The 70,083-nt window shown below is 50.9% G+C and overlaps 2 protein-coding genes across 2 annotated transcripts in view; both read left to right on the top strand.

Moving 5' to 3' along the window:
• Tmem57 (transmembrane protein 57) overlaps positions 1-12,370 on the top strand; it is a 72,043-nt gene extending 59,673 nt beyond the window's left edge. The window contains exons 8-11 of the mRNA XM_013035109.1: positions 626-808; positions 4,859-4,979; positions 7,412-7,586; positions 10,830-12,370. Coding sequence (XP_012890563.1) covers positions 626-808; positions 4,859-4,979; positions 7,412-7,586; positions 10,830-11,032 — 682 coding nt within the window. The 3' untranslated portion in view covers positions 11,033-12,370. The remainder of the gene's footprint in view (positions 1-625; positions 809-4,858; positions 4,980-7,411; positions 7,587-10,829) is intronic.
• A 29,951-nt stretch (positions 12,371-42,321) lies between these two features.
• Positions 42,322-65,595, top strand: Ldlrap1 (low density lipoprotein receptor adaptor protein 1). Its single transcript, XM_013035684.1, has 9 exons — positions 42,322-42,485; positions 51,029-51,171; positions 51,993-52,105; positions 53,911-54,025; positions 59,782-59,854; positions 60,169-60,252; positions 60,995-61,125; positions 62,757-62,791; positions 63,739-65,595. Exons 1-9 carry the CDS (start codon positions 42,398-42,400, stop codon positions 63,881-63,883), a joined length of 927 nt encoding a protein of 308 aa, XP_012891138.1. The 5' UTR covers positions 42,322-42,397; the 3' UTR covers positions 63,884-65,595.
• The last annotated feature ends 4,488 nt before the right edge of the window (positions 65,596-70,083 follow it).

The following is a 70,083-nucleotide window of genomic DNA, read 5'->3' as shown; positions in this document are numbered from 1 at the left end:
ACTGAGTAAGTGGCTCAGCCAGAAAGGCTACAAAATGACTATTTTCAGTAGTAGAAAGACCTCTTTCTCCCACAGTAGAGCAATTTCAATGGGCTAGTCCCATCTGTGGCCTTTGATGCCACTAAAGTTCTAGTTTCTAAGTACTTTGCAGCACTATAGTTAGATCCACAATGATTCCCCTCTATTAGAAACCTCCCAAAGCCTGTGTGCTAAACTACCTACAATGGATCCCTTACCTTGAGGGAGCAGAGCATAGGGCTGATGCTGAGTCATTTAAGATACCTTGGTGGGGGGGGGGGTGGTAGAGATGGGAGGGCAGGGATGGTAAGGGGAAACAAAGGTGGAGGCCACAATGCTTGATAAGAAATGTACTCATTACCTTGCTCATGTAATTGTAATCCCTCTGTACGGTATTTTCACAATAAAAAAATAATAAAAAAAAGACACCTTGCTTATTGTTCAGGAATTGTTAAATATGTTTCCTCTGGGCACACTGGGAGTTGATATTTATGATTTGCTGTTCAAACTTCCTGTTTACTTGACCTGAAATGGTAGGGGAAAAACAAAAGGGTTTATAGTGGGTTTTTCAAACAGTAAAACGTTAGTGATAACTGTTTCCCTATAGGTTACATAATGCTGTGCAAATGAAGCAAAAAGATAAGCAGAATATCAGCCAGTTGGAAAAAAAGCTAAAAGCTGAACAGGAAGCCCGAAGTTTTGTAGAAAAGCAGTTAATGGAGGAGAAAAAAAGGAAGAAGTTAGAAGAAGCCACTGCTGCCCGGGCTGTTGCATTTGCGGCTGCATCTAGGTATGTCCATGTGACCCGAGTGTTTAAAACAAGGCTGCTTTTCAGGACCAACATGCAGATCTGATGCTTTGGGTGGGATTGGACAGACAGCAAACATACCGGGATGGATTTTGTTTGTGTGATTTGTGTAGAATTGAAGATCAGATCCAGGGCCTTGTGCATGTTAAGCAAGTACTCAGTCACTGAGCTGTATGCCCAGCCCTACTGGATTGCTTTTAATACTGTTTTTGTTGTTGTTTTGTTTTTTGTTTTGTGTTGATCCTGAGGCTTGAACTCAGGGCCTAATTTCTATTCCTGAGCTTTTTTTTTTTTTGCTCATGTCTAGTGTTCTACCACTTGAACCACAGTTTCAGTTCCAGATTTTGGGTTATTAACTGAAGATAAGAGTTTCCTGGGCCAGGCGCCCAGTGGCTCATGCCTGTAATCCTAGCTACACAGGAGGCTGAGATCTGAAGATCATAGTTCAAAACCAACCCTGGCAGGAAACCACCAGAAAACCGGGAGTGGCACTGTGGCTTAAGTGATAGAGTGCTAGCCTTGAGCTGAAGAGCTCAGGGACAGCGCCCAGGCCCAGAGTTCAAGCCCTACAACCAAAAAAAAAAAAAAGAGTTTCATGGACATTCCTGCCCAAGCTGGCTTTGAAGTATGATCCTCAGCCACTAGCACCTGGCAAGAGATTTTTTTTTTCTAATAAAGTTGATTGACTCCCTACTGGAGACAGTGCATTCACTTCTACCTTAATCTGCTCTGTATGCATGAAGTCAAGTCACCATGGCTGGTAGAAGATTGTATTAGAGGGGCTGGGAAGGTAGCTCAGTGGTAAAGTGCTTGCCCTGCATGCATGAGGCCCTGGGTTCAATTCTTCAGCATCACATAAGCAGGTGCTGTGGCTCAAGTGATAGAGTGCTAGCCTTGAGCTGAAGAGCTGAGGAATAGCATCCAGGCCCAGAGTTCAGGCCCCACAACTGGACCAAAAAAATAAAAAGAAAGCTAGAAGACTTTGATAACCTATAAGCTAAGGTTAAACTAATGTTATATCTATGTCACTTTAGTTTTCTTATCTGGAAAATGGGGTAATATACTTTAAGTTGTTAGGTAAATACCTAGCCTACAGTCTGGCTCATATAGACATTCAATTAATGGGTATCATTTTAGATCATTGTTGAAATGATCAGAAATGGAATGAATATATTGAGCCCAAAGTTAAAACCTGACAAACCCTGGAGTATAAAAAAATACACCAGCCAGGCACTGGTGGCTTACCCCTGTAATCCTAGCTACTCAGGAGGATGAGATCTGAGGATCGCAGTTCAAAGCCAGCCTGGGCAGGAAAGTCTGTGAAACTCTTATCTCCAATAAACCACCAGAAGACCGGAAGTGGCGCTGTAGCTCAAGTGATAGAACGCTAGCCTTGAGCTGAGGGACAGAGCTCAGGCCCAGAGTTCAAGCCCCATGACCAGAAAAAAATAAAAAACATCAGACCTTTACCAGGTACTGGTGTTTTTCACCTGTACAGTAATCTTCGATACTCAGGATTCTAAGATCTGAGGATCATGGTTCAGAAACAGCCCAGGAGGAAGATCTGTGAGACTCTATCTTCAATTAACCACCAGAAAACCAGAAATAGAGCTGTGGCTTGAGTGTTAGAGCACTAGCCTTGAGCAAAATAGCTGAGGGACAGCACCCAGGCCCAGAGTTCAAGCCCTAGGACTGGCCAAAAAGAAGAACAAAATATATCAGTCCTGCAGTGTAAGTACAGGCAGCCATTTATATCATAGGGTTCCACATAGAGATTCAACTATAGATAGCATATGTTTGAAAAAGTGAATTGTCAGTATTGAACACGAGAGACTTTTTGCTCTTGTCATTTTACCTACACAGTATGCTAGAACAGCTATCTACATGTCATTGACACTATGCTGGGCATTAGAGGTGGGGATGGTATTGTACAGGAAGATGTCCATAGGTCATATACCAAAACTATGCTGTTTTGTTTTTTTAGTTTTTTCACTCTTTTCTTTCTTTCTTTTTTTTTTTGACAGTCCTGGGGCTTGCTTCAGGGACTGCTGTCCCTGAGCCTCTTTGAGGCTTGAGCTCTACCACTTGAGCCACAGCACCATTTCTGACTTTCTGAATAGTTTGTGAACTTTTTTGTGTGTGTGTGTGTGGGTCATGGGGCCTGAACTCAGCCTGGGCGCTGTCCCTCAGCTCTTCAGCTCAAGGCTAGCGCTCTACCACGTGAGCCACAGCAGCACTTTTGGCTTATTCTGTTTATGTGGTACTGAGGAATTGAACCGAGGGCCTCATGCATGTGAGCAAGCACTCTACCACTGAGCCACCTTCTCAGCCCTTTTTTTCTGAATAGTTTATTGGAGAAGGGAGTCTTATGGACTTTCCTGCCTGGGATGGCTTTGAATTGTGATCTTCAGATCTCAGCCTCCTGAGTAGCCTGGATTATAGGCGTGAGCCATTAGTGTCCTGCTAGACTATGCTATGGTTTTTTTCCCCCAAGTTCTTTATTGTGATTAAGTGATTACATAATTTCCCAACTTTCACAGTCTTGTGGGATAGTGATGCTTAGTTAAAGTCACATACACATTCTAACTTTCATGAGGCAAATTGTCTATCGTGGGGGCTGGGAAGGTGGCTCAGTGGTAGAGCACTTGCCTTACATGCCTAAGGCCCTGGGTTCGATTCCTCAGCACCACATAAGCAAAAAGAAAAAAGCCGGAAGTGGCGCTATGGCTCAAGTGGTAGAGCGCTAGCCTTGAGCTGAAGAGCTGAGGGACAGCGCCCAGGCCCAGAGTTCAGGCCCCACGACCGGACCCCAAAAAAAAAATTGCCTATCGTGGTCTATAACATTTATGAGTTCTATGAGCTTTGCAATACAGTTATTTCTTCACATTGGGTGCTATATACATTTCTTTTGTTTTGCAGTGTCAGCTGTTTCCTCTTTCCTACTCGTTTTCTCCCTCCCATCGCTGCCATTGAGTTGCTTAGTTCATTTTGATCAATGTCCAGTGCGGCTGATGGGCCTGCTGTTGTATGTTTTTCCCTGATTCCCTCTAGTTCTGTGTCATCCTCCTGGTTTCCCTCCAATGTGCACATATATATCATATATGTGGTCAGCAGCATGGGGTTATTTAGTAGTGCTTCGACCAGATGAGTGGAAGTCCTTTGTTTCTTAAGCTTTGTTAATTTTGTCATATCACCTTACATTTTGGATTTAACATCCACTTATCAGGGAGACCATGTGCCGTTTGTCTCTTTGCTCTTGGCTTACCTCGCTCAACATAATTTCTTCTAGCTCCATCCATTTCCCTGCAAATGCCATTATTTTGTCATTTCTAATGGCTGCATAATATTCCACTGTGTACAGATACCACAGTGTTTGGATCCATTCATCTGTGGTGGGACATCTGGGTTGTTTCCATATCCTGGCTATTGTGAACAGTGCTGCAATAAACATGGAGGTGCATGTGTCCTTCTATACTGGTTCCTGTTGTTCAGGATAGATGCCTAGAAGTGGTATGACTGGGTCATAAAGGAGGTCAGTATTTAGCTTTCTGAGGACCCTCAAGACTACTTTCCAAAGTGGTTGTATAAGTGTACATTCCCACCAGCAGTGTAATAGGGTTCCTCTTTCTCCACATAGACTATGCTGTTATATGAATGAACTTGAGCCAGGCGCTGGCGGCTCACACCTACAATCCTAGCTACTCAGGAAGCCAAGATCTGAGGATCACAGTCAAAGACAGCCTAGGCAGAAAAGTACCTAGGAAACTCTTATCTCAAATTAACCACTCAAAAACTAGAAGTTGAGCTGTGGCCCAAAGTGGTAAAGCATTATCTTTGAGTATAGAGCGATGGGACAGCACCCAGGCCCTGAATTCATGACCCACGACTGATGGGGGGTGGGGAGGGAAACTTGAGCCTGTGTAGATTTGGATTTTGGCATCCAGTAGGATCTTGGACCAATTCCCATGAACACAGAGGGAGAAATGTAAACTATAGTTTCCTAAATCCCTCGTTTCCTTCTCCTTTCTACAGGGGAGAATGCACTGAAACCTTGCGGAACCGGATCCGAGAACTAGAAGCAGAAGGCAAGAAGCTCACAATGGACATGAAGGTGAAAGAAGACCAGATTAGAGACCTAGAACTGAAAGTTCAGGTAATGGGAAACAAAAGACTTTGCTCCTGCTGAATTCCTCTCTTAGCCTAGATTATGCTCTGTGCTTCACTGTGGTGCTTGTGATACAAACCAAATCTCATTGCATCTGAAAATTTGTGTGCAACAAAATGACTAAACACTCTAACCACGTCCAGCTCATTCAGTCCTGCTTAAAATGGTCAGATCCTAATATAAGTCAGAAATGTTGACAGCCTCTTGGCATGTTTTATAGTAGGATTTGGCTTACAGAGATTCATTTAAATGTTTCAAGCTACAGTTCAGATTATTGTCCTTAGTTTTTTTTGGTTTGGGTTTTTTTGTTGTTGGTGGTGGTGGTCATGGGGCTTGAACTCTGGGCCTAGGCGTTGTCCCTGAGCTCTTCATCTCAAAGCTAGCGCTTTATCACTTGAGCCACAGTGCCACTTCCGGTTTTCTGAGTGGTTTAGTGGAAATAAGAGTCTCATCTTGCCCAGGCTGGCCTTGAACCGAGATCCTCAGATCTCAGCCTCCTGAGTAGCTAGGATCACAGGCGTGAGCCACCAAATGCATGGCCAGATTAGTGTCCTTTGGAAGCCACACATCTCTCTTTAATTTTGAGTCTTGCAGATTATAGCTCTGAGCTATGCATAACAAGGAAAGGGGGAAAGGGCTGTGATGAAAGGTGAAAGAGTTGTGGACACAGCCACCACCTGGGGCCAGATGTCCCTTAACCAAGTCATTGGCATTACTTCTTCACAGTGACATTTTAATGCCATGTATTACAGTGATACAGTCATTTTAATTTTGTGGGACTGCTAAGAAATTATTGGCAAGTCAGTAGAGTAACTGAGCAAAGCTGCCATGTACAGGAAAGGTAGCATCAAAGATAGAAAAGATGGGGGGGCAGGTTGGGGAGGTGGGGAGGGAAGGGATGGTAGTGGAAAAACAAAGGAGGAGGTGACAATGCTGGATAGGAAATGTACTCATTACCTAACTCATGTAACTGTAACCCCTCTACAGAATCTTTACAATAAAAATATATTAAAAGATGAGTTGATAAAAAGGCTTTGCAATTTTGGGATAGTGGGGGAAAACAGGATTCAGAACTCATAACATGCAAAAAGAAAATCCAGATTAAAAGTTGAATGCAGAAGCTGGGGCCATGGCTCAGCGGTAGAGATCTTGCCTAGCAAGTGCAAAACCCAGTACCACCAAAAAGAAAGTTTAAGTCTGGTGCTGGTAGCTCATGCTGTAATCCCAGCTACTTAGGAGGCTAAGATACAGAAGATCACAATGTAAGATCCAAGGAACTGAAGTGTAAGAGACTCCATCTCTGATTAACCACCAAAATTCCAGACTGGAGGAATAGCTCAAGTGGTAGAACACCGACTGAGCAAGCAAGCCAGATGAGCATGAGATACTGAGTTCAAACCCTAGTACTGCCAAAACGAAAATAGTAAAAGAAGAAAAGAGAGTGGAATGCATAAGAAAAAAATATTCTAAGTTACTGTTTCACCAGAGCTTAAACTTGGGGGTCATAACTTGCTTGGCTGACTTGCTCCCAGCCAGTGCTATATGATTTGAGCTACAATTAATTCTAGCCCATAAGTATTCTGGGTTTACAAGCCACTTCACAAGTGGCCATCAAAGAAAAAGTTCTCTGTGGTCTTGAATTAAACTAGCAAGAAAGTGATGGGTGTGGAGGCAGAGACCATTGTCATTAGCATATGACTATGCTAATGTGCCCCACACATTGGTGAACTCATTACTCTTGAATGGTTTCCTGTGTGCATATCACCATGGAGATGGAGTTGACCCTTGCTCCCCAGAATAATGTGTAAAGTCTTAAAGTATGAGATTCTGTTTCAGTGGCCAGGCCAAGAATAGTGATTAAGCTAGTGCTGGTGGATCACGCCTATAATCCTAGCTACTCAGGAGGCTGAGATCTGAGGATCATGGTTCAAAGTCAACCCTGGGCAGGAAAAGTGCATGAAACTCTTACCCCCAATAAACCACCAGAAAACTGGAAATGGTGCTGTGGCTCACATGGTAGAGTGCTTGCCTTGCATGCATGAGGCCCTGGGTTCAATTCCTCAGCACCACATAAGCAGAAAAGGCTTGACATGGCACTGTGGCTCAAGTGGTAGAGCACTAGGTTTGAGCAGAAGTGCTGAGGGACAGCACCCAGGCCCAGAGTTCAGGCCCCACAACCAACCGAAAAAAAAAAAAAAAGTTATTAGTAATTAGGAAATGGTGCTGTGGCTCAAAGTGGTAGAGCACTAGCCTTGAGCAAAAGAGCTCAGGGACAGCACTCAGGTATTCAAGCCCCATGACCACCTCCCCCCCACACACACACACACAAAATAGCAGTTAATAGTGATTTTGATTTCAGGTTAATTCATAGGCATTACTGCCAAAACTGCCTTGTTGCATTTCTGTTTTGATCTTGACAGGAGCTTCGGAAGTATAAGGAAAATGAGAAGGACACTGAGGTGCTAATGTCAGCCCTCTCCGCCATGCAAGACAAAACACAGCACCTGGAGAACAGCCTAAGTGCAGAGACGAGAATCAAGCTGGACCTGTTCTCTGCTCTGGGCGATGCAAAACGACAGCTCGAGATTGCACAGGGTAGGAGAATGCTGGGCCCGATAGGGTTGCAGGGCTGAGGCGGCCCAGAGCTGTGGAGAGCAGGTCTCCCCTGAGCACGGAATCTAAGAGCATTTCAGGGCTAGCTTCAAGTGGTTTAGTGAGTGGCCAACACTGAATTGTAGGAATCTTCACGTTAATTCATTTTGAGATGAGAGCATGTCACATGCAGGGCATACAGAGAAGAGTATGCATTTCTATATTCAAGGAGTTCCTGGTGTTATTGATGAAATACCAAGATGTGAAGTTCTGAAAAGGTGCTGACATCACAGCATCTATGGGCCTGTGGGACAGCCTGAGGAGTTGGAGGGCACCACGTCCCAGGGAGCTGACGTCTGAGCTGCAGCCTCCATGATGAGAAGGGGTCGGCCCACTGCAGATGCAGCCTGGGGATAAGAGGTCAGGGAGCAGTGCCTACCCCGATAAAAGACAGCCTGGCCAGGCTGGGAGGGGACATGGAGCCCAGTGCCTTTCTAGCTGCTGGCTGGGAGGAGAGTCTGGAGAGCAAGCCATTCACTTAGAAGATAATTATTAAGATCTACTACCAGGCACTCTGAGAGTTCAGAAATACAATCCTGGCAGGGTCAGGCAGAGAACAGTAGGGAGTATGCCACATGATGATAAGGACCAAGAGGAAAGGAAATCAGTGGTGAGGAGGGCATGTGTGAGAGCCATACACAAGGCTGTTCTTCCACAGTGCAGCCATGAGTGACCCAGTGAGTAGCTGGAGGAAAGCGCTTCCCGGAAAGGGAGCAGCAAGTGCAAAGGCCTGGGGTGGTGGGCTATAGAAGTCACTGACACCACACGAGTGGCTGAGCAGAAGGATGAGTAGCAGGCGGATGCACAAAAAGGGCGCACCACCAGGAGGCATTTGAAGGCGGGCTCCTGGGAGTCCTGCCTGGCCTGGCGCCCACTTGTGTCCTGGGCTTGCACATGGGCAGTGTTTCCCTGGAATGGAGCAGTGCCTGGCCTCAGGAGCCCAGTGCAGCTCGGCTTCCCAGCACGGGTTGTGCTCCAGTGCCCGCCCAGAACTCTGAGGAGTGAGAGGGCTCGCAGCTGACGCTCACTCTACCGCTTGAGCCACATCTACAATCCACAAGGCTCTTGGGGGTACTTGGAGGTTACTGATGAAAGAAATCAAACTTAAGTCTGAATGAGGAAAGGATGCCACTCAGTATTCGATTCACTGAAACTTCTTTTGTTCAAGGAAAGAAGTTTGATGTTACTTGGAGTTTAGGGGAACTGAAGTAAGGGAGCTGTCCCTTCCCTATTTCCCCACTGCCTCCCTCCGCTGGCCTGCCCAGAACAATCCAATAAAATCCAAACTCAGTAATTCAAAGCAAACCCTGGTTGTTTTTTACCTCCCGTCCTATATCATTTGATCCATCCTAGTTGCAAAATGACTTTCATCTCTGCTGCCTTCTTTTGAGATGCGCCACTGAGCATTCTCACCCTCCAAATAGGCTCTCATCTTCTACAGGATTATCCGAGATCTCACCTGCTCTCCCTCCCTTCTTCCCCCCCTCCCTTTCTTTTTTGTCAATTGAGGGACTTGAACTCAAGGCCTGGGCACTGTCCGTGAGCTCTTTTGCTCAAGGCTATGCTCTACCACTTGAGCCACAGCGCCACTTCCAGTTTTCTGGTGGTTTATTGGAGATAAGAGTCTCATGGGGCTTCCCTGCCCCAGCTAGCTTTGAACTGCAAGATCTCAGCCTCAGATTTCAGCCTCCTGGGTAGCTAGGATTCCAGGTGTAAGCTGCTGGCACCCGGCTTGTACTCTCTTTCTTTTTACTCCTAAGTGTTCTTTCTCTCAAAAACTAGGGAGGCTTTAGAACATTGAACAGAGAGAAGTCCTGGACTAAATCTTGCCCTGCCTCCTAGTAACTAAAGCATTTCAGCAGCGTTCGTGTCTCGTGAGCCTCAGCTTTCCCCTGGGCAGGGCATGAGGAGGAGCACAGTGGAAGGAGACCCAGTCTCCACCCCCACAGAGCTCCTGGTCCAGCAGAGATAACTGGTGTGGGTCACAGGATCATTGTAGGAACAGAGGCTGCCGCCAGGCTGCCTGCCTCAGTCCGCATCACCAGCTTACCTTGAGCAAGTTGCCTCAGTTTAAATTGGATGGTGACAATTCCCATTGTTAGCATTGGCAGGAGGAAGAAATGAGTTAGTGCATGCACACACCTAGAGTGTAAGCGCCTGGGGAGCCGTGCGTGTCAGGCCTTCTGTTCTTACAAAGAACATGCAGCAGAAAGAAAAGCGTGGGGTAAGTGGCGAATCCAGGAGTGGGGAGCTGAGTTAGATGGGAGGCCCAGGGAAAGCCCTGGTGAGGAAGAAGCAGCCCTCAGCAGCTTGCTGGCAAAGCAAGCCTGGGGCAAGGCACTTCTGGGGAAAGGGACCTGCGCAGCACAGGGACGGAGCGGAGCGCGTGTGGAGAAGGCGGCGTGAGCAGTGGTGCTATGCCATGGGCAAAGGGCACTGTGCCCAGCAGGGGCAGGCAAGCTGCATCATTTGAGAAAGGAAACAAGGGCCTGCTGGCACCTGTGATGGTGTCGGAGCCCCTGTGCTTCTGGGATTGCCACTGAGACACAGTCCCTCCTCTCCCCAGGTGTTCCCACACCAGCACCGTGCATGGCTGCTTCGAGGGAGCTGTCACCTTCAGACAGGGGCTTGTGGAGATGGACTTCTTCTTTCTTTTCTTTTTGCTGGCCCTGGGGCTTGAACTCAAGGCCTGGCAGCTATTCAAGAGTAACATTCTACCACTTGAGCCAGAGCTCCATTTCTAGCTCTGTGGTAGTAGTTAAGATTCTCATGGACTTTCCTGCCTGAGCTGGCTTTGAACCATGATCCTCAGATCTCAGCCTCCTGACTAGCTAGGGTTACAGGTGTGAGCCACTGGCACCCAGCCTGGAAACAGACTTCTTGAGTCAAAACAGAACAGAATTGCTTTTTGCCTCTTGGTAAACTGGCTAACTGGTGATCTTGCTGGCTGACTATTGATATACTGCTATGAACTAAAAATGGTTTTCCATTTTTCCAAGGTTGGTCAAACCTATGCTACCAAGAACATATGGCCCACAGTGCCCAAAACATTTGCTGTTAGGCTCTTAATGGGAACAGATTGCTTTGCCTGCTCCTGTAAACCCTGAGCGTGGAGTTATTCCCGCCGCCGCCGAGTCCCCTTGGGTGGGCCTCCTCCTCACTAATGGTGGGTCTTTAATTTTGCAGGACAAATCCTCCAGAAAGACCAGGAAATCAAGGACCTAAAACAGAAAATAGCCGAAGTCATGGCTGTCATGCCCAGCATATCGTACAGTGCCGCCACCAGCCCCCTGAGCCCCGTCTCTCCCCACTACTCTTCCAAGTTTGTGGAGACCAGCCCCTCTGGACTCGATCCCAATGCCTCTGTCTACCAGCCCTTGAAGAAATGAAGGCCCGCTGTGTGTGCCCAAGCATTTGGTGACCAGAAGGCCTCGAAAGCAGCGTCTCTGGCAGTCAAGATTTAAAAAAAAAAAAAAAAAAAAAAGTTTATATTGTATTTTGTGGGACTGTATATGTTGTCATTTTTAAAAAGGGGGGATTATAACATCCAAATCTGATTAGAACTGCCCGTCAGTTGTCCTGTAAATTTCTAGAAGACCTCACAGAACTTTGCAGGGTTGTTTTTTTTTTTGTTTTTTGTTTTTGTTTTTGGCCAACACATTAAAACCATTCTTGGATTTCAAGTAGCCAATTTTGCCTTTTATGTATTCTTACATGGTTTCCTCTTGAAGAAAAAAAAAAGCAAGAGTTTTTGTTTTTGAACTCTTTGTTCTTAAATAAGCAATCAAACTGCATATTGAATTCCCGTGGGTTCTAACGAACACTTCATTTTTAGGGTAAAAAGAGTTAATACGTTAACACAGCTTTGGTTTCATAGCTGCCATAAAGAAAACAAAAATGGCCCCTCCACAGACCAAACCAAGTCAAGAAGCGTCACGAAAGCTGAGGCGAGCGAAGGGCTAGAGTAGCTGACCGAGCACGCAGACTGTGTCTGTCTGAAGCATCTGTCCCCTCGGGGTGTGGTTAGTCCTAGAAAACGGTGAGCAGCAGCTTCGCGGTGCCTTGGGAAAAGACATTTCAAGAGGAAACATGGTCATTTAAAACTATTTTCCCTCATTTCTGTCATCTGTCTTCTATCTGTACCAAGCTCACTGCGGATCCTGCCGTACAGCTGGTGGGTAACGGGGCGTTTATTACCAGCATGCCACCTCTTCCGTCTCTTCTCTAGAAAGCATCATGGGGTTCTGTGCTTATCATGGCCGTGCTTCTGGGGTGACGGCAGCTGGGTGACATTTGTGTATGAGGGACTTGTAATGATGGCTAGTAAAAGCTGTGGTTGAGGGTTTCCAGGGGTTTCCCCTCCTTTCATTTAACTGGCCTTTCTTCACATTTCATCATCTTGTGTTTGATGATTTAAAAGAAGGTTGACCATTCCTCAGCTCTGTGCCAAGGAGGGATTTTTGGGGTTTTGTGGTTGTTTTTTTTTTAATATTTTAAATTCAAGACACCGCACAGCGATATTGTTTTTTAACTGTGTATTATACATTGGTAGGAAGGTGTTTGCGCAGGCAACTTCTGGAAGTGTTTCAGAATCAGGGTGGGCTGGGGGGGAGGGATGGGAGAGAGGGGCAGAGCAAACCTGTATTTGGAAACTAGGAAAAATTAAGAAACCAAATAAATTGGTTTTGCATCCTTACCATGGATTCTGGAAGGACATAGTTCTAAAACAATTTCCTGTTAATTGGCATGTATGTCTCATTTAAAGCAAATTAAGTAGGACAAGCAAGTCAGTAAAATAGAAGTATTAAAGAGATCCATCCTTTTAATCACAGATCTTGTGTTGGGATTAAGAAAACTCCTAGCTTTAGCCAGGTGTGCATGTGGCTGCCATTTGCATTTTTGAATCATCTTGTGTAACTGTCACCATGAAAGTGTTACTCAGAATTGTCATAGATTTTTCCATCTTTGTGCAAGAACATGGAAAATTGTTACTGACTTTGTGTTGAGGTTTCCCCCATGTTGCTGCCTTTGGGACACTATTTTCGTTCAATACTTGGTCTTGGCTGCATTCTTTTATTTTTCCCCCCTGTGGGGTTCAAAAAAAATAAACATTTTCTTACTGATAAAACTAGTTTTCTGCCTTTTTTAAACTTTCCTGGAGGGCACACCGAGGTAGATTGTCCTGAGCGGGGCTCTGCCCCAGCTACAAGGAGGGGCGCTGGGCAGGGAGCAAACGCAGGTGTGGGCGGAAGCCACCAGGCTCTCTAGGCAGTTTGTCTCCTAACCTCACTTCAGACACATCCATCCTAGTTCGCTCTCATGCTCAGATTGGGGCAAGGGCTGCCTTGTTGCTGGCATAACTTCTCTTCGTAAGAAAGCAAGCTGTAAGGGCTAGTTGGTGAGAAAATCTTGAGAGCAAACTGTCTTTATGATAGCCTGCTCTCTTCCATTTTCCAGAATCTTTCGCTACTTAGTGACCAGTATCCTGATGGATTTCCTATTTGCTACAGTTCCCAAACAAACCGAGAAGACCGTTCCCATGATGCCCTCTCACCTTCAGAGGTTTGTCTGTTTTCATCTAAGAGGCCGGTGGCCTCTCTTGGCCCATGTTTTCCTCTCTTGGCCATGGTTACCATTGATCTTGGCTCAGGTTTTGGAAAATTCTGCTCTTGGCATGTCACCCTCTGTCCTTGTTGCTGAGTGCCCCCTTGCAGACATACTGTGCTTAATCCCAGGAGAGCTCCCCAGAGGAGTGCCTAGCCACCCCCCTACCCCCCAACCCCCGCCTTCCTGAAGGAATGTGTCTGAGGCAGACACATTGTTGTCTTCGTGGTTTTAGACCCAACATACAGTGTCTCTACATAGTTCATTATGATTGATTACATGCCATAAAGCAGTGCTTGCCATTCTAGATGGTTGATATTTACAGAAAGAACGGGCTCTTAGGACTGGCCAAAACAACTCTTTTATTGCCACACACACCCACCAACTGGACAAGGGATGATCATCCTTCCAAGAGATCCTACAAAAGGAGGGTAAACAATTCCTAATGACTCCCCGCCTGAAGAAGGGACAACCCACTCTTGGCATCCCATTTCTTCTCACTCATGGTGCTGTATTAAACTCTGGAAAGCCACCTAGGAGGGCTGACCGTTGCTGTTTTTGTTTTTGTTTTGTTGGTCGTGGGGCTTGAACTCTGGGCCCGGGCTCTACCTCTTGAGCCACAGTACCACTTCCAGTTTTCTAGTGGTTTTTATTGGAGATCAGAGTCTCATGGACTTTCCTGCCTGGGCTGGCTTTGAACCATGATCCTCAGATCTCAGCCTCCTGAATAGCTAGGATTACAGGCATGAGCCACCAGTGCCCAGCTGAACATTTGTTTTTGAGGGTAGGAGGATTAGGGCTTTGAACTCAGGCCTCATACTTGCTAAGCAGGTGCTCTAACACTCAAGCCACTCCACCAGCCCCTTTTGGGGTTGGTTATTCTTGAGATATGGACTCACTTTATGCCCAGATTGGCCTGGAGTGTGGTCCTCCTATTTATGCTTCTCTGTCACTGGGATGCACATCACTTTGCCTGGACATTGTGCTTTCCCTGTAGCTAGGGATGACAGGTGCATGCCACCACAACCAGCTATTGCTTGCGAGATTGACCTCAAATGATGATTCCTCAGTCTACTTTGGAGTAGCTAGAATTACAGGTTTGAGCCACTATACCTGACTAAGGTTAACTGGACCTTTCTAACAGCTGCTTGTGAAATTCCACACCAGAGGGAGCTGAAGAGAGAACCCAGAAACAGCCCCATACCATGTCTGTGAAGTATGTCTAGTCAGCTCTTTCCAGATGGTCTATTCAGTAAAAAGTCTCAGATCTACAAATGCCTGGCTGAGCCCGGGCAGGAAAGTCTGTGAAACTCTTACCTCCAATAAGCCACCAGGAAATGGGAAGTGGCGCAGTGGCTCAAGTGGTAGAGCGCTCGCCTTGAGCTGAAGAGCTGAGGGACAGCGCCCAGGCCCAGGGTTGAAGCCCCACAACCGACAAAAAAAAAAAAAGTCTGGCTGCCTGTCCTGCCCACTTGGCTTCCAAGGCATCCCCCGTCCAACCGGCCTGTCCTGTTCTAATTCTAGCAGAGCTCTGTGGCATAGAGAGCCAAAGCCCTCCAGACAGCTCTTGACACCTCTAGCTCTGAGCCCTTAACTTCTCTGGGGAGCTGTTTTCTCACCTTTTAGGAGTTTTTTTCCTGCTTAGAAGAGGGACTTGAGACATGACGCACAGAGCTCTCTAAACCACCCAGGCCCTCCACATTGCAGCAAGGAGTCAGAATGAGATAGGGACCTGGCTCAGAACCGCTGTGCCTGGAGCCAGCTCTGTTTGCACAGCCCGATGCCGAAGCTCCTGCTCCCTGGATGTGTTTGACAACCACAGGCCAGCCACGCCGGCATCCTTGTCAGAACCAGACCTCAGGCTCCTCAGCCTTCCTCCCCATGCATTTGATCCTGAACTTCTCAGCAAGGCCTGCAGGTGATTTGGTCATGTGTTTGTTTTAAAGTCCCATCCTGAGCTGGCTTTCCTAACCTGACAATTCTAAATGCTGCCAAGTCTTTCTATGAGTTCAGAAAGGAAAACAAGCCCTCTGGCTTTGAAAATTCAGAATCAAGAGTTTAATTGATGACCAGGGCTTACCTTTTACATACTTTATTATGTTGTCTCACCCTTAGAACGTAAGCTCTATGAAGTCAAGATTTTTGTCTTACCTATTATTGTGCCTAAAATAATGACTACAGATTCTTAACAATATCAAATGAATTCGTCGACCAGGCAGGTGCTTGCCAACTAATAGAAGGAGCATGAGATCTAAATATGTGTCTTACCACATCAGAAAATCTCTGTGATAATACCTGCCACTGGAATGACAAGTCTAAACAGATTGTTCTGGAAGGAGAGACAGAAGTTTGAAGTAACACGTTTATGATGACATCTCCCATCTGTCTGTCTCTGGTTTCTTCTAAAACCTTGACTTACTTGTCAGATTTTTCTTGAAACTCCTGCTTGATTTGGCCAGGTGTGAAGATTTCCTGAACAGCTGGATGTACCAAAAACAAATCACTTCTCTGTCTAGGAACCCTCGCCACAGGGAACCATCTCCTCTCTGGCTTTCCTCAGGGCCAGCTCACTGCATTGAGAGCCAATGTGCCGACTGTCCGCTTTGATAGCAATTGAATTATCAGGTGTTTCCTTCAGGAAGGCATCTGGCTGAGCAAGTGCGTCCAAGGATTTTCCCTCTTACCAAGAGAGAGGCTACTTTTCCTTCCTTCCTTCCTTCCTTTCTTCCTTCCTTCCTTCCTTCCTTCCTTCCTTCCTTCCTTCCTTCCTTCCTTCCTTCCTTCCTTCTTTCCTTCCCTTCCTGCCTTCCTTCCTTCCTTCCTTCCTTCCTTCCTTCCTTCCTTCCTTCCTTCCTTCTTTCCTTCCCTTCCTGCCTTCTTTCCTGCTTTCTTTCCTTCTTTCCTTCCTTCCTTCAGCTTACTTTGAGCATTTCTGCCTTATTCCCATCCTACATTTGCTAGTTTCTCCTCCCTTGCTTGAGGTTCATGTCTTAACTTCTCTGGTTGGGCTTTCCAGATCTTGAGTCATAGAAGTTTTTTCATTTTCTTACAGTACAGGGGACGGAACCTAGGGCCCTGCGCATACAAAGCAAGTGTTCTACCACTGAGGTGCACCTAGCCTTTTCTAGGTCCTGGAGTCACCCTCTGGTACTCTGCATCCCAGACTTGGTTACATTGTGTGCTGGTGCCTTTCACACCCTGCCCAAGAAGCCTGGATTAGCGTACTCTGGAAGCTGGTCTGTTCTCCCATTGGTTTTCAGCACTGTCGCCCCTAGATTGGTGAAGGATTGTAAGGGAGGGACAGATGAATCTGGCAGGGTCCTTTCTGAGGTGAATTTGGTCTGGCACTGGTACCTTCTGCATCCTTGTTCTTCATACCCCATCGCCTGACTACTCAGTGGTGAGCATCTATCAAAGACAGGAATTTGTCTCAGAAATCTTGTGCTTACTAAGCAGATGCTCTGCCACCAGAGCCACACCTCCACTATGGTTTTGTGCTGGTTACTTGGAGATGGAATCTCTCTTTTTTTTTTTGTCAGTCATGGGGCTTGAACTCAGAGCCAGAGCATTTTGCTCGAGGCTAGCACACTACTAATTTGAGCCACAGCTCTACTTCTGGTTTTCTGGTGGTTCATTGGAGATAAGAGTCTCACGGACTTTCCTGCCCAGGCTGGCTTTGAACCATGTTCCTCAAGTCTCAGCCTCCTGAGTAGCTGACATTACAGGTGTGAGCCCCTGGCACCCAGCATGCTGGTTATTGTAGAGGGAAGAGTTGTGCTTTTATGTCCAGGCCAGACTGTGCCCCCCTCCTGTCATAGGAATGACAGGCTTGTGCCTCTGCACACAAATGACTGTACTCAGCACCTAGCTAGGACAACAGGCATGCGCCGTCCAGCCATGAGAGGGAGCCTCAGGACCTTCCATGCCCACGCTGGCCTCCAACTTAGATTCCTTGATCTCCACCCCCTAAGTAGCTAGGATTACAGGTGTGAGCCACCAAGCTTGTCTGCCCTTGGAATCTGAGCTACTAACAGGCCCAAGCTGACAGGGAAACACAGTTCTCAAAATGTTTGGGTTCTTGGGGCTGGGAAGTTGGCTCAGTGGTAGAGCGCTTGCCTTGCATGCCTGAGGCCCTGGGTTCAATTCCTCAGCACCACATAAGCAAAAAGGAAAAAAAAAGCCGGAAGTGGCGCTGTGGCTCAAGTGGTAGAGCACTAGCCTTTCAGCTAAAAGAGCTGAGGGACAGTGCTCAGGCCCAGAGTTTAGGCCCCACAACCGGACCCCCCAAAAAAAATGTTTGGGTTCTTAAATACGGCCAGAAACAGTCTTAAAACATAATGACCAGGCACCAACTGCAAGTTTCTGATGTACAAGTTCTGGAGGAAGGCCTGAATAAAGGCATTTCCCAACAGATTCCCAAGAGAGGTAGGTCTTATCTTCTCTCTCCCTCTCCCTCTCCCCAATTTGGAGAACCACTCTCCAGAACTACTGCCCTTATGCCCAGCACTGCCCCAAACCATTTCTACCAGCTGCCACCAGGGGGCACATGGGACTTCAATCAGAGCTCTAGATGTGGTCTAGACACCTTAGCTGTCAACGCCACCGGACAGCAGAGGCTTTTCTCTGAAGAATTTTTTTTTTTTTTTTGGTCGGTCGTGGGGCTTGAACTCTGGGCCTGAACACTGTCCCTCAGCTCTTCAGCTCAAGGCTAGCGCTCTACCACTTGAGCTACAGCGCCACTTCCAGTTTTCTGGTGGTTTTTATTGGAGATGAGAGTTTCACAGACTTTCCTGCCCGGGCTGGCTTTGAACTGCAATCCTCGGATCTCAGCCTCCTGAGTGGCTAGGATTACAGGTGTGAGCCACCAGCACCCAGCTCTCCGAAGATTTTTAATTGCAGTGTTAATCTTTATCACTAAGAATAGAAAATGTAGACCTCACCTATGAGGAAAGTTTTCAGAGTGTTCCTGACAAGTATCAAAGGCCAGATAGGCCATCTTTTGGGGGTATTGAATGCCTTGTCTCAAGAAATGCAACAAGGAGGGACTGGGAATGTGGCTTAGTGGTAGAGTGCTTGGCTAGCATGCATGAAGCCCTGGGTTCCATTCCTCAGTACCACATAAACAGAAAAAGCTGAAAGTGGCGCTGTGGTTCAAGTGATAGAGTGCTAGCCTTGAGCAAAAAAAGCTTAGGGACAGCGCTTAGGCCCCGACTTCAAGCCCCAGGACTGGCATAAAATAATAATAATAATGCAACAAGGAAGCTGGGAACTGGTGACTCAGGCCTGTAATCTTAGCTACTCAAGAGGCTGAGATCTGAGGATCATGGTTTCAAAGCCAGCTTGGGCAAGAAAGTCTGTGAGACTGTAATCTCCAATTAACCAGCTGAAAACTGGAAGTGGTGCTATAACTCAAAGTGGAAGAGCACTAGCCTTGAGCAAAAAAGCTCCAAGACAGTGCCCCGAGTTCAAGCTCCTTTACTGACAAAAAGAAAAAGAAAAAAGAAAAAAAGAAATGCCACAAGGATCCTTACTGGAAAAGTCTTCCTAACTCTTCCTTGCACACGATGTGAAAGTTCCTTGCAGGAACTTTCTTTCAGAACATTCCAGAATCTTTCTAATTACCATAGCAGGTGGTTTTCATTTTCTTCTTTACTATATACCCCTAGGTTTTATATAGCAAATTTTATATTTTTATAACAAAAACAATAATGATTATTTTTTTAAAAATGTAAAAGGTAGTGGCAGATCACACTTGTAATCCTAACTACTCAGGAGATTGAGATCTGAGGATCGAGAATTGAATCCAGACTGGGCAGGAAAAGTCTGTAAAATTCTTATCTCCTATTAACCACCAAAAAGCCAGAAATAGAGCTGTGAATAAAGAAGTAGCGCACCATCAGCCTGGAGTGTATAAACTATAGGACAGTGCCCAGGCCCTGAGTTCAAGCATAGGTGTGTGTTACCACACCCAGCCAGGGATTGGCTTTGAACAGGTTGAGGCTGGCATTCCTTACCTCCCACTAACGGGCTCCACTATGGCTCCAAGTCACAACCTCTTGAGGGGCTTCCCAACACCCTCCTTCACCTGACATAACTGCACTGGCTTTTTGTTTCTGACCTCTGTCTCCTAGGCTTACAAAAGTGAACCACAGCCAGGCGCTGGTGGCTCACGCCTGTAATCCTAGCTACTCAGGAGGCTGAGATCTGAGGATCGTGGTTCAAAGCCAGCCCGGGCAGGAAAGACCGTGAGACTCCTATCTCCAATAAACCACCAGAAAACCAGAAGTGGCGCTGTAGCTCAAGTGGTAGAGTGCTCGCCTTGAGCTGAAGAGCTGAGGGGCAGCCCCAGGCCCAGAGTTCAAGCCCCATGACCGACAAAAAAAAAAAAAAAAAAGTGAACCACGATAGCCTGGCTTAACTTTTAAAGGCTTGTATTTATCCTCTGGAAAAAATAAATGGAAAATTTTTGCTGGATCAGAGTTTAGTTCCTGAACAGCCACATGACACTGCCATCTGGTGGCTGCCTATTAAAGTCCTCGGCTTGCTTTATTCAGGATGAATAAAATGTTGCAAGCCCAATTTTTGGTCATGACTAAACTTACCACAGCTATTTCCTCCTTCCCCTTCTCCCCACCGCTTTGCTAATATCCATTTCCTCAGCTGAAACCTCCAAGTTCACAACGTTTTTCTTTTTCTTGTTTTCTTTCTTCTTTTCCTAAGCCACCGTCTCCCCAGTTTCCAGCAGAAAAGCCAACTTGGTTCTCTTTTGTTGTTGTTTGTTTGTTTGTTGTTGTTTCCGGGTTGTGGGGCTTGAACTCTGTGTCTGGGCGCTGTCCCTCAGCCTTTCAGCTTAAGGCTAGCGTTCTACCACTTGAGCCACAGCACCACTGCCAACTTGTTCTCTACTGCCCCCTGGCAGCCCTGGAGAGCCTGGGGTCCACTCTGCCTTCCAGCTCCTCATGCGAGCTAAGTCCTCCCTCTGCTCTCAGCCCCTCCAAGGGAAGCGGGAGGGTGGGGTAAATATGGACAGAGCTCTACCCAGGGCTGACGGTGTTCTAGCTGTGGATCTTTGGCCCTCTCTACAGTCTCTCTGAGCCTCAGTTCCCCATTGGAAAGGTGGGATGGAGTCTGGATTCAAATTGAAATTTCATGTTCTTCCCACTATCTTCCTTCTACTATTTCTGCAGGATCAGTGGGAGTGGGTGGAGACTAAGAAACAGAGGGGCGTAGCCACCCCTCCAAAGTCAATGCCCCTCCCTCCCAGAAATGGCTGAGGCCCAGCCCCACCTGCAGCACCTGGTGTCTGGTGGGGGCAGGGGGAGCCTTCTGCCTTCCCTCTCCATACCTCCCCAGAGCCTGGTCCTGAACCCCTGCACCCTCTCTCTCACCACCACTTAGGACTGAGTAAATGTCTCCCCACCATGGGGCGTATGCATTGCAAAAGCCTGCCCCAAAGAGTAATGGGGACCCCTGGACTGGCTTAGGAAGTGGGGAGGAGAAGGTCTGGGCCGTACCCAGGCTTGTGGCCCCAGCCTTCCACCAGGTGCTGTAGAGATCCCCTTCTGTGCGGCCTGGGACAAGCCACTGCCTGTCCCTTGAGCCTCAGCTTGCCACTCTCTGGAAGGGGTTCATGGAGCTTGTGGGGATCTGTGGGGCTTTGGAGGCTGGGTGGGGCTGGTGGGGCCTCTCCCTTCCCTGCCACCTTGGGAACCCTGGACCCCACTTGGAAGAAGCACTGCTCCCCCAGAGAAGTGGATCCCAGGGGACTCTGTGCTGCTCCCCACCCCTCCACCCCCCCTGCTGTGGGCAGCCAGCAATGAACACTACATTAATGATTACCACCTCCCCCTGGGAAGCAAATTCAAAGTGAGGTCACCATGGTAACCCAGACATTGCCACGTGACCATAGTTTTAAAGCGCTCAACAAGTTGCAGGCAAATTACCTCTTTTAGAGGAAGAGGAGCGTGGGACCTCAATCCTACATCTTGGTGGCTGAGAAAAGCCCAGGAAAGAAGAAAAGCCCAGGAAAGAAGAAAAGCCCAGGAGATCTTACATGGGCCTGGATGCTTCTACCAGAAGAGAAAGTGGGGGAAGGAGGGAAGGAGGGGTGGAGGGAGGGAAAGAGGGAAGGAAGAAGACAGGGAGAGAGGGGGGGAAGGAGATTAAGAGGGAGAGGGAGAGAGAGGTGAGGTAGAGACAGGGACCACGGACAGGACCAAAGTTGACATCAGGAGTCCTGAATAATCCCATACGTTAGTTACCCTCTCATTTTGAAGGGGGAAGGACAGTAGGTGGAAGGACTGTTTGCTCCTCAGGTCTCCAAGGCAAAGAAACTGGGTTCAGTTCCCACTTCTGCTACCCTCAGTTGTGTGACCTTGAGGCCATGTCTTTCCCCCTCCCAGTCTTGTTTTCCTTATCAGCAGGAGAGGACTAATGGGGGTTCCCGGCTGGCTTGTTTGCGAAGCTTGAATAAGGAGAATGTCCCACAGGCCACGGGGATGCAGCTGCTTCTCTCCCCATTTCACAGGTGCAGAAGGTACAGTTAGTGAGGACAGGTGCTGGACACCCACAGGGCAAGGTTGGATGGCAACCAGGTCTCCCTCCCTCCAGGCCCCAGGCTCCTCACCATCTGTCACTGGCCTGGCACCAGGGTGTGGCAGCCAATGGCACTCACTGGGCAGAGGAGCCATGACCACATCCATGGCCATGGCTCAGCTCAAGCCTTGTCCAAGGTGCCTTACACCAGCCTTCCACTCCATTGCTCCTGGGGTCCTGGCAGATCTCTGGTTTTGCATGGCTCCCATGTCTTATGCTGGGATTGCATTCCACCCTGTGCTGTCCTCCCCCTTTCCCCCTTCCTAGCCAGCCCCAGGCAAGACTGGCTCTCCCAAGACAGAATGAGGTCAGGCCTGCCGAGTGATGGATGGGTGTAATAAGCAGTCCTCCCCACCCCTGGTCCATGCGCCCTCCCCAGTCCCAGGTCCACACGGGGCCTGAGCAGTCAGAAGCGCAGCTGAGGGACAGCCAGCGGTCCCCTGCCTGCAGCAGCTCTGAGCTTGAGACTTGGGGTGTGAAAACCCTGTTTTGACCTGCTGCTGCCAAATAGTTTCGTCTGAGCAAATCCCTGCTCTTCTCTGAGCCTCAGTTTCTCCATCTGGAGAAGGGAGCAGCAAGGCCTGACCTGGGGCCTCCTGGGCTGCCGTGGGGACCAGGCTAGTGGTGGACATAACCTTGTCTGCTGATCTCAGTTCACATGCAAGAGGCGATTGCTGTCTGAGCTGGGTGCCCAGAAGGTGCCGAGACAGGGGCTCCAAGTCTAGCCTCAGATTTGACCTGAGGGGAAAAAAAGCTGGGGTCCTTACTACAGATTCTCTTCACTTCTGTTCTTTGTTTTGGTGGGTCATGGGGTTTGAACTCAGGGCCTAGGAGCTGTCTCTGAGCTTCTGTGCTCAAGGCTAGTGCTATGCCACTTGAGCCACACCTCTACTTCTGGCTTTTTTTTAGTGGTTAATTTGAGATACGAGTCTCATGGACTTTCTTGCCTGGGCTGGTTTCGAACCGGAACCCTCGGATATCAGCTGCCTGTGTAACGAGGATTATGAGGAGCCATCAGTGCCCAATTCATCATCTCTAATAGAGTAATGCTCCCTGCCCTCTGAGCTACTCTGAGAAGCCTGGGCTTATCCCATCCACAGAAGCCCCCAGAGGGCCATGCGTGCATAGGAACAACAAAGCGAAGTGGGCAAAGCTCAACACCCTGTGCCTGGTCCCACTTATGGGGGAGGGATTTCCACAAGCCCATTTGGCAGATGGGGGCTCTGAGGCTCAGGGGATGAGATTCACTGCCCAAGGACAAACCTTAGGCTACAGGGCTTTTGGTGCTCTGTCTTGCCTCTCAGATAGACAAGACATATCTTCACACTGGGTGCTAGTGGCTCACGCCTATAATCCTAGCATCTCAGGAGACTAAGGGCTGAGAATTGAAGTTCCAAGACAGCCCTGGCAGGAACATCTATGAGACTCTTCTCTCCAATTAACCAGCGAACCCAGAAGTGGAGCTCCAGTGGTTAGAGGGCTAGCTACTAAAGCCCAGAGTTTAAACCTTAATCCCAGCACAAAGAGAGAGAAGGAGGATGGGGGCAGAGGAGGAGGGGGGAGGGAAGTACTGAACACAGAGCCAAGGGAAAAAAAGGCAATGACTGTCCCTCAGGAGCTGGTACAAGCTGCCTGCACGGCACCACAGGCTGGAGCATATTTGGTCCCAGCTCCTACCAGGCCCTCCATACTCGCCAGACCAGATTTCCCTCTAGGGCGCACACACACACATCACACTGGTTCCAAAGCCTTTGTTCCTGCTCCCCCTTCTAGATGGTCCTTCATGTGTCCTAATCCAACACAGCTTTCAGGAAACTGCTCTGATTTCTCCGGAATGTATTCATCAGTATAAGTACCTCTAGCTGCTATAACAAACAGCCCCATAAGCTCAGTGACTTAACACAAATCTAAGTTTAGTGCTCACCTATCTTACAACCTCCATCCAGCAAAGGGTGTTCTGGAACCCAGAATCCTTCCGTCTGTGAAAGCCACCAAGTTCACCACAGCAGGAAGCAACCAGGAAGTAGTGCTACCCACTTCAGTGGGTCAGAATCTAGACACGGGGCCTCCTAAAGACAAGGGGGACAGAGAATATGGTTTTGCTGGAAATGTGATTTTCTTCCAAGTGGAAAAATGAAACCATAAAAATAAACCAATGTAAATTCAGCTTCTCCTACCCAATTTCTACAGCTCATGCCAACCTCTTCCTCTGCTGGATTCTTCTGGAACATACTGCTTAGAGATGGTTTTCTTTGGTGTTTGGTTCAGACTGTCTGGCATAGCTCCTAAGCTGCTTCCCTGAGAACAGAGACTCAGCTGGCAGAAGGTTTCTAGAAGCAATAGCTTACTTCAGGTTTGTGACCCACCTGCAGATCAGAGCGGCTTGGCTGACAAGCCTGGGATGGAACCAGAGAGAATTGTTTATTATTAGTTCAAATACACAGCCAACATGGAAAGGCACTAAGGAACCCAAAGTTCCCATTTTTGTATCTCAGAGATGGGGAGGCATTTGCCTTATGCCATGAGTACGTGAATCCTGGATCTAAAACTCAAACCCAGGACTCTAACCCTGGGCTCGGGCTACCGCCTCAGGTGTGTCTTACCTGAGAGGGACTACAATGTCCAGCATGAGACACAGGTAGCCTCAAAGTCAGTCATGGCTTCGTCACCCAAAAGAATGAGAGGTAAGGTAGGCAGCTTTGGATTCAAAATCCACTTCTTGTACCTATTTATTGCAGGGTCTTGAGGTAGTATCTGCCTGCTTCCCTGAGACTCAGTTTCCTCATTTTAAAATGGGAGTGATAATGATACCTATCCTTTGAGGGCCAATAAACTCCATGCAAAGTGCTCAAATATAAGCTGGTAAATTCTCAGTAAATACTATATTGGGTGCCCATAGTCTGCCGGCTGAGAAATTGTCGCCAAGCATTCAGGCATCTGAATGGTGGGTGAGGTAGCGCCAGGTGAGGAGATGGGTGAGGGGCTGGCACCTTGCAGACAGAATTTTTTTTTTCATGAAAATCAACTCCAAAAATATACATGCCAATTCCCTGGAAACTCAAAACTGCATAGCTTGTTCTCAGTTTTTATCCAACTTGGCAAAGCACTAAGTGTTTAAAAAATACTCTGTGTGTGTGTGTGTGTGTGTGTGTGTGTGTGTGTGCACGCGCGCATGTGCATGCATGCCGATGCAAGCCAGTCTGCCCTCCCCTGCACAGAGGGAGGCTGTGGCCCTGCCTTTCGAGGGCAGGGTATACGAGGCCAGACTGAGTGGCAAAACTCAGAAGCCCTGTCTCTCAGAGGCCCAGAACACTACTAAGACTTCCCTCTGTCTTTCTGCTCATATAGTATGCATACAGGCTGCAGGAGAAGTTACCACAAGAATTGTTGTCCTCAGTCCAGGAGCTCCTGAGGACCACCCTCTGTCCATACCGGGCTCCACCCTGGAAGGAAGTCTCTCAATACTACTGAGTCCTTTAGCAGACCCCTTGAAAAAGAGGCAAATCTCTCCCTCTGTTGTTTAAAAAGAGCATTTATTTGGCCATGACCTATCTTATCTAATCAATTTGAGGGGCTGATTTTTTTGAGGTTGAGAACTACCTGGGATGGGAAAGGACTTGATAAATGATAAAACCTAGTAGTCAACAAGTGAAAAACATTCCCAGATGTCCATCATCTGATGACTAGAACAATAACATGTAGCTTCTGTGCAATGGGATATTATTCAGCCATAAAAAAGGGGATGAGGCATGCTACAACATGGAAGAACCTTGAAAGCATGTCACATGAAATAGCCAGTCACACTAGGCCACATAGGCCACAGTCACACCAGGCCACATAGCATATAATTCTATTTATGTGAAACAGAGAAAGACTGGTGGTTGACAGGTTCAAGTCCCACAAGCGACAAAAAGACAAAACATAAAAATAAAGAGGGCTGGGAGGGTGGCTCAGTGGTAGAGTGCTTGCCTTGCATGAATGAGGCCTTGGGTTCGATTCCTCAGCACCACATAAGCAGAAAAGGCCAGAAGTGGCGCTGTGGCTTAAGTGGTAGGGTACTAGTCTTGAGCTGAAGAGCTGAGGGACAGCGCCCAGGCCCAGAGTTCAGACCCATGACTGATGCAAAAATAAATAAATAAATAAATAAATAGAGAGCTCTGGTTTTCCATTTGGGGTGATGGAATGTTTATACTATTTGGGGTGAGGAATGGTTATACTACAGTTAATATACCAAATGTACATATTGTGATATGTACATTTCAAAACTGAATTAAAGCTCCATGATTGAAAAAAAAAACACTAAAAAATAACAAATGATGCCAATCCTCCCCACCCCCAAGCTGCCCACCAGCCTCAGCCCTGTGAGCCCCACTGGAGTCTTTGTCTTTGTTCTGTCTGCAGGCCTGTCTCCCCCGCCCAGCAGCTCTTCAAGGGCATACTGAGGCCTGGCTATTTCTGTCCTCGGTCTCCCCAGCGCCCAGCAGGCTGGCAGTGCCAGGGATGTGGCCTGTCTGTCCGCCCTGTCATTTTAAACTGTGACTTGTGTGTGTGCTTTGGGCCTGCGGCTGGCAGGGAGCAGGCTTCGGGCCGACCCCTCTCCAGCCATGCCCCTCTCCAGCCATGCCCTGCGCCTCCCTGCAGCCCCTTCCAGCGGGCAGGGAGGAAAGCCACGGCTGGCGGGGCTGGGCGCGGCCCCCCGGTGCCCGGGGCCTGGCGGTGCCCTCCTGGCCGGCCGGGCTGCAGCACTGGCGGCTCTGGGGCTCTTCCAGGCCCTCACGCCAGGCAGCCTACCAATCGTGGGCCCGGAGCCCGTGGAGGGACCGGGCCGGGGGCCCCCCCGGGAGCCCCAAGGCCAGGCGGTCCAGGCTGTCCCACTGCTCTTCCTGTTTTTATCCCTGCTTCGGAAGGCTGTGGGAAGGGGCGCCTGGCCGCACCCTCGGCCACGTGCGCCGTCCCCCCCCCCCCCCCCCCCCCCCCCCCCGCGCTCCTCCTCCTCATGAGAAGCTTGGATCAGTCCGTTCCCAATTTGGAAGCCTCGGTCGGTCCCCCAGGGCCTGTCCACTCTGCCCAGCCAAGAAGTTCCTTGCTCCCACCCCTGGAGGGTTAACTCGCTTACGCCCCGCCCACTCGGCACCACCTCACCACCAGCCCCGCCCATCGCCGGCCCCGCCCACCCAGCTCCACCCCCACACCAGCCCCACCCACTCAGCTCGCCCCTCCAATCCGGCAGCTAGTCCTTCATCCCCGCCCATATTCTGACCCCTCCCACGAATCCCCGCCCCGGCCCCCAGGGTCACACCCCTACTCAGAGGCCTTTCTGTTGCCCCACTAAGCCTGAGGACAGCCAGGACAGAGGCCCAGCCATTGGGGCCTCCTTTAGGCTCCTGTTTCCACGGAGACCATCAGAGAACAAAGAACAAACATGAGGCAGACACTCAAGACTTATTATTGGGTTTGGGGTGTCACATGAAAAGGCCATCAGAGACCCCAGGCTGTCAGAGCACAGTGTGTCCAAGGTGCAGGTGACCCACTAGGCCCAGATCGGCCTGAGACAGGAGTAGCCAGGCCGAAGCTGGGGTCCAACCTGGGGCCAAGGCATTCAAAGGGCCAAATGGTGGCTCTTGCTGTCACACCTGTGGCCATTTTTTGCAGGTAAGCATGATCTTCACATTCATGGAGAAAACCACTCCATTTCTGACAGAAGAATTAAGTCCCTAGAGGTGCCAGGTCTTTAATCCTCTGTGACCTTGTCCACTCACATCCAGAAGCCAGAACCCACCAGACTTTAACCACGTTGCAAGCTAACATCCCACAGAGCAAAAGCTTAGAATCTATGTATTACAATAGTATTGCATTCCATTGAAATCAATGATGTAGTGGGATTTTAGAAAGAACACCGGATAGCTACAAGTCCAGGCAAAAGCAGATGCGTTTGCCAAGAAGTTAGTTTTGGGAAAATAGCCCAAGGTTTCCGGAGTCTGCAGGGTGACCATAGTCAGGCATCGCTCCCTTGTGGCCTTGACAAGTCTCAACTCAGTCCTTGTCTCTCAATACTACTGGATTGTCAGGCCCCTCATCTCCAAAGCAGCTCTGGAGCGGGCTGCCTGGGGCCTTGAAGGTGGAAGTGGGGCCTCAGCTGGCCCTTTGCAGGCTGCCTCCCCCTCAGCGTGCGCAATCACAACTGGTTGGTGCCACGGGCATGAACCAGTATCCATGCTGCCATCCTCTCTCTGGAACATCTGCAATAGATTCCCCAGATCACAGTTCCACCCAGACCTCCTGCTAGCTGAAGCCATGGTTCCCTGCCACAGAGTCCCACCTGGCACCCAGTTCCCTAGACTCTAGTTAGAATCTCTACTTCAGCCCTTTTCCTCTCCTACCCTCAACTCCAAGATGTCCAGCTAACTTTCCCTTACTTCTCCCTCACCACCCTGCAGATCAGACAGGGCCAGGATGAGGCTGCCAGGTGCCAGGACACAGAATTAATAGACACGCTTATTCCCACGAACCCCCAGAAAGCAAGTGTCTCTCTGGCTTACGCTCCCAGGCCTCACACTAGTTTCAACCATGTTTCATACCCAAAGATCTGCTAGCTGGACCCATGTTCTGAGAGTCACTAAGACACTGAATGAGTCTCAGCAGGTACTCCTTTGGTACCCTCCAGTGTCCCAGGGAGTCTTGATTTGCTAGGCAAGACTGCTGCCTACATTTGGTTGTATGGGTTGTACACTGCACAAAGGCAGGAAGCCAGGAATGAAGGGTGGTTGAAATCCAGCCTGTGTTCACGCTGTGTGTCAGTGCATGGGAAAGAAGCATCTTTCGGGGCTGGGAAGGTGGCTCAGTGGTAGAGCGCTTGCCTTGTATGCCTGAGGCCCTGGGTTCGATTCCTCAGCACCACATAAGCAAAAAGAAAAAAGCTGGAAGTGGCACTGTGGCTCAAGTGGTAGAGCGCTAGCCTTGAGCTGAAGAGCTGAGGGACAGCACCCAGGCCCAGAGTTCAGGCCCCATGACCGGACCCAAAAAAAAAGACGCATCTTTCCATTTTGTCCACTAGTGGGGAAAACTTCCAGTACTTCTGACAAAGTATCCAATGTGCTACTGGAGGCCCTTGTGGTTACCATGAGAAATCTGAGATTAGGGAGGGGCAGAAACTTTTCCTAAAATACACAGCTGCTGGGTGGGATCTTTATTCAGTGTTTTTCCCCTCTAGTAAATGTGTTAGGGAGCTGAGCTTTTTCCCAAAGATTGAGGGAAATCTAGAATATGATGTCATGGTAGATAGATAGATAGACAGATAGATAGATAGATAAACTACTTACTAAGGATTGAACCCAGGACCTTGTACATGCTAAGCAAATGCTTCACCACTTGAGCCCCAAATCCTTTGATTTTATTCTGTTTTGAGACAAGGTTTCCCTAACTTTTTTTTTCTTTGTCGGTCATAGGACTTGAACTCTGGGCCTGGGCGCTGTCCCTCAGCTCTTCAGCTCAAGGCTAGTGCTCTACCACTTGAGCTACAGCGCCACTTCCGGTATTCTTGTGGTTTATTGGAGATAGGAGTCTCATGGTCTTTCCTGCCCGAGCTGGCTTTGAACCACGATCCTCAGATCTCAGCCTCCTGAGTAGCTAGGATTACAGGCGTGAGCCACCAGCACCCGGCTATTCTTTTTTTTTTTTTTTTTTGGTTGGTCATTGGGCCTGAACTCTGGGCCTGGGTGCTGTCCCTCAGCTCTTCAGCTCAAGGCTAGCACTCTACCACTTGAGCCACAGCATCACTTCTGGCTTTATCTGCTTATGTGGTGCTGAGGAATCAAACCCAGGGCCTCATGCATGCAAGGCAAGCACTCTACCACTGAGCCACCTTCCCAGCCCTAGAATAGGATGTCTTTTGTGCACCTTCTTGTCCACCCTTCCTTGCCCTTTGATGCAGAGTTATTTCCTCTCAGCATCTTCCTGATGGAACTGTTCATTGCTAGAGGACAGAGTACATGTTCTTGGTTCTGTGAAATAAAACCTGGGAAGGAGGTTGTCTAAAACCTGGACTCCCCTCTGTAGGGGAGAGGGCCAGCGATGCAAGCGAGCTGTCTGTCCTCCACATCCTATGCCATCACCACCTACATTTCCCAGCCTCTCTTACAGCAGCAAGAATGGAGGCCTTCAGCCAGGAGGAAGCCATGTTTTCCTCCCAGACATAGCGACAAACTGCAAAGTTTGGGATAGAAACTTCATGCTGCAGAAAGAGCAAGTGTGTGAATGTGGGCTGCAGGGCAAGGGTGTCCTCCATGCCCAGGACTGCTCTGTGAGAGAGCAACTCACATCTGCATTCTCAAAGCTGCTATGTTTGGGGGTCTCTTGTGGCAGGGGGCATGGGGGCGGGGATTGAATCTTATCTCTAAGTAAGAGAGCTGGAAGCTGGGTGCTGGTGACTCACGCTTGTAATCCTAGCTACTCAGGAGGCTGAGATCTGAGGATCTCAGTTCAAAGCCAGCCAGGCAGGAAACTCCAAGAGACTCTTATCTCCAATAAACCACTCAGAAAATTGGAAGTGACACTGTGGCTCAAGAGGTAGAGTGCTCGCCTTGAGCTGAAGAGCTGAAGGACAGCACCCAGGCCCAGAGTTCAAGCCCCACAACTGACCAAAAATTTAAAATATTAAAAAAAAAAGAGTTGGAAGAGGGGCAGCTGCTCCGCACTCAGTCCCATCAAGCCCTGGTGGAATGATTGAATGAGGAGCTGTGTAGCAGCAACATAGAAATAAAAGGTGACTGCTTCTAAGGAGAGGCCAGAATAGAGACAGGGACCCGAGGGAGGAATGCCCACAGCAACACAAACACAACAGAGGCCACCTGCCAGCTTTGTGAGCTTTCTTCCTTGAGAGGACTGGAAGAAAGGAAGGCTCTCACACACTCCCCCACCCCCATTTCCCAAGGGCCCACCTGGCCCAAGGTCACGCTGGCAGTTGGCGCCAGAAGTGGCTTTGGAAACCCTAGGAGCTGTGAAGCTGGAGGTAGACCTGGAGGTAGACGGGTGAGCCAGGCAGGAGCACTCCCCCACCCCCATCCCCAAGGTGGAAAGATTAGCCCAAGAGCACGGACAATGGATGGAAGTGACCAGAGGAATCCCCAGGCGGAAGGAAGGGGGGACAGGGGACGCCTGGGGAGGCCTGTCAGCCAGGAACTGGGAGGGCCTGTGGCAAGTGGAACCACAGCTCACACCAAAGGCCTGGGGCTGGCAGGAAATGCAGTGAATCACCGGGACTTGGAAAAGGAATGCCAGACAAGAGGGACAGGGGAAGGGAGAGCCCCAAGCCCTCCCGCACCTCTAATCTAGTGTGGGCAAGGGAGGGGGAAGAAGACAAGACCTGAAGTGTGTGGAAATAGCAAATCACCTGGCCAGGTGTGAAGGTGGCTCATGCCAGTAATCCTAGCTACTCAGGAGGCTGAGATCTGAGGATCTCCATTTAAAGCCAGCTAGGGCAGGGAAGTCTGTGAGACTCTTATCTCCAATTAACTACCAGAGAACCGGAAGTGGGACTAAAAGTGATAGAGCACTAGCCTTGAGCAAAAGAGCTCAAACACAGCACCTAGGCCCTGAGGGTGAGCCCCACCACACACACACACACACACACACACACACACACACACACACACACACACACACACACACACGACCACCACACATCACTGTAGCAGGGTGCCAGAATTTCATAGAACCAGATAACAGGACAGGAGGACAGGAAGTGAGAAAGATAAGGCAGAGCCCAAGGGAGATCTCCCCTGGAGATGCAATTGTGGGGACCCCTGTTCACAGAGCCGGGGAGAAGGGTCCATATAGCCATCTAGGGGAACATGTAAGTTTTTCCTTTCCCTCTCCCTCCCTAGCGCCCCCCTCCTTGTTATTGAATTTTTTATTTCCTGTTAATGATGCTCTAAGTAAAGAAAAGTTTCCAATTTACATTACTAGCAAGATTCTCACCATTCATCCTTATGTGGTACATTGCCAGTTTTAAAGGCAAAGTATCATTGCATTTAATGCCTTGGTGGAATCATGGGAAATGCACTACTAGTGTTTCATGGCTCAGCCGTAGGGTGAGTGCGTCAAGCTGGCCAGAAAGACAAACATAGACTGAGGAAGGCTGAGGGGGAGACAGTGCCGCTAGCTGAGGTGAGAGTGTGCTCCTGGGCCTGGGCCTCTTGGGTGGCCAGATCCTCCCCGCCTCCACCCTCCACCCAAGCGGGAGCCACACCCATCCTGCCAAGCTGGGCAGCTGCCAAGTTCCTTTGCAGCCAGACACCGTGGGGAGGGTGAGGCTTTGCCCCAGATGTGGGCTGTACCTGCTAAAGTTAAGCCAGCCACCCTGTTCTCAGTGTGTCCATCGCACCAACCCTGGACAGACCACCCCAGCCCAGGGACCTGCACCCTATGCCAGTGTGTGCTTAGCACCTGGACTGAGTGGCCCCCCTTACTAAGGCAGGGTCTCTGGCTGGCTGCTCGCCAGCCCCGAGCGCTGCCAGCCCAGAGTGGGGACAGCTGCTCCCATATCCCCTGCCCAGGATGATCAGAGGGCGATGCTGGGACCCAGCCCAAGACCTTGCCTTCCTCCCCACCCCCGATGCCTGGGCCCAGGGCACTGCCAGGCATCGCAGGTGCTGTAGTAGGGGGATGAGGCAGGGAGGAGAGGGGCAGGGGCCAAGATGTTCCCAGGAGCTGGTCTCCAAGGCCTTCAGAAACAGATTCAGCAATAAATATCAACACTCTCAGGCCAAATGAGGTAGCTTGTAAGCATGGGAGAGGAAGGAGGATGGAGGGGGAGGGAAGGGAGGGAGAGGCCCTTAGAGGAGGTTGTATGCAAGCTCTCTGACCCCCACAGCGACTCAGGGACACGGTGGGCTTGTCATCCTGGCGAGCTCACGGCCACACTGGGCACAGGGCTGTTGTAAATTGGCCCCTGCTGCTCGCCCAGGCCTTCCAGCAGGCACTGATGGATGTACCTGCCAGGCCTTTAGTCTACCCTCAGTGAGTCCTTCAGAAGGAGAGACAGATGAGCAGGTTCACAGCTTTGATCCCAGAGCACCAAGGGGCTGAAGGCCTGGGAGGGAGGTGAGTGGGCCCCTCTGTGTGGGGTATGGAGACCCTGTGGCCCTCCTCTGGTGACTTGACACTGCTGCTGGGCGAGACTGAGGGAGGCAGCCTGGCCCTCAACCTAGGGTCCATGCCTACTCTGGCGGCTTCTCTGCTCATAAGAGTCACACCTAGAAGGATACAGGAGCTGGGTATGGGTATGAGTACCATCGCTCAGTGCTGGGGGCTGGGTACTATAGTTGAGTGAGAGAGCTGGGTACAGGGGATGGGTGCTAGGAGTGGGTACTATAGCACAGTGCTGAGGCTAGGTATTATAACTGGGTGCAGGAACTGGGTGGTGGGGCTAAGTACTATATCTGAGTGCAGGAGCTAGGTGCTAGGGTGATGTGCAGGGGCTGGGTACTGTAGCTGGGTGTTAAAGCTGGGTAGCAAGGCACAGTGTCAGGGCTAGCTATTGTACCTGAGTGCAGGAGCGGGGCGCTTGGGCTGGGTACTGGAGCTAAGTACTGGAACTTGGTTCAGGGACTGGGTGGTTCACAGGGGCAGAGTGCTAGGTTTTGCAAACCAGGTTTCTTCCAGAGATCAAATTAATTAGTGCTCCCCTCACAAGAAGAGAGCTCCAGCTACAAGCACTGTGGGGCATGGAATGGCTAGAGACTGGCACCCAACACACACACACACACACACACACACACACACACACACACACACACACTGCACAAACCTGGGGCTGGCCCAGGAAATATCAGATACTCCCAAATGTCCCTGCTTTCAGCCTAGAGCCAGAAAACAACGTGAAAACAAGGCAAGAGGCATGCAGCCAAGGGATACCACCTGTATCTTAAACCTCTGCCATGTCACAGCACTGGGGACTTTTCAAACATTGACTTCTTTTTTATTTTTATTTTTTGTCGGTCGTGGGGCTTGAACTCTGGGCTTGCACGTTGTCCCTCAGCTCTTCAGCTCAAGGCGAGCACTCTACCGCTTGAGCCACAGCGCCACTTCCAATTTTCTGAGTGGTTTGTTGGAGATAAGAGTCTCACAGACTTTCCTGCCCGGGCTGGCTTTGAACTGCGATCCTCAGATCTCAGCCTCCTGAGTAGCTAGGATTACAGGTGTGAGGCGCCTGGCCTAACATTGCCTTCTTGACCCCATTGTACAGATGGGACAAATGAGGCTCAGCAAGATAAAATCACTGTCCAGGATTAGAAAGCTGAAAGCTGACATGGCCCTGGCTTCTGTGGTTGCCACCTTTAACATGGCCATGTCCTGCTTCTGCAGGAGCAGGAGGATAGAGCAACTTGCTCTGACCAAGACAGGGGTAGTAGTGACGTTGGTTGGGCTTTGAAGGATGAAGAGGAGTTTACCAGCTGGAGGACCAAGTGGAGGGGGTAGGGGAAGGCATTCCAGGTAGAAGGAACAGTACAGGCAAGGGCATGGAAGAGTAAAAGGTCCCAGGAAGTCAGTAGGGGAGAGAGAGGAGGGTCTTGTAGCAGGAAGGTGTGGTTCTAAGAGAGGCAAGATGGGAAAGGAGGTAGGAATTTGGGTCTCTATCTTATAGACTTTACATAAATGGAAAGTTCTTGGAAATCCAACCCTACAACTATGTAAATAATAGGGTGAGATTGCTCCCATTTCATGTTTCATGGTGGTTTTGCTAAGGTAGTGCCACTGTCAAACTATCTGTGGAGAAAGATTATTGTTTACAAATTTCTAATTTAGCTGGGTGTGGTAGTACACACCTGTAATCCCAGCAGTGGGGGAGACTGCACCCAGCAATTGGCGGAAGATTGTGAGTTCCAAGCAAGATCTTGCCTCCAGAAAACAAAACATAAATTAAAAATAAATAAATAAAGGCTTTCTCATCTGCAACAGATCACTATTTTCATAAAATATGTAGAAAATAAGACAGCACCAGTGACTCCTGCCCATAATCCTAGCTAGCCTCTCAGGAGGCTGAGATCTGAGAACTGTAGTTCAAAGCCAGACTGGGCAAAAAAGTCCCTGAGACTCATCTCCAGTTAACCACCAGACAGGTAGAAGTAGAGCTGTGGCTCAAGTGGTAAAGCACTGGCCTTCAGAAAAACAAAAAGCAAAACCCTTCAGGGACAGCACCCAGGACCAGCCACAAAAACAAAACAAAAAAACCCAGCAGGAAATACATTACTAGAAAGATAAAATGAAAGAAGAACCCCAAACCACTTGAGTCATGGAAGCAAGGAAAGGCTCTGAGCCAGGATGCTCAGGTCTCAGCCTTCTGAGTAGCCAGGATGACAGGAATGAGCCACTGGGGTCCACTTGCTTTCTTTTTTAACTATGAGATTCAGTAGATATAAGCTTCAGCTGCTCTATCGGTTTTCATCCTCCGGTGTCTGCACTCATGGCTCGGGGAATGAACTGTCCAGCCTGAGTTATCCCAGTCAGCTAAGGGTCCCTGATCAACTCCCATTTTATTTAATTATTTACTTTTGTGCCAGTCCTGGTGCTTGAACGCAGGGCCTGGGTACTGTCCTTTAGCTTGAGGTTAACACTCTACCACTTGACTTCACTTCAGCATTTTTTTTTTTTTGGTGGTTCATTGGAGATATGAGTCTCATGGACTTTCCTGCCCAGGCTGGCTTTGAACTGTAATCCTCAGATCTCAGCCTCCGGAGTAGCTAGGATGATAGGCCTGAACCACCAGGGCCCCAGCAACCTCCAGCAATTCTGATACCAGCCCATGTGATTTGTGACACCCAGGGGCTGGGACTGTATGACCTCCAGACAACCTTGCTGTGCCTCTATGCCCCCCCCCCAGAAAGTGGGAGACAGAGGTGCAAGAGGTGAGGAATTCATCAATGGCTGGCAGCGACACATGCTTTTGTCGACACATGCTTTTGTCACCGTAATTAGCTCAGTGGCCCTGCAGACACTCACACTGGGGAGGGGACAGCTGCCTGTCCCCAGGAGGGCAGACTGGCTGAGTGAGGACCAGAGAGCCCCTAGGGCCTAATCCTTCTATTGTGACACAGCTTTTGAAAACAGTAACAGAACCTAAGTCATGGACAGGTCATGGACTTGCTGGTCAGCTGCTCCCTGGTGGATGACGATGTCCAGCCCCACATGGACTTGCTGGTCAGCTGCTCCCTGGTGGATGACGATGTCCAGCCCCACATGGACTTGCTGGTCAGCTGCTCCCTGGTGGATGACGATGTCCAGCCCCACATGGACTTGCTGGTCAGCTGCTCCCTGGTGGATGACGATGTCCAGCCCCACGCTAGAGGCATGCTGGGATGCTGGGAGGGAGGCCGCTGGACCGGGGCTGAGCAGTTCCCCTGCAATCAACCCCCTGCAGAAGCCTCCCAGGGCCCTTGAAGGTGGGTTTGTACAGATCAGAAAACGGAGGCTGGGAGGAGTCAGGGTCACAGACACAAATGGAAGATTTGATGGAAGAGCCCAGGAATGTGGAACTTCAAGGTCCACATGCATGCGTGTGCATGCATGCATGCTCGTGTTGGAGAGGCAATAGTGATGTGTGAGTAGCTGTGAGGGGGGTATTGGGAAGCCAGGAGCCTTGGGGACACCCTGGCTGGATGTTTCTGGAAGCAGCAGTGTGGGAAGGGTCTGAGGAGGGAGGGTTCAGAGGCACCTGGCTGGTGTGGCTGGGTGGGTGGACAGGAAAGGCCCTGCACTGGGTAAAAGGTCATGGTGGATGCAGACAGGATCCCTGGAGTCCCTGACTCGCCAGCAGCTCAGACTGCCCCTCAGACCTGCCCTCTCCTGCCAGCTCACAACGCAGTGGGGTCATCCAGTTAGAAACCTGCATTCAGTTTTATTAAAATAGGCAACAGGGGCTGGGAATGTGGCTTAGTGGTAGAGTGTTTGCCTAGCATGCTTGAAGCCCTGGGTTTGATTCCTCAGTACCACATAGACAGAAAAAAACCGGAAGTGGCGCTGTGCTCAAGTGGTAGAGTGCTAGCCTTGAGCAAAAGAAGCTCAGGAACAGTGCCCAGACCCTGAGTTCAAGCCCCATGACTGGCTAAACAAACAAACAAACAAACAAACAAAACAAATTAATTAAAAAGTAAAATAGGCATGTGGAGGGGAGGCTTGGAAGGGATGGGAAGGGGAAACAAAGGAGGAGGCTACAATGCTTGATAAGAAATGTACTCATTATCTTGCCCATGTAATTGTAACCACTCTGTACAGTTTTTTCACAATAAAAAAATTAAAAAAATAAAATAGGCAACACATAGAGCACTTACTTTATACTAGGCCCAATTTTAAACAAGTCCCAAACATTAACTCTTTTTTGTTTTGGTGGTAGTGGTATTGAGCTTTGAGTTCAGAGCCTTGAGCTTACAAGACTGAAGTCATCCTGTTTTATTCACTATTCTATCAAAGAAAAGGTTTCACTTCGTATTGTGACACATACCTAAGGAGCTCCATGGTTGCTGGGATTACAGGCATGTGCACAACCCTACATCCAGCTTGCCTCAGCAGAGATGGAGTCTTGTGGACTTTTCTGCCCTGGCTGGCCTAGACTACAATCTTCCTAATCTCAGCCTCTCACATAGCTGAGAATGACTGGCATGTGTCACTGAGCCCAGCTATGGGTAGAAAAGGGTTTTTTTTTTTTTTTGGTTGGTCATGGGGCTTGAACTCTGGGCCTGGGTGCTGTCCCTCAGCTCTTCAGCTCAAGGCTAGCGCTCTACCACTTGAGCCACAGCACCACTTCTGGCTTTTTCTGCTTATGTGGCACTGAGGAATCAAACCCAGGGCCCCTGCATGCAAGGCAAGCACTCTACCACTGAGCCACCTCCCAGCCCCAGAAAAGGGTGTTTCTTAAAGTTCTGTGCTTAGGCTGGCCTTGAACCCTCTCCACCTATTCGTAGCCCCCCAAGTAGCTAAGATTACAGTCATGAGCCATCTATATTGAGCCTTTTTTTTTCAGTACCAAGGTTTGAACTCAGGGCCACATGCTTTTTTTTTTTTTATTGTGAAAACACTGTAGAGAGGGGTTACAGTTACATGAGCAAGGTAATGGGTACATTTCTTATCAAGCATTTTTGCCTCCTCCTTTGTTTGCCCTTCCCATCCCTTCCCATCTTCCCCTGGGCCACATGCTTTAAATCTAACACTGGAGCCACATTTTCAGGACTCTACCCTCACTTTTTTAGGTTGGTTGTGAGGCTTGAATTCTAGGCCTGGACACTATCCCTCAGTTCTTCAGCTACAGGTGAGCACTCTACCACTTGAGCCACAGCACCACTTCCGGGTTTCTTTCCTGCCCAGGCTGGCCTTGAGCTGCAATCCTCAGATCTCAGCCTCCTGAGTAACTAGGATTACAGGTGTGAGCCACTGGCTCCTGGCTCCCCTCACTTTTTATTTTTTAGCAATAAAACAAAACAAAACAAAAAACCAGAGTCTCAGCCAGGTGCTAGTGGCTCACATCTGTAATCCTTGCTACTCAAGAGGCTGAGATCTGAGGATGGTGGTTCCAAGCCAGCCCAGGCAGCAAAGTCCCTGTGACTCTTATCTCTAATTAACTGCCCCAAAAGCTATAGCTCAAAGTGGTAGAGCACTGTGCTTGAGCACAGAAGGTCAGGGACAGCACCTAGGCCCTGAGTTCAAACCCAGGACCAGCACATATACACACAAAAAATAATCTTCTATTTTTGCCCAGGCCAATCTAGAACCTTGATCCTCCTGTCTCTGCCTCCCAAGTAACTAAGCCATCACACCCAGCCCGTCAATTCTCTTCTCAGTCCCCAGTCAGTCTCCTCTGTCCATGACAGTGCTATAGCAAGATACTGACTGGGTGGCTTTTAAATAACAGCCACGTCTTTTTTTTTTTCCCAGACCTGGGGCTTGAACTCAGGGCCTGGGCACTGTCTGTGAGCTTCTTTTGCTCAAGGCTAGCACAACACCACTTCTGGCTTTTTCTGTGTATATGGTGCTGAGGAATTGAACCCAGGGCTTCATGCATGCTAGGCAAGCAGTCTACCACTGAGCCATATTCCCAGCCCCTGACCATCGCCTTCTCTGGAGGCTGGAAGTCCAAAGTCAAGGTGCCAGTCGGTCCTGTGCGAGGTGCGGGCTGCTTCCGGGTTCATGGCGTGCCCTCCCTCTCCCCTCTCAGGGCCCTCTCGGGCTTCCTCTCACCCCTCCTCTCACCAGGCCTCTGCGTTGACAACAGTCACCTCCCAAAGGCTCCAGTGCCGTCACCTTGGGGTTAAGATTTCAACATGTGAGCTTCTAAGGATATAAACACTCAGCCCATTGCATCAGTTGTGTATTTTTGAGGAAACTAAGGCTCATGGATTATTTATTTATTTATGCTGGTCCTGGGGCTTGAACTCAGGGTATGGAAGCCATTCCTGAGCTTTTGTGCTCAAGGCCAGCCTTCTACCACTTGAGCCACAGCTTCACTGCTGGCTTTTTGCTGCTTAATTGAAGATGGACTTTCCTGTCCAGTCTGGCATCGAACCTCAGTTCTCAGATCTCAGCCATCTGTGTAGCTAGGATTACAGGTATGAGCCACTAGGCCAGGCCGGTGGCATTAAACAGCTGATCTAAGACCATGAGGTGATGAGGGAGGGGAAGTGCTGGACTGGCATGCATGGAAGAGCAGGGCACCAAGAAGGAACCAGGGCTTCCCAACCTGGGCCTCCAGTTACTAAAGCAATGGTGATCAACGTCACAATGTTTGCACACTTAGGTAAGATAAGAAAAAAAATTAGCTGGGTGCAGGTTGCTGGGTGCCGGTGGCCCACACCTGTAATCCTAGCTACTCAGGAGGCTGAGATCTGAGGATTGCAGTTCAAGGCCATCCCGGGCAGGAAAAGTCTGTGAGACTCTTATCCCCAATAAACTACCAGAAAACTGGAAGTGGCGCTGTGGCTCAAGTGGTAGAGCGCTTGCCTTGAGCTGAATTGCTGAGGGACAGTGCCCAAGCCCAGAGTTCAAGCCCCACAACTGACAAAAAAGGAAAAAAATTAAAATAGAAAAAAAATTACCCCAAAACCTCATCTTTGCACCCTGTGTTCTTTCAAGGTTTCCTTGTTCCCTTTGGCTGTAAACACCCCAGGTGGCTTCTGGTCCTGGCTTGCTGTGTGACCTTGGGCAAGTCCCTGCCCTTCTCTGGGCCTCAGACTTCTCACCTGTGAAATGAGGATTTGGCCAGCGACCACAGAAGAGGCCCCTCGCAGCTCTGACCTTCTGCTTCTGCTTGTGTCTGGGAGCAGCAGAAGGGGCACTAGCAGGCTGCCCCTCTGCAGGGGACACATGGCTGACAGCTCCCAGCAAGGCACCTCCGGGAGGGGAGGGGACAGGCTGCACACAGCGTTTCCCAGGCCTGCCCCCTCCTGAGCACATATGGTGCCTTCACCAGCAGACCGGTGACTCCTCTACCTCCAGGCGCCAGAAAGTGCCCTCCACCGTTCTAGGGCCTCGCTGTTCTGGGATAAGCGAGTTGGGGCTCAGTCTTGTGACCTCCTTATTCACTGCCTTTGAGGGAAAAAGTGAAAGACCAGAGACAGGAGCAAGGGGGGAAAGGAATACTGACAGCCTTTCTAGCTCCATTTGGCCCCCTTGCTAAGTGTCTGGGACTTGGAAATGAATCAGAAAGTCTTTCTGTCCTTGAAGGAGGAGAGAAGAGAAGAAACAGGCTGTGGAACCTGCAATACTGCAAGATGGAGACTGTGTTAGGAGAAACCTGATCCATGTAGTATAAGAAGGCTTCCTGGAGGAGGCAACTGTAAAGGTTAGTCCTCCAGGATAGCTGGCTGCATTATCTTCCCAGGGAAGGACAGAAGACTTAGAAAGGTGCTAAGGGTGGAATGTCAGCCGGGTATTCTTTGCTACTGAGCTAACCCAGCCCTGTTTCTTTTCCAGCAGTATTGGCTGTGGGCTTCTGAGCCCAGAGTAATTGGAGACAGAGCTTCTTGCACATTACTGAGACACCCTCTCTGAAAGGGGCAAGCAGAGGCTGGATGATGGTGGGCACTCTGTCTTGGACTCCTATCGCAATTTTTTTCCTTTGTGCCAGTACTGGGGCTTGAACTCAGGGCCTGGGCACTGTCCTTTAACTTTTTTGTTCTAGCCGAAGCATTTTCACTTGAGCCACTGATCCATTTTGGGCTTTTTGATGGTTAATTGGTAATAAGAGTCTCAGATCTCAGCCTCCTGAGATTACAGAGTACAGGTGTGAGCCACCAGTACCTGGCTCAATATATATTCTTTATTAGGAAGCTTGGTTTGACATTAGGACTTCATGCTCACTGGGTTTGCTTGCTCATGGCTGGTGCTCTATTACTTGAGCCACGCCTCCAGTCCTACTTTTTTGTGTGCTGAGATATGGGGGCTTAATTCAAAGCCTCACTCTCTCACTCAGCTCTTTATGTTCCAGGCTGGTGCTCTACTACTCCAGCCACATCTCCACTTCCAGCTTTTTTGCTGGTTAACTGGAGATCAAGAGTCTCTTAGGTTTTTCTGCCCAAGATGGCTTTGAACTGTGATTCTCAGATCTCAGCCTTCTAAGTAGCTAGAATTATATGCACGAGCCACCTGAGCCCTGGCTCTAAAGTCTGAATTCTAAAATTCTGAGATTGCTTCCAGGAGGCAAGAGAGGGTCTGGGTCAAGGTTACACACACTTAGCAAGTTGGAAGGGTCACTGGAGAAAGGATCGCTTTTCATTTTACAGATAAGAATGAGACCCAGGGAGAAGAGGATCTGCCCAGGGTCACAGGTGTCTTCTCACATGTCAGCCACGGTGGCTGTGACCCGAGCTGCAGGGGGACAGCCCAGGAGGTCCCGCGATGCACGGAGGTCGGAGGTCGCTGAGGTGCACAGTAATGAGGGCACACGTGCTGACGCTCCAGCCCCAGCCCTTGTTCTTCCTCTGGAAGCTTCCTGGGCCCAGGACATCTGCTTCCTCTTATTCTTTTCTTGTTTTATTTTTGTTGTTCAGTTTTGGAGACAGGGTCACACTGTGAAGCAGATCCTAATGTCTTGATCCTAATGTCTCGACCTCTCTAGTGCACGCACCACCATTCCCAGCTTCTTTCTTTGTATTCCTGAAAGGTCTCCTATTTAGTCTGCCAAGCAGCTTCCAGAGGGGATGTGAAGAATCCTAGGCCCTGGCCTCCCGCGGAGGGGACGGCAGTTCTCGGCTGGGCCCGTGGGCAATGGAGAAGAGAGAAAGGGGGGGCGTCGGGGTCTAGAAGCCAGCACTTGAGCTTTACCTGGGAGCGCGGAGCATGCGGACCGCCGGCAGAGCCAGGCAGGGGCGGGGCCAAATCCGGCCCGGGGCGTGTCGCTCGAGAGTGGGCGTGGACAGGGCGTGGCCAGACCATCGCCCCGCCCCGAACGTAGCCGCGGAGCAGGCTCCCGGGAGGGCGGGAGGAGTGCGCCGCCCGCGCGCCTCCTGGCCGGGCGGAAAGTTTTCCTGACGGAGTTGTGGCGGCGGCGGCGGCGGCGGCCGGAGCGGGCCATGGACGCGCTCAAGTCGGCGGGACGGGCGCTGATCCGGAGCCCCAGCCTGGCCAAGCCGAACTGGGGGGGCGGCGGCCGACACCGCAGTGAGTGTGTGCGCGTCCTCCGGGCCGGGCCGGGGCGGGCCGGGCCCGGGTGGCGCGGGGCCTCTTGCGGGCGCGGAGTTGGGCCAAGTTGGCGGAGAGGCGGGGCCTGACCCGGTCGCGGCCCGGCGGGGCCCTGGGACTTGGGGTCGCCTGGGGTCAAGTTGTGCCCTCACTTCCCGGGTGCGCGCGGTTCAGCGGGGAGGGGGCGGGGGAGGGGAGGGGGCCGAGCTCGGGGTCTCCAGGGGCGGCGGCGGGGGTGCAGGTGGGGTGCTCGGACTTCGGGGACCCCCCGACACCTCCCTACCCTGCTGGTCCGGCAGCGTCCGCGTCCGGGGTGGGGGTGGTGGCCGCCGCGGCGGACGCAGGGCTGAGGAAGGCGCCCATCGCTGCACCCCGGGGCCCCCACGGCGCAGCAGCCACGGGCTCCCCTCGTCTCCCCACTCCAGGCCGACCTGCGGCGGTGCCTCCGGGGTCTCGGTACCTACTTTGGGGAGCGAGGCCCGGCCTGGGTGTCTCCGGAGCGTCCCGACCGCTGGCGATCGAGACCCCGGCATCCTCTACTCCGGCCGCGTCCAGGTGGCCGGCTGACCTCCAGGCTGCTTTTGAAACCTGTATTCTCTCGCACCTTCCCCGGGGGGTGGCGGGTGGGGGGGAGGATTCGGAAGTCCCTGGGTGCCGGAGCAAACGACACACTCGCCGCCACCTCTCCTGGGGGTGTCTGGGCGGCCGACGAGCCTTTCCCCGGGGCCCCTCCTGCCTCCCTCCTTCTCAGGTTACTTCCAGGTTGCCTTCACCTGCCGCTGTCACCTGCCACCTTCCCCCGAGGCCTGAGAAACCAAGCCCAGGCCCCTGCTTTTGCAGGAGCCACTCGGGCCTTTCTGGCTGAAGTTGGAGCCCAACTTCAGGGCTCCCACCCCCACCTTCCTCCCACCTGCCACACACCTGGGGATCCGGAAACCGCCCAGCCCTTCCCACCCCTATTCCCTCCTGGCCTTCTAGGGCTCTGCCAAGGGAGCCCGAGGTTCCCTGGTTGCGCACGTTGCCAGCGTGTCTGGGCTTAAGGAGCCCGCCCTGCCCCTCCTCTGCAGTTCCAGCTGTGGGCCCCTCCTAGCGCAGACTGGCATGGTGGTTGTGGCTAGGGCCTGCAGCTGGGGGTGGGGCCAGAGGCCCTCTGGATCAGGCTGGCCTGTACCAGCTTCCAAAATAGTTCTTTATAAACTCCTAGGGATGTGACCAGGATTCTGAGGGCTCACCCTCTCTTCCATGGGGGAGCTCTGTGGGGCTGAGGAACAGCAGGCAAGTGGGGAGGGGTGCCCCAGGGAAGTGGTTCTGAAGGGGTGGATGCCTAGATCTACCGCTGGATCTGGGGAGGGGAGAGGAAGCCACTCTGAATGCTGGACAGAGTTTCTCTTGTCTGCTCCAGTTGAGGGTGAGTCACTTGTTCTCAATAACCCCCAGTTTCTTACCTGGACAGGAGTGTAAAGAAGATTATTGGTAATAATGCTCCCTCCGGATCAGTGTTTTCCTTCCCTTCACCTTTCTCCTGCCTGTGTGATTTTTACTGAGGTGGGCCAGGCTTGGGGGAGCTCAGAGCCTTTCTACACCTTGGAGGGAAGCAGGGGTGCCCCTCTTCTTTCACCCCTCCCCCCAATACTTGTGCCTTCTATACTCAGACTTCACCTATTACTGTTATTAAATCAGTTTTACTATCTGCAAATTGCAAATAAGAGTAGTATTTGCCTCAGACTGCCAAAGTAGGTGTGCCTGGCCTAGAGGAAAAGTATAAGTGGTACTTCCTGTTCTGGTTACTGCTTTAAGAAGTATTTCAGCTTCTGTTATAGATTATGATCAAGGGAGGTGACCAAGCCTGAGTTCTTATCAGTCAGATCCATTTTAGAGATAAGGGAATTGGGAAGTAGAGTCTTCCCTGGGTCTCTATCCCCAGCTCTGGGTCTTTAGTGGACTGCGGCTTTGGGAAAGGGAAGGTCTCAGAGCTGACACCAGCCCTTGTTAAGCTGGCAGTATCTGGGGACCACTGTGACCACAGGTTAGAGATGGTGGATGGCCTTGGGGTGTGGTCTACTCATCTTGGGCCTAGCCTTCAAGATTGGAGTCTGTGGCTAAATTTTGAAGACAATGTGAAGCCGATGGACTTAAGGTTTGATTTGATCTCTGCTGTCTGCAGTGACCTCCCCTCCCTCTTATATCTTCACCTGGGGTTAATCAGGTCTTTGATTCAAGTGTAGAGAAATTAATGCCCAGAGAAGGGTTGCAGTTTGCCTGAGGTTACACAGCAAAACCAGCACATCAGGCTGGCTCTAAGCCTCTTACCCCCTTGTCTCCCAGTTGTGCTGACCTCCCAAGGGGGCTATCTTCCCTTCTCACATACCAGTTTCCTGTATCTTGGGAAACATAAATATTTTATTTCAGTCTCTAGCTAGGGATTTTCCTTTCTCCCAGCTGCCTGGAAGGGTGCCTTACCCTGGCCCCTCAGTACCCTTCTTTCCAAAGGGACCACTCTGTCCCTTGAGCTTTTTTTTTTTTTGGTAGGTTGTGCCAACTTGCCAAAGAGCCCAGAGAGAAAGGATAAAGAAATAGGAGGTGCCAGCTCCAGTAGACTGAGTTCCTGGTGGGAGGTGATGGCACAAGAATCTAATCGTTTTTACTCACAATAGTGTAAATATTACAGACCCAGCTAGCCACCCAGCCATTGTTTGTTGAGCACTGACTGTGTGTCTGCTACTGATACACAGGTGTGGGGACTCCTGAGAACCTAGTTGTCTTCTGACAGTGCTCTGGTAAAGAGGGGCAGAGCAGACAAGGCCACAGACAAGCAGAGGCTGACAGGATGCCAGAGATAAAAATGCAGTGACTGGTGTCCTTGTCTGGGTTCTTCCTGCAGGAGACACAGAGTCTGAATAACTAGTCTTCTAGTTATTCGTTTGGGAAGAGAACATGAGGACAAGTGAGCGGGGAAGGGAATCCCAAAGTGGACATTATAAAGCAAAGGACCACTAGAGCTGCTGGGCTTTAAGCCCATGGCGGAGCTTGGAGAACCAATGTGGAATATGCCCCCTGCTTGGGCTGGCCCTTTGCGGGGCTGTGATGTGCAGTCATGGCTGGGATGACTGCTGGGGAAGGAGTCCACAGACTGGAGGCGCTGGCAGTCAGTTGGATATGAGGAGTATATGCAGTGCGGCCCTGGAAGTACCACTTCCCTGAGAAGGTGACTTTAAAGACACAGGAGGGAGCAGCAAACCTGGGGACAGTTAGTCAGAAGCGAGGACTCTGGGAGTGATGTTTGAAGGAGTCAGATGCTCCTTTTGGTGGGATAGGAGGCATGAGTCCTGTTTTGTACCATAAGGGGCTTGGCAGCCTCTAGGAGAAGTACAGCGTTCAAGAGCCAGTGCTGTTAGCTAGGAGCCTGCATCTCTCACACTCCTGAGCTCTCTGCAGTGGGAATGCCACATGTCCTTGGCTTCTTTTTTAGTCGGTCATGGGGTCTGAACTCTGGGCCTGGGCGCTGTTCCTCAGCTCTTCAGCTCAAGGCTAGCGCTCTACCACTGGAGCCACAGCGCCACTTCCAGCCTTTTCTGCTTATGTGGTGCTAAGGAATGGAACCCAGGGCCTCAAGCATGCAAGGCAAGCACTGTACCACTGAGCCACCTTCCCAGCCCCTCCTTGGCTTCTTAAAGTGTCATAATTGCCTTGTGTACTCTAAAAAGCTCATTGCACTTGACCTTGATGGTGACAATGGCTCATCTTTAAGTGGTTCTTGGTAAGCACCAAGCAGGGTCAGGTGTAAACTTACTTTATCTTCAGAACAACTCCATTTGGGGGGGGGGATGCTATTATTATCACCTTTTTTGTTTCCTTATGTTTTATTAGTGTCATTTAGTTGTATCATTTTGATATGCCCACATATGCATACCGTGTACCTTGATCAGATTCATCTCATTTAGTCACTATCCCCTCACTCTTCTGCCCCCCCCAGTTGTCACTATTTCAAACTGAGGAAACTGAGGCATGGATGGGGAGGTTCAGTGACTGAACCCCACCTCCTGCTTCAGAGCTTCTTATAGTATAAAGAGGTACTTAGGAAACTATAATCACTTTAAATTGTTTGCTTTGATAACAGTCCCTATGACTTTGACTTTTGAAATCTGCCTAGTACTTCCCACATCCTCTAACTTTTCCGGAAGATAGACCTGAAGGGCTGACTCACTTCTCAGAGTGTCTGCAGAGGCACCACACTCTCTCCTCAGGGCAATGAGTCCACTCCTAACTTGTCTGTGTGGCTTTTAGGCCATTGCCCTCCAGGCTGGGGAGCAAGGCCAGGATGCCGGGCATCCGTGGCCCAGGGGTTTAGCTGCAGCTCCATGCTCCAGGCATGTTCTGAGTCTTCCAAGGCAGTGGAGGGACCCAGGACACTGTTGGTCCTAACTTCTGAGTGGGGCCTTAATGAGGAAAGAGCACATGGTCTCAGCTGAAGTTCCACTGGGCATATGGCCTGTCCCCAGCTAACTCCAGCAGCAGGTCATCTGTAAAATTGCAAAGTTAAAATCGTGCAGTCATTACCCACCACAGGGCTGAAAATAACCAAAACCGAAACAGGGCTGTGGATACAAGCCTCTATTTGCCCAGAGGCCGCTGGGAGCTCCCCTCTAAGGCCTAGTTTCCTGTGGTGATGAGGAATGTGGCCTCCATTCTTGGCTTTGTGGGCTGAGTCCTGTGTGATGGTTCCTGGGGGCTGGTTTCTGAGGGAAGGTGTGGGCACCAGAGACCACATGCCTCAAAGAAGGCGCGTCATGTGCCCAGAAGCACTGGAGAGAAGGAGCCCCCAGCATGGGAGATGAGAGATAAGGGAGACAGACGCAGGAGGAGACTTAGTAGCACAGTGAGGCAAGGCGCCACCTCCATACCAGGTCCTGGGGAGGCAGGTATGGATGACAGGTCCTCTGACTGATAAGAGACAGCTGCTTGGTTTTGGGCAGTGGGTGAAAACAAGAACATTTTTATTGAAGAAAGGCATTGGCAGTGCATGGACCAGGGGAATCGAAGTGTGAGAGCAGCTGCTCTGGGCCTGACCCTTAACCCTTGGCTGAGCATGTTTCTTATTATCTCATTTATTACTTTGTGTGTGTGTGTGTGTGTGTGTATGTGTTGCATGCATGTGTGTGTGCGTGCGTGCCAGCCACTTCTGGGGCTTGAACTTGGCCTGGGTGCTGTCCCTGCTCAAAGCTAGTGCTCTACCACTTGAGCCAGCTCTGCTTCTGGCTGTGTGTGTGTGTGTGTGTGTGTGTGTGTGTGTGTGTGTGTGTGTGTGTGCGCTCTTAGTTGGAAATAAGAGTCACAGACTTTGCTATCCAGGCTCACTTCAAACTGCAGTCTTCAGATCTCAGCCTCATGGCTAGCTAGGATTATTGGCATGAGCCACCCAGCTTATTTTATTATCCTATCTAAGAGTCAGTCATCCCTGTAAGCCAAAGACTGTGGCTTCCCCCTTGTTATAGATGAGAAAACGGAGGGTCAAAGAAGGTCAATAGCTCACTCAGGATCTAGCCCCTGATGGAGGCTGTCAAGGAGAGACTAGATGTATGGAATTTTTGATCAAGCAAAGGGAAGAACATCTAGGGTAGACAGAACTACTTAAGCAAAAGCTTAGAAGTTGAAAGTAGTTGTTGCATTGTGAGAGGGAAGTTTTGTGTGACTGGAGTTCCTAGCGTGTGTGTGTGTGTGTGTGTGTGTGTGTGTGTGTGTGTGTGTGTGTGTGTGTGTGTGTGTATCTATCTGTATCTGTGTGTGTGTGTGTATGTTGGGACTAGAGATGGGGGAACTTAAAATTAAAACAGACCCAACAGTCATTGTGGGGATTGAGGTCCCATCTAACTTACTGTATGACTACACAGGTCCCATCTCTCTCTGAGCCTCAGTTGTATTACCTGACGAGTGAAGGTTGAGTCTGTGAAGCGGATGAGTGGCAGCTAGTCTTGAAGCAGCTGGTAGAATGCAGGGGTAGAATGCAGGGAGAGAATGGAGGAATGCAGAAAAATGTTAAGCATTTGAAAGGTCGAGGAGGATAGAGAATGTTTTGACAGCAAAGAGATCACCAATGACCTTGGCAAGCTTTGGCCCCCCAGGAATGAAGGGAGCGGAAGTGGTTTTGGAAAGTGGCCAGGAAAGGGCTGAACCAGAGGAAATGGGGGAATGGGGAACACAAAAATAGGAGGAGGAAGGATGTTTGCCTTGGGGGCAGGAATGGATAAGAAGATGCATAAGGCCACCCCTGATTGTTTGGTGTTGCCTGCCTGGGGCCCTGTGTTGGAAAGGGAATATAGAGCTGCAGCCGAGTAGTAATGTTTGCCCAGGACATAGGCGATGGGCTTGGCAGTATTTCCTTTACCACCTATGTGCAGACAGGTCTGAAGTTGGCAGTGGTGGCCTGGATATCCTGGCCTGCAGAGAAGCTTCTGGTATTAGGAAAACCCAATTCCAGATGGGAGGAAATGCCTCCAAGAATCTCTCCCTGATCTTTGACTTGATCTTGTGCTTGATAAGGACATCTGTTCTAGCTTGGGTTTTCTGGTCCGAGTCCATTGAGCCTCACTTTCTTCATCTGTAGCCTGGGGATGAGAGAATGTCTGCTTGCTGTATCTGTGAGTATTGGAGGAGATGGTAGAAGCCACTGCTTTATTACTGCTGTATCGTTGTTTCGTGGTAGCATAGTGGTGATGGTGCTCTTAGTCTTGGCATCTTTGAGAGCAAGGCTGATGTCCAAGTTTTTCTAGAGCCCCCATTACCTGTCCCAGGACTGGAAGTACTTCAGAAACTTGCTGCTTTTTTGTGGCAGGGCAGGTGACATAAGCTCATGACAGTGGGTCAGAGGATGGGGGTCATTTTAGGCTTTAGGGTCATCTCACTGGGAGCCCAGCCTCACACTGGAGTAGAGGGATGAAGGCTAGAGGACAATGTGTTGGGCCAGCGTTAGGGATGAGGTTATCCAGATCTTTTTATTTTTTTATTGTTACTATGAAGGTGATCAACAGAGTGATTAATTACATAAGTCAGCTAAAGGGTACATTTCTTTTCAGCCAATATCACCCCATTCCCTCACTCTTTTCCAGTTCAGAGCACAGTGCAAACCCAGAGGGAGCTGGGCTGCAGTCTCCTCTTGGCTGTGGAGAGGGAGGGATACAGCCATTTGGGACTCCAGAGCTAGGCTGAATTCTTATCAGGGAAGAGAGAGACATCTCTGCCAGGATCTCAGCTGCCTGGAGCCTGCCATGCCCAGTCCTGAGCTTACGTCTGTGGCCTTTCCCTCTGTGCGGTAGAGCACACAGGGCATGCCCCAGCCCCTGAACAGGATGTCCTAGGGCAGGTGGCCCTTGGAAGCCCCCTTCTTGCCTAGGTCCTGAACAAGATTGCATGTGAGGCTGAAGCATTGTCTCCCTCTTGTGGAGTGGGTAGGGTGTGTGGGAACACTCCTGTCCTGTGGTGTGGAGTGGGTAGGGTGTGTGGGAACACTCCTGTCAGGGCTGGGAAGGTGGCTCAGTTTGCCTTGCATGCGTGAGGCCCTGGGTTCGATTCCTCAGCCCCACATAAGCAAAAAGAAAAAAGCCGGAAGTGGTGCTGTGGCTCAACTGGTAGAGCGCTAGCCTTGAGCTGAAGAGCTGAGGGACAGCGCCCAGGCCCAGAGTTCAGGCCCCACGGCCGGACCCTCCCCCCCCAAAAAAGAAACACTCCTGTCCTGTGGTGTGGAGTGGGCAGAGTCCATGGGAACACCACCTGGGAGAGGCTGGGACAAGGATAGGCCAAGTATGCAGGGTGCATCCATCCTGGGGTCACACCTGGTTACCTGATCTGCTCAGCTTCACTGTTTCCTCTGAGTGAGTGGACCTCAGCTGTCAAGGAAGGACCTCTGAAGGGAGGTCCTGGACCTCCCTTTGCACCCCTCTGCCTCCTCAGTGCCCTCTCCTGTGGTGGGGCCTGGTGGAGGCCCATTTCCCACCCTGCCTCCCTGTCTGAGTCCACCACTGAGCTAAGCTGATTTCTCCGGACATTAGTCATGGTCTCCTCAAGGACCTTCCCTGTTTACTCCGCTGTGCTCTGCTCCAGTTACTTCCTCCTAATCTGTAAAATGGGCTCAAACCCACCTCATAGAATCCTACTACTAGTTTGGTAGGAAAATACCATTTGCCCTTGGCAGGTGCTAATGTTGAAGCTGACTTTGGAAATATGGCGGAGACCTGGCCCTGGCATGGACTGGCTTTCCCAGTTTGGTCATGTGTCGGCCTCCTGCCTGGGCATGGCTGTCTGCAGAAGGGTGATGACAGACCTGGCTCAAGGGTTCTTCTGAGGTCAAAGAGAAAAGTTTACGCAAGCATCTCATCAGGTGCCCGGGACCTTCTGGAAACAGTTAGCTCTATTACCAGCGTGAAGAACCGTGGCACCTGGCACCCCTCGTGGCGTGGTCCAGGGAGATGGGGCTGGTGAGAGCCAGTGGGCCTGTCAGCAGGGTCTGAGAGCTACCTTCTCCCACCCAGAGCTGCCGGAGAACTGGACAGATACCCGGGAGACGCTGCTTGAGGGCATGCTCTTCAGCCTCAAGTACCTGGGCATGACACTTGTGGAGCGGCCCAAGGGTGAGGAGCTGTCAGCCGCAGCTGTCAAGAGGATCGTGGCCACGGTAAGTGCCTGGTTGGGTGGGGACACATGGAGCCCACCTGAGTCAGGGCCAGTTTCTTTCTGGGCTGTCCCTCAGACCTGCCTTGTAACCCTGATGGGTTATGTCTGGGCCTGTCCTTGCCCTTGAGTCCTTGTCAGGCTCAGGGACTTTGATGGGGGAGCCATTGGACTGGTAGGGTGAAGGTCAGTGGCCTCTTTAGCTGCTTTCTGCCTCACCCCCCCAGCTCAGACTTGCAACCTAAGTGTTGGTGACTTAGAGTGCTAGGAAGCATGGGGAGGTTGTCACCTCTCAGCCAGATTGCCCCCTGCTCAGCTGTGATGGAGCAGGGGCCCTTTAAATCCACTTACCCTCATGACGACCTCTACTGCAGGTCAGGCCGTGTGTGTGTGTGTGTGTGTGTGTGTGTGTGTGTGTACGCGTGTGCACGCGTGCGCGCGCATGCACACACTGGGTAGAACAAGGTCTATACTGAGATCATCTCAGTGCAGAGTCTGGTATCCTACCTCCAAGCCATGTATCCTGGGGCAGGTCCCCTACCTTGTGTGCAAACTTCCTCCCAGGCTGAAGGAGGGGGGCTGAAGGAGGAGGGTGAGAGGCCCTCTGCCTATGACATCCAGAGCTTGGCAGTAACAGGTACCAGTGAGTAAAAGTTGTTCCCATTTTTTGTTGGAGAAGGTGCTGGCCAAATTTCCTGCCAATGGCACCGGCCAGTTGGCTGAACTGAGATCTCACATGGACCCTGAGTCTGGGGCTTTGGAACAGTAGGGTACAGCTCACAAAGGAGGGTCAGGCAGGTTCCTCTGACCCATCTTCCCTTCTAGGCCAAGGCCAGTGGGAAGAAGCTACAGAAGGTAACGCTGAAGGTGTCACCACGGGGGATTATCCTGACTGATAACCTCACCAACCAGCTTATTGAGAATGTGTCTATATACAGGTAGGCTCAGCATGGGGTGGCCCAAGTCTCCATCTTGTCACTGGGAGCAGTGATTGGTGTGTCCCATCTGAATCTAGGCTCTGCTGCTTTCTATCTGGGACCATGGATCCTTGGTTTCCTCATCTGTAGCATGGGGTGATGCAGGTGCTGCTTTCCTGGGCTGTTACACTTAGTGAAGTGGGCCAGCAGCTGAGGCCTGGTCAGGCCTGGATCAGCCATGCTTCCCTTGCCTCTGTCTACTGCTGAGTCAAGCTGGGAGCAGAGAGCTACAGAGTCACTGCCTCTTTCTTCTGCTGTGAACACTGCTGGCTGTGCATCCTAAGGGAGGCTCATGCAGGGTCTGGAACTTGAGTATGAGTGGTCCCCCTGGCAGGACCCCAGTGCTAGAAAGGCAGGGTCCATCCTTTCTTGCATGGCTTGGTATCGGATTCTACCTTGAGACAGCCTGGATCCATTTTACAGATGGAAAAATCAAGGCCAAGGGAGGGTGTGGTCTGAGACTGTGTCGTGAGGTAGAGTCCAGGCTGGAGTGCTGTCCAGCAGATCCCCTCTGCCAGGCATCCTTCCACTTTCTTGTTCTGTCTCCAAGCAGGAGGCTCAGCTGGCTAGAGTGCATACATGTGTGCTGGAGGTGGCTTCAGAGTTTCAAGCTGCTCCCTTCCTCTCACCTGCAGGATTCTACCCACTTCCCTTCACTAACATTTCCAAGTACCTACTCTACTGAGGCCTATGCCCTCCTGGAGCTTCCAGTCTAGGAGGGAATGGAGAGATAGGGAAAGGAGATAGGGTGTTTCCCAAGAAAAGCAGAGTCCAGCAGGGGAAATCAGAGAAGGGCTCCTAGGGGAGGTGGCGTCTTGCTATGGCTGGATCCCTCTACCAGAGAACAGGAAGCTGGGGATGTGGCACTACCCACTTTTGTCTACGGGGCAGGGGAGGGAGGGTGTTTAGTGGCATTAATGAAGTAGTGCAGTTGAAGCCAAAGCCACCTGGGTGAGGGCTAAGTCTGCTGAGCTGTTCCACCCCTGCAACAGCCAGCCCCTAGATGGGAGTCTCATGAGTGTAGAAGCATCTGACTGTGTGGGGACTTAGAGACCAAGGGCTCTGGGGAACTGAGGTTGGAAGTGGAGATGAGGGCTGGGGATGTGGCCTGCAGAGGAGCTGCTGTCTCCCCCAGGCCCAATGAATCTCCAGTTGGGTCACTGACTCACATCCCTAGCTCCAGTCCCAGCTTTCTATCCCTGGCCATGGTTCCAGTACTTACTTGTGGAGCTTGGGAAGGCTGAGCCTGGTTTTTACCTGATACCTGGGCAGGGAAGCCCAGGTGAAGGACAATACGCACAATGTATCCTGCTTCCTCTTCGAGCCTGAGCACAATGTGGTAATGAAATCAGGCCTGGCTCTGGCACCTACTCTTTTCACAGATCTTTAGCCTAATTCCTCATCTGAAAATCAAGCTAGTAATAGAGCTTATTTCAGAGGGTTGCTCTAGAATTAGTGAGGCAGTGTCTATAAAGCTTTTGATACATTGCCTAGTGCACAGGGTTCAGCTGTGTTTGGGGACATGGCATGAGAGGGAAACAGGGGAAAGTGCCTTCCTTCACCACCAGTCCCTCCTCCCTGGCCTGGATCCTTGCTCTATAGATGGCCCAGGATGCTAGGCCTGGTGGCCAAGGCCAGATCTACCCTCTTTTCCCCTACCCCTGCCCCTAGTGGAGAAGAGACAACAGGCTCTCTGGAACTGAGAGATGCTAGATGAGATCAAGTGCACGTGCCAGGTGTGATGACACTTCCTGCTTGCCTTTCAGGATCTCCTACTGCACAGCAGACAAGATGCATGACAAGGTGTTTGCCTACATTGCCCAGAGCCAACACAGCGAGAATCTTGAATGCCATGCCTTTCTTTGTACCAAGCGGAAAATGGTCAGTGGGAAGAACACAGCCTACTCTTGGGGGCCTGGGTGGTCCAGATGGCAGGACCCAAAACTAACAGTCACTTTTCAAAAAGAATGAAGTCCCTGGGATTCTCCAGTGGGTGCTGAGAGCCAGGGGTATTGGGAGGCGAGCAGGCAGGTGGTACTCAGTTAGATAGGCTGTTGTGGGCAGCATCCTTCCCTCTCTGTAACAGATTTGTTAAGTTTGAAGTTACTTTGGATCTCCATGATTAGTACAGCCTAGGGGGTATGGCCCTTTTCACAGATTAGTTCTCAGAGGTGGGAAGTCAGAAGTATCAAGGAAGGGGCAAAGATGAGGAATTACTATGAGGCAGGGAAGGACAAGTGACTATTGTGGTACCTTTTTTTTTTTTGTCAGTTGTGGGGCTTGAACTCGGCCTGAGTGCTGTCCCTGAGCTCTCCAGCTCAAAATGAGTGCTCTACCACTTGAGCCACAGCACCACTTCCAGTTTTCTGGTGGTTTATTGATTAAAGTCTCACGGTCTTTCCTGCCTGGGCTGACTTTGAACCATGATCTTCAGTTCTCAGCCTCCTGAGTAGGTAGGATTACAGACGTGAACCACTAGTGCCTGGCTATGGTACCTTTTTATGCCAACTCCAGTGCTCAACTTTAAGAACTTAGGGCCAAGAGGCCAAGAGCTTCCTTCCATTTCTAGGCCACCTCCCCCCGCCCCTCCATCTCATCTGGCTAGGAAAAGCCTACCAAAGACTTTGGTGGGCCCTGGCCTTTGTCACGACTGGTGAGTCAGCCTTTGGTGTTGATGCTTTGTTTCCCAGGCCCCTGAGATCTGAGCATCTTCTCTTTCAGGGAAGATATTGATTGATTTCTTGTTCACAATGTGAACAACTCAGAGCCTAGTCCTTCTGCCCTGTGCTTCTTGAAGACAGGGAGTTAAAATGTTCTCTGTTCCCTTATCAAAGGACAAATCAAGACTATCACAGTCTTTGTGGCCCCCAGGCTTTCAGTTCCTTAGCAGGGCAGCTTTAGATATTGTGAATGTTTCCTGGGGCAGCCCTAAGAATTAACACAAATTTAGTATCTTAAAACAGCATGGATTTTCTCTCTTACAAGTTCTGGAAGTCAGTGGTCCCAGAAAACCACCCTGCCAGGAGGGTAGTTTCTCTTGGCAGCTCTAGGGAGAACCCATTTCCTTGCCTTCCTCCCCTCTGAGACCAGCAGCAGTCCTTGGTTCATGGCCTCCTCCTTGTCTTCTGAGCCTGCAATGTTGTATCTTCCAGTCTTGCTTCCACAGTCATCTGACTATTTCTCTCTGACTCTTGCTTCCTCTCAAGGCCTCTGCTATGACATTGGGCCACTGGGTAATCCAGGATAATCTCCCTTCTCAAGATCCTTAAGTTAATCTTGCCTGTAAAGCCCTTTTGCTATGTATGGTAACATTCACAGGTTCCAGGATGAGTCTGTGAGCACTCACAGCTGAGATTCAGCCTGTGCACATGTGTCATGGAGTAGGAGTCAGCCCAGGGGTATGGTCACGGCTGAAGTGCTGCTGTGTGACTATGGTTAAAATCCTTCCCTGGGCTGCTTGCCTACCACTTCTAGGATCCTTCTGAAAGGTCCATTTCTTTTGCCTACCTCTACGTGTATGGGGGGGGGGAGCGGGGGTGGGAGCAGGGTGGCTGTAATTGAACTTGGGGCCTGGGCTTAGATTTTTCCTTAGCTTAGATTTTTCACTCAAAGCTGGTACTCTACCACTTGAGCCACAGCTTCATTTCTGGTTTGTGGTGGTTCATTGAAGATAAGAATTTTCTTGGATTTCATGGACTCCTGTCCCAGCTGGCTTTGAACCATGATCCTCAGATTTTAGCCTCCTGAGTAGCTAGGACTACAGGCATGAGCCACCTGCACCCAGCATTTTGCACATCTCCTGTTTGTCCTGTAGATTGAATGTCATTGTTACTCATCTGGGATCTCATGATTGCCCAGGGCCTTGAGCTGCAGTGGCTTCTCCTGTGACAGCCTGTTCCTACAGTGACTTAGTGGTGTCTCTTATGAGGCCACGGGGACTTAAAATACAAAGCTCATCATGTCCCCATTGTTCATCTCTTCTTCCCCACTGATGGGAGCAAGTACCGGGCAGGGCAGCTGGCCCACAGCCATCACTGCAGAGCTGGGGCCTGGGTAGGAGAGGCCTTCCCAAATGCTGTGGCTTTTCTCTGGGACGGGGGTTTGGGAATAGGAGAAAGGGAGCCAGCTTGATTCAGAGGGAGGCCTGCCCTGGCCAGAGGACTTTAGACAGGCTTGAGCCAGCTCAGTCTGTCCCCAGGCCAGAGGGCAATTGCTGAGGAAAATAAAGCCCAGCTACTGTTTGGCTGCTGGCCCCTGGTCAGTAGGGGGCAGGGTTCCTACCGAACACCCAGCTCTTCACTCTCTCAGCCTGTCTGTGGTCAGGGGCTGACTGCCTGGGCTGCATCCTTCTCTCCCCAGCCTCTGTGCTTCAGGATCACTGGAGAGCTCTTCTGAGAGACAGCCAAGCCCAGAGTGGTGCAGGTACACTGCCTAGTGCCTCCCCTGGCTGGCAGTGTGTGGCTGACCTTGTGGCCTAGCCCTGTTTGGGAACCTGGGGGTTCTCAGGACTTCGCAGACTTTCTGGTGGGCAGAGATGAGATGAGAGCCTTGAGTAGTACGCTCATCCACTAGTGAGCCTCTAGAGATGTGTAGGCCCCCTGTCCTGGACCAGGCCCTGTGATGGGCAGTGGGGAACCTGAGCAGCCATACAAGTCGAGGGGAAGGGCCTAGCCTTGGTAACTGGACCCAGGAGCTTGAGCTGGTCAGAGATTATGAAATTTTCCACAGGTCAGGAAGACTTCCAGAGCAGAGTCCTTGAAGTTCATATCAGCATACATATCAGAGTACACATCAGCAGGAGTGTGCCAAGCCAAGGGGGTGGGCGGTGAGCGGTGAGTGCAGGCTAGTGTGGAGATCCCGTGTGCAAAGCACTTCACCCCCAATTCTTCAGCCTTCACAACTTGAGTCTCTACATCCCACACCTCCTTGCTGGAGTGAGCAGGAAGTGTGGAAAGCTGGGCATGGTGATGCATGTCTGCAGTCCCAGCTACTAGGTAGCATTAGGAAGATCACCATCGGAAGCCAGCCCAGGCAAAGTTATCTTGAGACCCTATATGAAAATAAACTAAAACAGAAAGGGCTGGGGGTGTGACTTAAGTGGTAGAGTGCTTGCTTAGGAGGTATGAACCCTGTGATCAAAGCTCAGCCAACAAGCTCCTTCCCAGGTCACCCTCATTTAGCCCCAGATTGAGGCAGAACAACCCACTCAGGCCTCTCTTCCCTAGTCCTGATGGGCCTGGTTGTAGAAGGCTCCCTGCAAAGAACTGTTCGCTTCTGCTCAAGCCTGAGGCGTCAGCCAGCACTAAAAGTGGGGAGCTCAGCATCACTACGTAGACTCTTGGGGCCCGGATACTCTAGTTCTGCTTGCGAAGAGGCAGAGCTATGCCCGCCATGAAGCTCTCTGTTTCTGGAGTAATCCTTGTGCAGGATTTGTACCTCAGCTCCAATAGGGAGCACGAACCTGGTTTGATGTGAGAGCGGGGCTCCCTCTGAGGGGTGAAGAACCCAGTGATTGTGCAGCTACATGAGTGGTGAGATCAGGAGGATTGACATTCCTAGCCTGCTGGGGCAAAAAGTTCATGAGATCCCAGCTCAACAGGAAAATGCTGGACATGGTGGGATGTCTGTTATCCCAGCTATAACTGCAAATGTAAAACAGGAAGATCAGGGTCCACATTGGCTGAGGCAAAAAACAAAACAAAACAAAAAACCCAACCCCCCAAAAACTAGCAAAAAGAAATGGAGGCATAGCCCAATGGGTAGAGCACTTGCCTAGCAAGCAGAAAGCTCCAAATTCAAATCCTGGTGCTGTCAAAAATAGTCTGGTTACTGGGAACAAGAGACACACACAACCTGGTCAGATGGTAACTGGTCAGAGTAATAATACAGACTCAGCCAGAGGAACCTCAGGAGGGCTGGGCACCTGGCTGGGGATTAGGGAAGCAAAGACTTGCCTGGGCTGTGAGCCCTCCTTCCAGCTAATGCCGAGGGACAGATTCCTGCAGTGGCTGCGAGCTGGGCCCACCTCCAAGTCCCTGCCCAGCCTAGTCCTGTAGCCACCTGCACACTACACAGCTCATCTCAGGTTGTATTTGGTTTAACTCACAGCCTAGGATGTCAGGGCTGAGGGGCTGGAATGTATGCAAATGAGCCAGCAGATTTCTGCAAAAACACTATAAGCCTGTGTCCCCAGGTTTCCTGCAGGCAAGAATAATGTTGTTCCCATAACCCTGCCACATTGGATGACCAGTGCTTGCTGGGTATACAGTAATCTGGCTCAGGCTGGTAATTAGCCCATATTTTTAGTTCATGGGCAATTCTCAATGGTAACTGGGTCTATTAAACTTGATTCAGACGTGACAGCTTAAATTGTAAACAGCTGTGAAGAGTTTCATACTTAATTACCATATTTAAGTTTTGCCATAAAGCACCCGAACTTCCATCAAAGATGTAAATGACGGAGACATTCAAATGAGATTTTTATACTTCGTGAAGTTTAATTGGCACAGATCAGTCAGCTTGTTTGGGAATTTTAAATCTTTTTTTTTTAATGTTTTTAAAAGAGTTTTGAAAGCAGCAATGGCCACAGATTCATTTCTCAGTTGAATTGAGCTGTCTAGCATAGGGGAGGAGATGAGACTGAGGCTGGTTGGCCTGCCCTTGTGCACTTGAAAGAGTCTAGTGCTTTCTTCTCTTGCCCGGGGCTTGCAGGAAGAATCTCAGTGGTGTTTCCGGCTGCAGCTGGAGTTGCACCGGTTAACCCTGCATTGGAACCTCCGGGAGGGAGGTATGGAAATAGACATGGGCTGGGGAAAGGCCTGGCTGGCAGGAGGCCAGGTGCAGTTGAGCCAGCACTGAGGGGCCTCAGTCTGCCCTGGGAATGGGGTATGCAGACCCACAGATCCGGACACTTTGATCTGGGTGGTACCAGAACTCCACACCCATGGCAGGAGAGGAGTGGTATGTTCAAGTGGGGGTTGAAGGCATGGATGGACTCCTCAGGCATTAAAGGGCCAGCATGTCCTTACTTCCTGCAGGTTGGTTACTGTGCGGAATGGATTTGGTTCCTGGCACTTAATGACTGATATCCTGTTCCTGGAAGATTTGCTAGCCACTCCCCTCCCTTGCTTGGTTCCAGTTATCAGCCCCTCCAACCTGAGCAGTCCTAAACAGAGCCTACCTGTGGCCCCTCTGGCTGTGGCTTCTTCAGGCAGTGATGGGGCCCTTCCGATCTCAGTTTTTCTGTTCTCCAATTCCAAGGGCTCACTTAGTGTCTGGAGTCCTCAGATAATCTGGGAGGCCTTCTTGAAGGAAGTAAGCCCCACACATAATTGGTTTACTCTCAAAGGGAAGCAAAGAAGTGGAGGTGAACAGCTGTGGGGGGCTGGGATGAGAGTGGGACTTTGGGTTAATGGTGGTAAAGATGGGCCTCACCACCCTGCCCCAATATGGCTTACTTAAGCATGTCTGCTCCAGGTGCTGTGGGAGGAGCCCTGCCCCGCCTCCATGCACCTGGCATTCCCCAGCCTGGGCTGGAGCCCTGGAACTGCCAGGAGGGAGTCCCCAGCCCTCTGTTCAGACAAGTTTTTCCCCCAGCTGACACCAGCCCCTGCCTGCCCCAACTTCCTGTTTTTCAGGCTCAAGCTGTCACCCTCACTGTAGCCCAGGCCTTCAAAGTTGCCTTCGAGTTCTGGCAAGTGTCCAAGGAAGGTGAGTCTTTTTCATTCCATCAAGGGGGTTGAGGGGAGACAGATAAAGGCTTGGCATCACCTGGGCTGGCTCCCAACCTTGGCCCCTTACCAGGCTTGTGACTGCGAGCAGGTCCCTTACCTGTCCTTCAGTTTTCCCATCTGTTAGAACAGCAGCCATCTCCCTCCCGTAGGACAAGTGAAGGCTGTGTGACATCCACAGGGTGTTGAAAACTGCCCCCTGGGATTGGCTGCAGTTGGGCCCCTGCAAAGTGATTGCTTGAAGACAGAATGTCAGGGCTGAGGCTCCTGCATTTTGTGTCTTGATTCCCACAGAGAAAGAGAAGAGAGAAAAAGCCAGCCAGGAAGGAGCAGACATCCTGGGGCCCCACCATGACAGCAGCCCCTCATTGAAAAGCTGTGAGTCTTGGCCCTGGGAGGGGCCCTTCCTTGGGCTTCCTTCCTTTTGGGCTGGGGCAAACCCGTGGGTGTTTTATTGTTTTCTTCTTAAATCAGTAACACAGACGTTATAGGTAAGAAAATAGGAAATATAGACAAGGAACAAAATACTCACTTGCATGCATGTTTATTCAAACTGTACATCCATGTAAATGTATGAATCATCTCTGTGCACTTCCTGTCCTGTGTGCACTCTCTTTAAAACTCAGCAACTAAGTGGGGTGCCAGTGGCTCACACCTGTAATCCTAGCTACTCAGGAGGCTGAGATCTGAGGATCGAGGCTCAAAGCCAGCCAGGGCAGGAAAGTCCATGAGACTTTTATGTCCAGTAAACCACCAGAAAACTGGAAGTGGCTCTGTGGCTCAAGTGGTAGAGCACTAGCCTTCAGCTGAAGAGCTGAGGGACAGAGCCCATGCCCCACGATCACCACCACCACCAACAACGACAAAAAACCACCAAAAAACTCAGCAACTGTTATGAACATAAGAGTTGTGTTATCAGATCTCAGCAAAGACAGATCATTTCTTTATGGACAGCTGTCCAAAGGCTCGGAGGTGAGGCGGGACGTGGGTGGTCTCTGTCCTAGGCCTGGACAAGGCCAGGTCTGAAGAGGGAGTTAGGGCCTGAATAGCTTAGGGTTTCCCTGATGGGGCCATAAGAGAAAGAGCTCATGTCCCACTGGTACTCTGCCTGACCTCATAGCGGTTGCCACCGGGAACCTGCTAGACTTCGAAGAATCGGCCAAGGCCCCTTTGTCCACAGTTAGCGCCAACACCACCAACATGGATGAGGTACCACGGCCCCAAGCCTTGAGCAGTAACAACGTTGTCTGGGTGAGTAAGTAGCCCAATGGGAGTATGGGGACCCCACAGAATCCAATGAGCCTTGGGTAGATCTCTGGATGAGCCTCAGGCAGCTCCTGATTTGTGGGCCTCTGGGAGGACTAGACCTAGCCCAGTAGCACCCAAGCCCAGGGTGGGGGATGAACAATGTGGCCTTTGAACTCGGGGCTGTGTCCCTAACAGGCCTGGCTTCCAGCACAGCTGTCTTCTTACAATGCCTGGCCTCTTAGCCTGAGCCTCCACAGCACTGCCCAGCACAGAACCAGCCAAAGGCTCCCTTGTTCTTGGTGTGGCAGAGTTGTGCCTGACACCCACCCTGCTGAGCCATCTAAATGCAGATCCACAGCCTCAGACACTTGTCTGCTTGGTCCCTGCCTCCCTCTGACCCAGGGCAAGTCACTGACCTCTCTGTGTCTCAGCTTTTGCGTCCTTTAGTAAGAGGGTGACTAACCTCCACCCGAACCTGAGGGTTTTTGTTTTTTTTTTTAATTGTAATTTTTTTAGAGGTAATTTCAGATTATGTTATAAAAATAGTACAAAGAATTCCAGTGCACCCTTCATCCAAGTTCTCTGTTATTCATATCTTCCAAACCAGGGTTAACGTGGAAATTAACATGGAAATGACAGGGAATCTGTATTATTTCCCCACCCTTCTCCACTCATGCTTCCTGTGTCCTTCCAGTCCAGCATCCATTACATTTTATTTGTTGTAGCTCTCTAATTTCTAAAAATCTAGAACATGGAAGGCTTTTGGACTGTTGGGGCAACCAGGGTGCCCCTCAAACCTCTACTATCTAGGGACCACCCTGTAGTTGCTCACCTACCTGTGGGGGCCAAGGAAGGACCTTGCCCATTGCTTTGGGCCTGAGGCTGTGAGGTCTTAACTAGGGTTATCGCCTGTGAGCAAAGCATCTGGCTTTTCTATTTGTTCATTTATTTGACATAGGGCCTTGTTGTGTAGCCTAGCTGGGCCTTGTGTCAGCCTCCCAAGGGCTAGGATTCCATCTTTGGGATTTTGACTAGTTTTGGAAGTCAGTAAGGGCAGACATCTTCCTCTGGCTTTTTCCCTTTGGGGGTCTGAAAGCCATGGAAATCAGATCCCTTATTTTGTGGAAGGAAAAACTGGGTCTCAAAGAAGCTCTGTGATTTGCCCCAGGTCTGGGAGTCGAACCCACTCAGGTTTCTAGAGGCCTGTGATATGCCCATGCTTTTTCCAGCTTTTTTTTTTTTTTTTTTTGTGCCAGTCCTGGAGCTTGAACTCAGGGCCTGTGCACTATCCCTGATCTTCCTTTGCTCAAGATAAGCTCTCTGCCATTTGAACACAGCACCACTACCAGCTTTTTCTGTATATGTGGAGCTGAGGAATGGAGCCCAGGGCTTCATGCATGCTAGGCAAGCACTCTATCACTAAGCCACATTCCCAGCCCTTATACCCAGCCTTGGGCTCATGGCTGTGTGGATGGTGGTGGCAGCGAGGCAGGAGGCCTGCTTGTGTCTGCTCCTCTGGGCACTTGTGTAAGTGTCCTACCTCCCCATAGTTGATTGAGAGCTGAGATAGGCCCCCATGGAGAGTATGGGTCCCCACGCAGCACTCCTCCTGACTCCTGCTTTGTTTCCCCAAGGAGCTGGACGATGGCCTGGATGAAGCATTCTCCAGGTAACTTGTGCTGGGACCACAGGCCTCAAGTTGGCCCTCTTCCTCCCTTCCCTTGCAGTGCTTTTGCTATGCTGAGAACATGAGGCACTAGGCCACCTCCAACACCAGCCCCCCTTCACTTGCGTGGAGATGTGGGGCTAATTATTGGGGAGGGAACCCCTCCAGGGGGCTTAGAAAGCTCTTGCTGTTATATCAGAAGCTACTCTTGGGTACACAGCCACTTCAGGGCGGAACTGAACATTGCAGCTCAAGCTCATTGTCTCCCTGTACGTGGGCTGCTTCTAGGCCTGGCCTTTCTTTGGGCCTTGTCCCTTCCATTGGGCTTGGTTCAGCTCAAGTATCATGTGCCCTTTATTAACAATTTCCGAAATCAGCAGAGCCTTAACAGAAAATAAGGCGGTGTTATAATCCCACACTGGGACTGGGACGTGATTTGTGCTAATCCCTCACGTGCATGTTACTTGGCCTGGATCAACTCATTGCCCTGGCCTTTGGGGATCCTGCTTGTACCTGGCACAGGGTGCCAGAGCCTGTCTCCGGCTTCGTACCCCTGTGAGCCCTCCCCCTGAGGAGGTGCTCGTCATTTATTGTGCACGTAGATTGTGTCCACAATCTAGATATTTTTTTTTTAAAACACACTTGGCAGTCAAGACTGCTTGTGGCTAGGCCAGTTCCTGACCACCTGTTGCTGACTTCCCTCCTGGGCAGTTCCAGACCAGGTCTGTCCCCGGGTGGGTGTGCTTACTGCCTGCTCCATGGATTTGACTCTCCATTGGTTAGAGGCTCCACCCCCTGTCATCTTAGACTTTCTTCTTGGCCCTGGGTTTGGCCATTCCTCCCCTACCCCCAACTCTGCTCTTCCTTCTGGCTATGGTGCTGGCCAGGCTGTTCTGGCTCCTTGCCAGCCCCTCACTCAGGGGCTCAGCTCACACAGCTCTGCCTTCCAGGCTGGCGCAGTCTCGGACAAATCCTCAGGTCCTGGACACGGGGCTGTCAGCACAGGACATCCATTATGCCCAGTGCCTCTCACCCATCGACTGGGACAAGCCTGACAGCAGTGGCACTGAGCAGGACGAGCTCTTCAGCTTCTGAGGGCCTGGGGCCAGCAGGACAGTGCCAGCTTTGACATGTGATGGACCAAAGTCACCCACAACATGGGAGCCGGCTCCAGGACACAGCAGCCTCTTCCTGCCCATGAAAGCTGCAGCCAGTCACAGGAGAAGAGAGATCTGAACCTGCTTTTTCTCCAAGAACTGAAAGATGCTTTGAATATTTATTCAGCGACTTCTGGCTTACACTGGCAGCCAGCTTTGCATTGGGCATGGGGAGTGTAGAGTGCTGTGGCCAGCATCAGGCTCTGCCTCTCTAGCCCAGAGCCTGCCCCCTCTGTGCGTGGGTATCAGGACAGTGACCAAAGCATTTCTTGTCCCTCTTGTAAGACATGGACTTCCCTGGGACACCCCCACTCTGTACTAAAGGGCAGTCAGAATTCCAGCGTGCTCTGGGCACAGGAAGAGCCTCCCCGCTGCCTCCCCCCACCCCCCTCACTCTACAGAAGCCTGGGTCTTTACCCTTTCCTTCCTCAGACTGCAGGCTCAGGCTTGAGCCCTGGACCCAGGACTCTGAAGAGGCAGCCCCTGACCAAAGAGGACATAGCTTGGCACTTTAAAGCATACCCAGCAGGTGTACCCCCTGAGGCTCTTCTATGGTGCTGTGTGGACTAGAACTTTCTGCCCTTCTCCCACAGAAGTCTGTGACTGGTCCCCCAAGCTCTGGACCCTGTGTTCCTGCCCCAGTCTAGGACTGGGAGCATCCCGGCTGGTGATGGCTCCACCCTTGGATCTCTTCCCACCTTTCCCACCCATGGGTGAGGTCACGCCTGCTCTTGTTTTGTCTGTACATCCTTGAGAGTCCCATCCCTGCCCCCCCCCCCCGACAGCCCGGGTTTGTGTCCATATATTTCACAGCCATTTTTCTACAGAAACAGGCCCCGGGCACAGAGGGGTGGAGTTGAGAGCAGAACTTACATCTGATGCCAAAGCTGCTTTCTCCCAGCTCACACCTCCTTTTCTTCTAGCTTTGTTCTCCCACGAACCAAAAAACTCCAGCTATTTTCTGACCAAAATGTGTTTCATAACAAGCCATCTGGTGCCTTTCCTCACAGCACTGGTGCAGGCCTCTGTGCCCAGCTATCTATCTTGCTGCCAGTTTCCCAGAAGATGCCAGTGTTGGAAGTCTGCTCCTTCCTGCTTAGGGTGAGACAAAACTTAGACTCTGTAAGCATCACGCTGCTCTTTCCCCACACTGCCCCGATCCCAGCGGCAAGCTCCTTTAGAATCTCTCTTTCCTTCCTCCCTGCTGCCCTGGTGGGCTCCGACATCTGAAACACAGCCAAGCTGTGAGGCTCTGCTTCCCAGGAGCCCCAGCAGCCTGGCTTCTTAAAGCCAGCCTGAGCAGCCCTGGGAAAAACACCAGCATGTCTTAGAATCCATACACTTATCTGCAGGAGGGGATGTGGAGCGAGAGAGGGGACATAGAGTGTCTTTATCAGCATAAGGATGACTTCCTTTCCCTGCCCAGCTTTCCCCCGTTCCCCCTACCCTCCACCCCAGACTTTTGTCAGGGGCCATCCTGGAGTTCTTGGCCCCAGCCCTGCTGGGTTGTGCAGTCCTGCTGTGGCCTGTGGTCTCTTGTTGACTTGTCAGTGTGCTTCCGGTGTCTACGGCCAAGTCTTGGGCTCTACTCCATGATGCTGTAAAGGAAGTTCTAATGGTGAAAACAAACAATAAATGTCTCTTTGTGAAACACAAGCTGCACTTCAAAGGAGAGGCATGGTGGTGGGTCCAGCATTCAGTGCCCCCTGCCATTTGGTGACGGGAACAGCGGCTATGGGCCTGGGCAGGCCACGTGCCCAGAAGTAGCACTGTACTAGGGGTTGGTGGCCTTTGAATCTGATCAAGTCACCTCAGAATAACCTTTGAAGCCCAGTGACCCCACATGTCAGCTCTGATGAGGTCCTTGGGTCAAGGACCCTGGCCAGGTTTGCATGTGCCCACGTGAGCCTTCTCCGGTGAGAGGGCTTGTTTCCACGCACCAGTGATCCATGGCATTCAGTGCCAGGAGGCTTGCTCTGTGCTGTACATGAAGCAGGCCTGAGTTCTGCTGGTAACCAGGCCAGGCAGGATCCCTGTGAACCCAGAGTGTAGCTTCATAATGGGGAGACAGTGAAAGTGTTTTAGTAACATGGAAGACCCAAGGTCCGGTTCTGACCCTGCCATTTAGGGACTGTGACCCTGGATCAGTTACCCTTTTCCTTCAGCCTTGCTTTTTGTATCTGTGAACAGGGCGTAACAGCACCCCTCTGCCTCCCAGGTTCTGTAAGAGTCAGAGGACTATTGCTTAGTAGTCACCACATCCTCCAGTGGTTCCAAGGTTACTAGAACAAAAGGAATTCAGACCAGATATGTTTAAGAAAGAAAGCAAAATGGCTGCCAGCACTTCCTGTGTACCTGTGCTGGGACTGAGTTGATTTTGCCCACAGTGGCTGTGGGTGCCAGGCAGTCCTGTCCCAGTCTCCTCCCTGCGATGCCACCCTGCCCTGCCTTGGCTCCCCTGGCTGGGCTGTGCGGGGGTCTTCGCTGTACCTCAAACATGCTAAATGGTGAGGCAGAGCCCTCCAATGTCAGCTGTTAGGGAGACTCTCCATGAATCCTGAGTGGATCTGAACAAACAGGAATTCTCTCCTGTCCCCCGTAATCTGAAAAGACACCCAACAAGTTCATCTTTCGGTTTAAATTTGGCCAACATCTTTAGTCTCTGGGTGTTTCAAATTATGAGTCGTGAGTACCCGCGTCTGCTCTTTCATGCATAATGCATGCAGCGGGAGGCGCACGGTCCCTTTCATATTCGATGTGACCTTCAGCATCGCTGGTGGACATGGGGGCTTCTCTCCAGAAGGAGAGATCCTCCCACTTAAACCTCCCTGAGGGCTTTTCCACACTTGTGGATGGACCTGGCAGAGTCCATGTCTGGCCATGCTGGCTCTGGCTCGTCTTCACCTAGCTGCTTTTGCCTGTGGTAACTAGGATGTGACCTTTACATCCAACATCGGTGTTACAGGTCACTGGAGCAGTGCTCTTGAGTCCCTGCTTTTGAGATGGGGTAGCTAAGGGTCAAGAAGATGAACACGTTGACCCAATCTGACATCCAGTAGGAGCATTTGAACCCCAGGCTGATTCCAGGGCTCATTCCCACCTTATCTTCCTTTTCTCCTGATAGAGGAAGCATAGACCCAGGGGGCTGCCCCCCTGTGGCCACTCCCTGGACACACCCAGTGTAAAACCCCACAAGGCCAGGTGTCATCAGGCCCCACCCTGACCCCAGCAATATTGTCCAGCCTGCTAGCAGGGCCCAGTGTGAGTCCTGTGCCCCTCAGAGAAGAGACAGGGGACCCCCAGCCCCTCCAAGGGGGGAAGGGGAGAACACACCTCTGGAACAGCTGCTGCAGTGGTCCTGCCAGGTGCTGTTAACCCAGTATACAGATGGTGACACTGAGGCCCACTGAGGTGCTAGGACCAGCCAGCCTTACACAGCTGCTGAGGGACAGGCCTGTGGTTTACATTTGGGAGCATTTAGGGGGCATGACCATGCTTACTTGCTTTGAGGCCAGCCCAGAATGAACTTAGCCAAGAGCCAGCACAGGGTTGCAGGAGTCAGACTGGTATGTCTGCTCCTAGCCAGGCAGAAGTGGACTGGGCCATCAGTCCATGTTGCCCGGCAACCGTGCTGAGCGTACTCGCTGAGACCCCCACTCAACTCCAGTCGGTCAAGACAAGGTCAAGGCCTCCCCTGACCCTTCACAGACCATAGATAGCGCCATGGCATCCTGTGGCCTGGCCAGGTTTGCCCACACGGTGGGACTGCAGCAGTTTGTGCTAGGGGATGGTGTCGGGGACAGCAGGGGAGCCCCTGGCATACAGGAATGGTCTACCAGGCCACTAAGGAAGGTGGAACAGCAGACAACATTGTTTAGCTTGGGAGCTCCTGAGGCCAGGATGCTAATGGAATTCCCAGCATCGTCCCTGTACACCTGGCAGAGCGGCCACCAGTGAACCTGCTCCACAGCCTGGGTTCCTGAGACATGGCCCAGCCTCTGAGAGAAGGGGTGGCCCCAGGTGATCAAAGGCATGGAGCCACAGTGACAGTCCACCACGACCACGCTGTGTGCCCAGGGCAGGGGGCTCAACCTGGTCTGCTTTGGCAGAACACTGTGTGATCCGCTCCTCTGCCTCCATCAAAGAGCTTTCTTTCCAAAATGTGATCAAAGCAAGAGTCTAGGGTTGTGTTTTGTCAGTCATGGGGCTTGAACTCTGGGCCTGGGCACTGTCTCTCAGCTCTTCAGTTCAAGGCTAGTACTCTATCACTTGAGCCTCAATGCCATGTCCAGTTTTCTGGTGGTTAATTGGAGATAAGAGTCTCATGGACTTTCCATCCCAGGCTGGCTTTGAACCACGATCCTCAGATCTCAGCCTTCTACGTAGCTAGGATTACAGGTGTGAGCCTGGCTAGATTCTAGGGTTTTGTGAGTAGGTTTTTTTGTTTGTTTGTTTTTAATTTGTAGTATTGGGATTTTGAACTCAAGGCCTCACACTTGTTTAGCCAGTTGGGCCAGGCCACCAGCCCTATTTTTTCCCTGCTTATTTCTAGGGTAGGGCCTTTTACTTCCAGACCAGGTGTGATCTACCTACTTTAGGCCTGTCATCATTTGTGGGCTCACAGGTATGTGCCACCATGTCCAGCCGCCCTCTGTTGAGATGGAGTCTCACAGCGTTTTCTGTTCAGGCTGGCCTGGCATCATGATCCTCCCGATCTCAGCCTCCCATGTGGCTTGGAATGACAGGTGCATGCCATTGTGCCCAGCAATGGGTTCAGAAGGAGCCTCACTCACCTGTCTGCCCAGGCTGGCCTTGAATTTTGATCTTCCTGTTCTCCACCTCCTATACAGCTAGGGATACAAGCTGGAGCCATTAACGCCTGGCAAGATTCTAGAATGTGAATGTGAGGAGTGCCTTAATAGCCCTCCAGCCCCTCCCCCACTCTGTTCAGTTGGAAACTGAGGTCCCCAGAGGACACAGGACTGACATTGACCCACAGAGATTGAGAGGCAGAGCTGAGATTTGACCTTTATTTTCCCGAGGCCCTACAGAGAGGAGAGAGATGCTCTTTCCGCATTCTGTGGAAGAGCCGCAGGCTGGAGTGCGACAGGCCGACCTCACCGCGTGGGGAAGTGGGATGGTTTTGATAAGAGGCTGAAGGAGGACCCTGGTGAATTCTCAAGTACATAATGGGCATGGCTCCTCCTGCGCCTCTTGTCCTCCCTCTCGAGGGCCCTGTCTGCAGAGGATGCCTGGAAGACGGAGCAGAACTGCAATTGCATGCATAGCTCTGGAGCCTGGTACAAGGCTGGGTCTGAATCTAAGTTTTCCACTTAGTCACACCACACACACGACTCAGGGGCCCATGTCTCAGTCTCCTCCTCTGTAAAATAGGGTGATGACAGTCTTGTCCAAGAGGGATGTGTCAAATCATGGAGCTAATTCAGGAGTGAGGACTTGTACTGTACCAACAGCACTACACTGTGGCTCTTGCCTGCTTGGCGGGAGGCTGAGATGGCCCAGAGTCACCCATGGTGTGGTTCACCAAGCAGGCAAAGCTGGGGAGGAGATGGTCACACCCTACTAGCTTCCACAGGTGCATGGCGGCCCCAGCCTACCCCCTAACTGTGCCCTTAGGAAAAAGTACCAACTGCATTGTCCAGTTGGAAGAACTTTCCAATCTGACTGTTCCAAGCAGACTTACAGAGGAAACCTAAGCCAGACACAATGCCTGTGATCCTAGCTGCTCAGGAGACTGAGGTCTGAGGATTGCAGTTTGAAGCCAGCCTGGGCAGTAAAGTCTGTGAGACTTTTATCTCCAATGAACCATCTAAAAAGCAGGAAGTGGCACTGTAGCTCAAGTGGTAGCGCACTAGCCTTGAGCAAAGAAGCTCAGAGACAGTGCCCAGGCCCTGAGTTCAAGCCCCAGGACTGGCACATGCGTGCACACACACACACACACACACACACACACAGAGCTGGGGGAAGGCCAGGTATGAAGGAGGTACCTGCAAGGGCTCAGGTCATGACCATGCTGAGCTGAGGTGACTCTTGCCCAACTGGCCGCCCCTCAGAATTGCAAACAGTAGGCAGAAGCCAGGCGGGGGAGCAGGGAGAGTGGAGTGGGGGTGTCCAGCT

Source organism: Dipodomys ordii, unplaced genomic scaffold, assembly GCF_000151885.1.
Source record: "Dipodomys ordii isolate 6190 unplaced genomic scaffold, Dord_2.0 Scaffold6, whole genome shotgun sequence".
Classification (NCBI taxonomy): Eukaryota; Metazoa; Chordata; class Mammalia; order Rodentia; family Heteromyidae; genus Dipodomys; species Dipodomys ordii.
Note: the sequence above shows the minus strand (reverse complement) of the source record. Positions and strands in the feature narration are given on the sequence as shown.

Coding starts and splice junctions, on each gene's coding strand:
- Ldlrap1 (XM_013035684.1), top strand. CDS start 42,398: ATGGACGCGCTCAAGTCGGCGGGACGGGCGCTGATCCGGAGCCCCAGC. Junction 52,106..53,910: donor GAGAATGTGTCTATATACAG/GTAGGCTCAGCA, acceptor CTTGCCTTTCAG/GATCTCCTACTGCACAGCAG. Junction 60,253..60,994: donor CAGCCCCTCATTGAAAAGCT/GTGAGTCTTGGC, acceptor CTGACCTCATAG/CGGTTGCCACCGGGAACCTG.